This window comes from Syzygium oleosum, unplaced genomic scaffold (assembly GCF_021117445.2).
Source record: "Syzygium oleosum isolate NSW1041296 unplaced genomic scaffold, Sole_v2.1 Sole_v2.07, whole genome shotgun sequence".
Lineage (NCBI taxonomy): Eukaryota > Viridiplantae > Streptophyta > Magnoliopsida > Myrtales > Myrtaceae > Syzygium > Syzygium oleosum.
Window position 1 is genome coordinate 5,343,212 of NW_026607491.1, and position 59,733 is coordinate 5,402,944.

Genomic DNA, 59,733 nt, shown 5'->3' on the forward strand with positions numbered 1-59,733 from the left:
ATTAAATTATTATTTTTTTTCTTTTTCTTTTCTTTTGTATTATTATTATTATTATTAATTTTTTTTTATTTTTTTTATTTTTTCGAAAAAAAAAATTTAAAAAAAAAAATTAAAAAAATTTGTTTGATATATTCTAAGTGTCTTAATCTAATGTGATATTATTATGCATGTTTTTTGTCTTGTTTAAGTTAGACAAGCCTGAGGTTGCGCGGTAGTATTTTGCATGTTAGTTTTTATTACCGTTGTATTGTTATGCATGTTTTTAATACAATTGCATGAGCTGTTGTGTTTTGAATGTCATCTGACTTAGTTAAGGTTAGAACCTTAGGCTGCATGCATTGTTGTGTTCCTGACTGCTAATCGTTTCTGATTATGCACTCGCTTGATCACCTCACATGTTAGGAGAAAGGTCCTAAAATCAATTCAAATTGCCTGACAAATGTTTTCAGAAATGAACAGGGTAAAAAGGTACCGAAAGGGCATTAGTTATCCAACTAGTGTAACCAAGTCCCCGAATTCAGTTAATCTCTGGTTCGTAGGAATAGGGTGATTCTCCCATCACCCTATTTGGGTTTCTAATCGACCCACCCCAAATCGATTAGTGGCGACTCCTTGATATAAACCACTTGCATGTTAAACACTTAAACCCTAAGTCGCGATATGGTATGGGCTTGGGAGAGCCCGAGTTAAGTCCCGAACCTAGACTTAGCACGTACCAGGCGAGCCCCCCTTCTTTTTTTGCATGTCGTTTAAAAAAGGGCTCGGGAGTTCGGTCGCGACATTATTCAATTTGTCACTATAATAACTCTCCAATTTGCCATCAACCTAGTTAGTCAATGATAAGTTCCAATCAAAACTTAAGTCTTACAAAATTTATCATGTTTTCTTGGTAATTTTTTTTTTTGTATTTGTCCGATTCTAAACTTGTGCATTGTTTCCTGAAATGTCATGTACATTTTAGTCTTTCATCATTTATTTTCTCGAACATGTAAATATTAATTCAATTTAAGGCATAATTTTTTTTTGGAAAAAATTACTTTCATATTTTCCAAAGTAGGTGCAACTTTATTTTGATTCTATCTTACATCTTTAGGAGCTTTATGCTTTTATTAGTCTTTTTATATTTTTGTCTTTTCTAGAAATTTAGAGGGCATTTCAACCTTTTAAATTTTTTTATGCCTTCCTTATCTCTTAAAAGTATTATGCCCTTTTTTCTAAAAAAAAAAAATTCTTTCCAATTTTTTTTTCTTATTCATGTAATTTCTTGAATTTCTATACCCGCTTTGTCTTATCATCAATTTGTGCCATTTTAATTTGATTGTTCATCTTTTATTGGTTGGGCTAGACAAATGCACCCTTTAAGGCAACATTCAACAAAAAATTATTACGCCATCAATTTACTACATTTCTATAGATAGATAAATAGTTATGTGGCCATTTTGTGTATGCTTTAGTGGGCCTCTATTTTGGTAGCTCAAAAAAGGACAAAAGTCCATAGAAATTCTTCTTTTGAGAGATAATGGGCCGAATACTCCAATTTCATCCATAGAACACTTTATGGCAGCAAAATAATCTTAAGGAAAATGGCACATTGAGAAAAAAAGAAAATATGGATTAAGAAATGAGTTTATGACTTATTTTGATAGGCCTACTCGTGACGAACATTAAAGAGTACCAATTGATCAATAGACCGGTTTGAAAATTTTATCATAATAAGGGCCGATCGCAGCAAGAACCATGAGTTGCGCCTTTTCCTCTTAATTTCTTTCTTCTGTTCTTTTTATGTATCCATTTCATAGGCTCCCAACTTACATAAATTGATCGATTATTCTTCACCGTGTAATACAAATCGGGATGCAACGCATGGGTTTTGATAGTGTCAAATGACACTAATAAGGCAGAGACGGATGCGGAGCTCAGTCTGGAATTGTCGGGCGACGGATATGATTTGTTCTTTAGACTTTAGAGCCAAGAAACCTGTGGAGTCGCAGTGCCTGGGTGTGTCTCTTGTGCCAATCTCACGACTATCGCAACCCACGACTCCGATTACATGGTAAGTTTACTCGATATTTCAATCATTCTATTGTGTTCACTTCAGCGAATCAACAAAAAGTAATGTTGCACTTTCAGTTTCCACTGAAAACATCAGAATAAGCATGATCTTTTAAGGGTAAATCAGAAGCAAAAGGAAGGAGAGATGGACCCACCTCCAGGGCATCAAGAGTGGTGGGAAACATCCCACAAGTGAACCAAACTTTCCCCTCAAATAATCTCTCTCTTCCAATCTAACGGCCTCTCTGTTGGATATATGGTGGCCTTGCTGGGTGCACGCTCCATAGATGCATCTCACGTCAAGCATTTCATGTCCAGAATCTACCACTACAACCGGAAGCAGGCCATCAATCCAACCATGGACAGAGAGAACACACGGCGTCCCAGAGTCACGTGTCCCGATAAAGATTTCAATCCTACGGTGATGGCACTCAACGACGTGATGATGCAGTGCATGCTGGACAATGCGTGGTACCAGAACCTTCAGAAGGGTCTCGGGTTGTTAGCGACTAATCAGATGTTGAATTCGGGAAAGGAGACCCGAATATGGCGAGTTTGATGACTAGAGAACAGCTAGTGTTCTACAAACACTTCATCGCGGCCACGATCAAGCTGAGCAGACGGGTATCAAGACAGGGTATGATGGTGAGATTAGAAAATACTGTGGATTTTTCAATTATAATTGAGCTTTATCGTACTTGAAATGAGATTGTATCTCATGGATTTGCTTGCTTACAGCAAAATTCGTGTCTACTTATTGAGAACATCTGATTTTGTGCTTCTGCTTTCAGTTAGATTCAGCTAGTGAAAAATCATAAATGAAAAATATGTACGAGGATTTTCTCATTAGTGAAACATCATAAATCAGAAATAGATCATTCAATCATCAGATGCAAGCTACAAATTTATGTATAATGAATATCTTTGATAAGTACAATGTGCAAACAATGTGCTACAAATAATCAAATAATACCAGTATCAGCCGATCATAAATACGCAGCCAAAAGAAATTGCAGCAACACTAATTTCTACTGAGTGCTAAAAGTTAGTAGCATTTTTCAGCACCAGCTATTACAAACATTGATCAAATCATTTGATCTGTCCAATACTATTCGGATGACTCAAGCATGCAACACCCGAAGAGTGGGGGGGAGGTGTGGGGGTGTGGGACAATTGACTAATTCTGCATCTCACTCAAATGAACTAGCACCAAAACTTTGCATGGTCGCAGAAGATACTTTGAATACAACATGAACAAACAGGACAATAAGCATTAACTGGCTTTCCTAGTAGATCCACTGTTAGTCAAGCCAGAATAAAGACAACAGAGTACAAGTCCAGCCTTACCTCTTAACAGAGAGCATCTCCATCAAACTAGTCTAAGGTCAACTTTCAATGCACTTGTATCCAGCTATATCCAGGGGACTTTGAAATTCCTTTGTGAATCATATTTTGTCTCAGATGCTCAGCATTTTCCCAACTACCTGCTTCTGAATAAACCTTAAACAGCAGTACGTGAGCTGCATCATTTTCCGGGACCAATTGACATAACATTTGAGAAGCCCATTCTCCTAATTCTCTATTTCCATGTATCCTGCAACCACTAAGGAAAGATCTCCAAATACCAGGCCAAGGTGAAAAAGGCATTGTTTTAATCAAACCCTTAGCACCTTCAAGGTATCCGTTTCGCGACAGCATATCTACTAAGCAGCCGAAAACTCCTGGAGAGGGTTCCAACCCATAATCCGATTTCATTGACTCAAACAATGCACAACCTTGATCAACACACCCCATATGACCACAAGCAGAAATGACAGAGATAAAAGTAGCCTGACTAGGACATAGATTTGCCAACTTCATTTTGTGAAAGAGTTCCAAAGCTTCCGTTATGAGACCATGATGAGCATAAGCCATGATCATGGAATTGAATATAACCACGTCATCTGACCCAGATGACTGATTGAAAGCTAATCTCGCACTAGCAATGTCCCCGCACTTTGCATAAGCATCAATAATTGAACTAGCAACATATACATGTCTATCATAGCCCGTCTTGGTAGCAAGTGAATGGACAGATTTAGCTCGATCAAAAGAACTACTATCGGCACAACTGTTAAATATACTGCCGAAGATGAACTCATCGGGTTTCCCATCAGCTTCTAAAACAAAGTTCAGAGATCTAATGGCTTCACTATGGAAGCCGCTGCCATTGAAGGTTGATATCATAATACTCCAGCAGGTCAAATCTAATTTCTCAAGTGCATCAAAACATAGAAAAGCAATATCTGGACACCCGAACCTAACATAGAATTTAGCTAACGAGCAGCAAATATGATTATTTCCCGAAAGAGCCCTCTTAATTATCACTCCATGAATTTGTCTCCCCATCTTCTCGTATCCAGATTTGACACAGGTTTCTAAAATGCTGGCAAACGTAGATACATTAGTCTCCACTCCTGAACTTAATAAATTGCAGAAAACCTGGAGAGCTTCTGGATAACAACAACACAAATTGTACCCAGAAATCAATTCATTGAAATCACCAGTCCCCTTTGACAGTATGCTATCGAAAACTGAACATGCCATAAGTAACGCGTTGCATTTGGCAAACATGTTGATAAGTGAACTTGTGACATTACTGTGGTGAAAGTGTCCGAAATGCACGGCAAGACAGCAAAGCTGCAGGCCCATGTTTAAATCACATGCATTTCCACATTGCCTGAACAAGACGGAAAAAGTAACTTCAGTAGGCTTCAATCCTGCAAGCATGAATTTATGAAATAAGCCTGCAACTTTTGTCACATCCCGTTCTTCATGGAAGGCCCCAATTACTGTATTCCAGGATATAACATCTTTCTTTTGCATCCTATCAAATACGTCAAAAGCATATTTCTCCTGACTATGTTTAAGATACATATCAATGAGTGAATTCATCACTGGAATGCTAAATTGCACGTCGCTACACATGATCAGCCCATGAAGCTGTTTTCCGTAATACAAATTACCCAACAGTATGCAGCCTTTAAGGGCATTGATAAACGTAAACTCATCCATAATCACTCCCTTGGTCCTCATTGAAGACGCAAGCCTCATGGCCTCAATTCCACATCCGCACAGTACATACCCTCCTATCATAGCATTCCAACAGCCAACATCGCAATTCTCCATGTAATTAAAAATCTGCTCGGCTTCTTCAACACAACCCAACTTGGAATATAAGCTCAACATTGAACTCCCGAAAAAAGAATCCTTTTCCATCCCCAGCTTCACAGCAATACCATGAACGCACAGACCCAACTCGCAAGCCTCCGTGATGGCGCAGGCTTTCAAAACACTGCCAATAGAAAACTCGTTTGGCCGTAACCCACTCCTCATCAACGACAGAAAAACCCGGAAACCTACATCTAGCTCCCCATTACGTACCGCACCCGAGATAAGCGAAGTCCAAGAGACGACATTTCTTTGAGGCATTTCACCGAACACCTTGAGCCCGTCGCCCAAAGCCCCACACCTCGAGTACACATTGATGAGATGGTTCTGAACAAAGACGTCATCTCTGAACCCAAGCTTGACTGCCCCACAATGGGCTTGAGCTCCAACGGCCAATGCCTGTGACTCGGCGGAGATGGAGAGGAGCTTCGCAAGTGCAGCAACACGTCGCTGTCTCTGTAGCGATGCATGACCGAAATCGGAAGAACCCAACCGAAAGGCGAGGTTTTGGTGGTCGCGTGCGAATGTCGGGCGGAGTTTACGGGCGGCTTCGATGGACAGAGAAGGTTTGAGCGTCGATGGCAGAGGAGGGATTCTCATGTGACATCGTAAAGATGAGCAACAGCGTCGTGTCCTCCAAACAGAGCAAACTTTTTGGGGTTACATCAAAGCAGAAATTAATAATTCGAAATGAGGATACCCAAACAACTCACAAAGTTCGCTACTTTACTCTTTTTTTCTTTTCGAATTGCGATATTCTCAGTTTTCTTGAAACATATTTTGGAACGTACATGAAAACGACCCACAAGTAGTGGTTGGCTCAGCCCACTGCGTGATGCTGTGAATACGTGATTCGCTTGTACAATGTACGATGATGATGTTGGGAAAGTATGAAAGAAACACTTGCGCGAGACCCGTTGTTTCTCCTGGTCTTCCGCTTCTATTCACTGTCTGAATTTTCTTTCTCTCTTTTCCAAAATAAGGAAAGCTCCACTCTTTTCCGCAACCTCCACGATCTGAGTAAGTCCATCGTTCTCGATCTTTTCCTGCTTCCGATTCACCATTGGGTTTGATCGCGCGAAGCATCGCTGTTCATGATCCCGGGTTGTGTTTTTACCTTTCGAGTTCGCGGTCTGTTTGCTGGGCTTTATTCAATCTCTCCCTGTTTTCGAAAGAAGAGTAAAGTATGTCTGCGTTTCTCGAGTTACTGCAATGCGTCCTCTGCTGTGAAGAGGAAAGCGTTTATGAGTATCGCCAAGCTCAGAGAAATCTTGGGCATGACGGTCCTCCTCTTCTCGATCGAATTCGAAGCGCCTTTGGTTTATTGCCCACACATCATCATCAAGAACATGAATCTCAGCAATCAGAGACTTCACGGTCACTGCTCTGGAATACCCACGAGCCATCACCTCTCAAATTCACGCCTGTTTCCTCATCATCCTCCCCTTGCCATGTTGTTGTGCACAATCCAATGACCAGAGACCCAATCAGGCCTAGAAATGAGCCAAATCTGACCAGGACTGTTGGTGGCTCAACCCAGTCTTCTCATGTCACATCTCCTTTCAAAGCAGTCCCTTCAGCTTCTCCGAAACCATCCCCTTCTGTATCAAAGCCGTCGACCGCCTCTTCTAGGGATCCGTTTGTTTCCCCGGCCAAACCGGCGGCCGTTTCAGCTCACTCGAATCAGTATGTGTTTAAGTCATCTCCATCTTCGGATGAGCCGTCTTTATCTCGCTTGCTACATCCTTCTCTTTCGAAAACATCCTCACCAACTCCATCTCCATTCAAAGCGGTACCTTCGGCTTCTCCTAAACCATCCCCTTCTGTATCAAAGCCCTCAACCGCCACTTCTAGTGATCCATTTGTTTCGGGGACCAAACTGCCACCAATTTCCACTCACTCGAATCAAAATGTAGCAAAACTCCCTCGGCCTTCCGATGAGCCGTCTCCATCTCGTGTGCAGTCTCCTTCTTCATCGAAAACAACCTTGCATACCCCAAAGGCGCAAGAAGGTTCTGCTCAACAATATAAGCCACTCTTACATGCAGTTGCCCCACTTTCTCAAAATACGCAAAAGGAGACTGTTTATGTTCAGGAAGATACTTCCCCTATTTACAACATCCCCAAGGATATCGAAGATTTGATAAAGCGAGACACTGTGCCAGGGGTTCTCCGGAAACCACTATCTCCATCCACCTATAGGGATTATTTTGCAGCTCTTCTATATGCGGAGGACTTCTATATTGAGGTAACGATGATGCATGACCATTTAATGTTCCTATTTTGCTGTGCAAATTAATGTGTGGCGATAATGTCAGTGCCACATGTGACATTGACAGTGTGGTTACAGAGATTGAAATCCTTATCTCCATCCTCCCAATCTTTTATGATCACTTGCGATGTGAGAATGCAATCAAGTGTGGTGGATGAAGTCGGTAGCAGTAATTGTTAATTATCGTGTGTTCTCGTATAGGTTCATTGTGATAGCTGCTAGGCCACTGCAATGTCATGACCTCATTTTACAGAGAAATTTTCAGTTGCAAGACTTGACCAAATCCATGTTGACATGAAGTTGGGTGTGAAACCGGTGGAGTTTATTTCATCATAGTCATTGTGACACCCACAATATTACCGAAAACAAGCATAAGCTCCATTCTCCCAGTAAATGTAAAAGCATTTAGTTACCGCCTCAGATTGAATGGTGTTTCCAGATTTTGTGTGCGCGCTCAGATTGTGTTCGCTCCTCTTGTACAATCAATCATCCAGATGGAACGACTGCAAATGGATGGATCTAGAGGGGCGAGACAAGAGGAGACTTGTCAGAGAAAATGCAATTAGGGGAAGACTAGTTATGGAAAGAGGCTTTGACAAGTTCAAATGTGCAAATTTTGTGAGCTTGACTCATGTAGTTCTTTGTCTATGCCATGAGATGTTATGTGTAATATGGATTCTGGATCACTTTGCAAGATTGTAGATCAATGTAGCTTGGTTAACTGCTCTTGCTACGTGACAGAAACCTTTGTAAGTTACTGGCCATGCTTACTTCGGATTCCCAAAGTTGGAAATTGGCTTACGATTTTATCATTTAAACATAGCACGCAGAGTTTATCTGTCGACTTCGGAGTTTTCAGTCATCTTCAGCTGATTCATGGCAATGAAATTGAGATTTTAGTTGAAGCTTGCTGATCTGCAATATTGAGCTATTTAGCGGTGGAATGTGGACAACTTGTCTGCTTTGTTGTGCATTCCTGATTAAGAGAGAAGCCCGTTTCAGCTTGTCTAGAAACGTGCAAAATTGACCTTCAACGCTCAAGTGAGAATATGTGACTCTGATGAGGACGAAGGCCAAAAGGTGTATGAAAAGACTAAAAGATTAAATTGGAAGGTGACTACAAACAAGCCTTGAGGATCTAGGTCTTACTGAGGATTTGCTATGAAACGTAGCGCAATTGCATGAAAAGTTTAATTGCTGTTGTTTTCGTTGTCACGTCACTTACATATTCAAACTTAGAGGTTTATAGAACCAACTTGTTGATGGATAGTGACAGAGTTGTCATGCACTCATGCCCCATTTCACCATGCTTGCCATTTTCTGCAACAATGAAATGACGTGCTTTTAAGATGGAACTTTGTTTATAAATGCAACGGTCTCCAATGAAGTAGGAACTCGAGGTACTATTACTACTGTGAAGCATCATGTATTGTAGATTGAGTCATTTTTAGGTGACTATAACACTTTGAGTAGATGTAGGTGTCCCCGTGTCAATAATTCAAGATTTGTTTTATGATGGTCTAACTATCATTCTTGTATTTGAATCAGAAATGGACTGATTTCATTATTAAGGATGTCATGTTGGAGCTGGAACAATCGACTGTTTACAAGAATGCACGGGAGAATGATTGCTTCAGTGAGAAAGATTGTGTAAGTTTTGTCAAATTCAAGATGGAATCAATACCAGAGCGTCGACCATTCCTTCTATCGAGAGATTTTGTTTTTGCAAAGCCCCTCTATAAGAAAGATACACAGTATCAGGTTAGTCCCTTTCAAGTACATTTAAGATTAAATGTTAGTATTGTGCTCTGCTTGAAAATGTCATATTTCATCTCGCATCTGCTTGCTGATTGTGCTTTTGCATCTGCTTTTCCTTCATTGATTTTCTGATGATAATTGAACGGCCATATGGTGGCTCCAATTGTTCGATTATCAGTGAAATTTTTCTGATCACCGAAGCACTGGTCAAGTTGAGCGCTGAAAAATACAATGGTCTTCACGCTGGCATCACTTGATTATGATATGATTGCTGGCAATCTTGTCTCAGTGTGAAGTGTCATGGCATCCATGAAGGCATACAAATGTCTATGCTACTATCTGCGCAGTTGCATGCCCACACTGACAAGCATAAGCATGTCACTTGCAAAAACACGTCCTTGTGCGTGGAAATACACATCCATGCCTCTCTTAGAAATTGTTCTTTCCTGAGTTTGATAAAAATCCAGTTACTTTATATGTCGAATGGCTATTCGTCCATACAACATCTCAAATTCAAGGGGCTGGATTAAGGAGTGGTTTGTATTACTAGAGAAGAGGCATTTGGTTTGTATTTTTTCCATCCATATAGGCTCTTCCATTGCTATTCTTTTGCAGTGTCTAGCAGCAGTCTCAGTTAATTACTTACCTTTGATGCCTAAAACATTTAGTTGAGCTTGCTTGTACTCCTTCCCACTTCCCAGTATTAATCATCATTATCGTAAAGCAGGGTTTTGTGTATCGAGTGAAGAAGGGGTCTGTCGTCTTAGCAGAGTTTGGCGATGATTTTCACTCCCAGCATCATTCTAGCAGCAGATACAACATCAGCTTTTCTTTCAATAGAGTTTGCTTGAAGAGAGCTCATCAAGCAGTTGAAACCGCCGCCGCTGTTCCTTCGTTCCGCAACTTCCTTTTCCCCAAATGTACATTCAGACATAATTTGTTTGCCTTGCCATCTCTCTATTTTTCAAATGACGTGCTTTACTCGGAGCAGAGATCCGCAATCCGTCAGATTCTAACTCTCAAAGGTTCAGCACCATTTCTCATTGAGGGTCCTCTTTGTACACGGGGCCTAGGCCTATCAAGGACTGGAGCAGTGGTTAGGGAAGCTGTGTCGCAAGTATACCAACGCTCTAAAGATACTAGGATTCTTGTGTCTGCACCTATAAACAAAACGTGCGATATTCTGATGAGAAGCTTGAAGCAGGATATCCCAGATTCCGAAATATTTCGAGCAAATGCTGCATTCCGTGAGAAAGATGGCGTGCCTGTTGACATTCTCCCTTCATGTCTTTATAGAAAGAAAAGCGAGTGTTTCGCTTGTCCTCCCCTCCCGGAACTCCAAAGATTCAAGGTAATATTTTCGACTTTTGTGAGTAGCTTCAGGCTACACAATGAAGGCATCAACGCGGGACACTTCAGTCATATTTTCCTCGTCGATGCATCATCCACATCCGAACCAGAGGCAATGATTGTGCTAGCTAATTTGGCCAACGAGGATACAACTGTTGTAGTCACCGGCGCGCAGGGAAATCGCTCAAGGTGGGTGCGATCCCCAATTGCTCAGAAGAATGGTCTCTGGAGATCATACTTTGAGAGGCTCAAAGAATTTACACCGTACAAGAACCTCGACCCTGCATTCATCGCCCAATTGGACCCTGAGCCGGAATCAGATGAAACTAGCAGCTATTGAGTATCAGTTGCTGTTGTATATAAGCTCTGGCTACTTAACAATGCACTTGATGTGCTTTGTTTTCTCATTTCCATGTTTGAGCTGAGTTGCAAGAGAAAGGGATGAAAATTATGTTGGTATCAGTATGTATGCAATTTGCCCTTAATAAATCGAGCAGTTGGTTTTCTGTTTGTAATTCAGTTGTAAAGGTTCCTTCTACATAAATTTCACTGCTTCTCTTCTCCTACTCTCGAGTCTCATTTAAAGTAAATAGCTGTTTCCTTCGAAATTTTCTCCTCTAGTTATCCAGAAGCTGCCAGCACCTAAAGTTCGCATCTTCAAGCTGTTCGACGAAAGATCGTGATACATCTCGAGCCTTTTAGCTAGGAATTGATACTGCAACGTGGAGGAACAGGGAGATTGGATTGATTAATGGAAGATCAGAGGATGACTCTGATGGTGCAAATGCATGGCACTTAGCTCGAACCAAATCAAAGGAGCTTCTTGAACTTAGGGTTAATACCACGAAAAACCCCAAACTGATATACCTAAGATAATTTTACCCCAAACTAATTTTTTGATCACAAAAAATCCCAAATTGGTACACTTGTGATAAATTTACTTTCAGTTTGCTTTTGTTAAATTTTATTATCAAATTACTTTGTTAAATGACACGTGGCAGTTGACTTATGTACCGGTTTTTTGTTTTACCTTCCGTTTGTCACAGGTGTACCAGTTTGTGATTTTTTGTGGTATTAATCCAATTTAACGAAAACTGATGAATGGTAAATTTACCAGTTTTGGGTTTTTAGTGGTAAAAAAATTAGTTTGGGGTAAATTTGTTATAGATGTATCAGTTTCAGGTTTTTGGTAGTATTAACTCTTTAACTTATAATGCGACATACAATCAACTCGTGTTAATTTCGACTGACAAGGACAAAAGGTTTAAATCAAAGGCCACTGTCTGTTCCTCTCTTGAGAAAAGTTACCAGTATCAGCTCCAACACTCCCGTATTGAATTGGAGATGTAAATAACAGGGAGGATAACCGGAAAAATGCTAAAATACACCAGAAAAATTAACAAAAGAAAAACATCCCAACGGAAATCACGAATTATTTTCGGACACCTAACCAGTTCTAAAAAGAATGACGCAGCATGAGCCGTAAATATATTTTTTTGGTCGAAATGAGCCATAGAAATATTAAGAGCTGATATCCATACTGCTTCAGCCTTTTTTTTTTTTAAAACCTTGAATGAGTTCAATCACGGTCATATGCACTAAAACTTCTGGGTTCACAAAGGGAATAACCTTTGATCAAAGACATATATGACTAGCATCACCAGATGCATGCTACATTGTCCAAGAAGCAGTTTCCCTGAGGCAAAATTGCGATACGATGATCTGCATAATGACATGTTGTCAATAGGGTCTAACTCGTTGGAGATGATTGCTTCAGCTTTGCTGGCAAGATTGCCCCGGCTTCATCTGCTGTGCTTTTCTTCTTTCACACTACCTGCGATATCATTTTATGCAAATGCTCAACAGAGAAAGCACATAAATGAATAGAACAATCGATAAGTATTTCCATCGAGCAAATGCAATCAGAAGCATCATTCGCGCAGTTTGAGCAAATCATTGTTCCCTTCCAATCTTGCCACATGAGGCTCCTGCAAAGCATTTCCAGGGATAAAAAGATTAGGACATACATGTACATGTAGACAGGATACGCATGAAAGTACAAAGAGGATGGCCTTAGCTGTAGAGCTGGTATCTGCCCCCCCTCCCCTTAAGACATGCACACTGCTGTTCTGAGCATTCACAGCCAAGTGAAATGGGCAAGATCTAATGGAAAAGATAGGCCTTTAAAGGATGCAATCGTTAGTTGCCAGGATCAAGATCCAATACACAGAAAAAGAGTGAGAAACGAAAAAAACCTTAAAGAAAGAACTAATTCCATCTTGTCTACTCTACTATATCAACCATCTAAAACTTGAGTGTCGATGCCACAGAAGGTTCGAGTGTCGATGGCAGAGAAGAGATTCTCAAGTGACATCGTACAATGAGCAACAGTGTCGCGTTTTCTAAACAGAGCAAAATTTTTGGAGTAGAAGAGAAAATTTCAAACAAGAATATGAAGTTTGGTCATTTTCTTCTACTTTCTTCTTTTTCTTCTCTTTCTTTATCAGGGAAAAATTTTAAAAAGAGCCTGAACTGAGAGTTTTTTTTTTAAAATAAAAAAATAGTTCGAAGTTGACATTATCTCAACTAAGGTCCTAAAAGTCTTTTTCAAATAAGATCACAACCTTACTTACTAGTCAAATCTTAATATGGCCAGGGGCATTATCGTCCAAAAGTCTTTTTCTTTCCTTTTCTTTCTCCTTCGCTCCCTCTCCCGTCTCAACCGCGGCTTCCCCCCAAGAGCGCCTTCGACGTGCTCATCACTTGTGTTTGTTGTCTCAACCGCCTTGGCGAAGCCGTGCGCATTGGCTTTGACCTCAAGGCCGTGACGCCGGAATTCCATCCGTAGCGGCCACATTCAAGCCTCGGTCGACAGAGTCCGCCTCAACGCATTCCGAGCGGTAGCCTAAAAGAGGAAAAAGTAAGCGCCTCGATCTTGGGCTAGTGGATAATTCCTGATTGTGGTGGGATGGAGATCATAACGGGACAAGTTGGTTTCTTTTCCTCATGGATCAAAAGACTTGCCTGTTCTCTCTCTTTTCTCGGTTGTCAATTTCCTCATCCTCTCCATTCATTTAATTTTACCATCCACAATGCACGATCTCATCTCATCTGTTATAATAATTAAATATCAAATCACGTATTCATCTAACAGTTTAATTTTTTAGAATAGTTGGCAGCGGTCCTATAAAACTATATCATCGAATGCCTCGAGCGATCTTTGTTCTTCGGACGCGTGTGCTGTGTCTTCCGCAAATTGGCGTAGTCAGAGCTAGTCACCGCGGAGGCAACATTTCTTCTAATTCTTGAACCAACCGAGGGAACGCCACCTTTCGATTCGCTCACTCGTACAAGCAATATGTATTAGCTGTCTTTCTATTGAAACCTTTGTTTCTTTTTCAGTCGTGATCAGTAATGATTGTGGATTGAAGAAATTTGTGGTTTCGCAGGGACGAAAGGTGATGATTCGGGGTAGTTAAAAAATGGGGAAAAATGTCATAAAAATCATAAACCTTTTACGTTGATGTCAATTTAATCATAAACCATTTTTTAGTGCTAATTTAGTCTTAAACCTTTTATCTTTATATCAATTCAGTACTAATTTTAGTCGGATTTTACTGACGTGGACACTAGCCGATCTACATGGCACCGCCGACGATGACCTGGACAACTTTCAATAATATTTTGATATTTTTCAAAAAAAATTTCTTTTCTTTTTCTTTCTTTTCTTTTTCTTTTTTTACTTTACCTCCTTTCTTCCTCCAGCTGGTCGCCGGATCGGCAACCGGCTGGAGGCCTCACCGGCCACTGGTGAGGCTCACCGCCCTCGCCAGCGATGGCGAAGGTGAGCCTTGCGCTGGGCTGGGCGAGGCACGACCTCGCCGGATTTGGCGAGGTCGGGTCTCACCCACGGCCAGCGAGGCTCGACCTCGCCAGATCCAGCGAGGTCGTGCCTCGCCCAGCCTAGCGCGAGGCTCGAGGCCTCGCCGTATGGCCGCGAGGGCGGCCAAGGGGTCTCGGAGGACCGCGATTGGCATGGCATGGCTGAGAGGAAGACTGGTTCCAAGAGACTTTGCCGTCGCTCCCCACACTCACCTTGAGTCCCGAGACCACCAGCTCGAGGTACTAGAGATCGGGCTTCTTCTGCCATAGCACGAACACGCCGACCTCACGTTGGGCTGGGCAAGGCTCGCCCTCACCAGATCTGGCGAGGTCGAGCCTCGTCGGCCATGGGTGAGGCTCGACTTTGCCAGATCCGGCGAGGTCATGCCTCGCCCAACCACTGGCAAGAGCGAGCCTCGCCAGTGGCAGGTGGGGCTCGCAGGAGGCCGACGAGGTCCCTCGCCGGCCCTGGCCACTAGCAACTGGTTGGCGGAAGAAGAGAGGTAAAGAAAAAAAATAAAAAATAAAAAATAAAAAATTTGAAAAATATTAAAATATTATTAAAAGTCGTCAACATCATCGCCGGCGGTGCCACGTAGGCCGGCTGGCATTCACATCAGGAAAATCCAGCTAAAATTAATCGGAAGGATTGAATTGCATAAAGACAAAACGTTTAGAACTGAATTGGCACCAATAAAAGGTTTATGACTAAATTGGCACCAATGCAAAAGGTTTATGACTTTTCTAACACTTTTCCCTTCAAAAATGGCGATGCTTAATTTTTATGGGGTGAATTTCAAATATTCATTTTTTTTTAAATCGACACAAATGGTCCTTGAACTTTGGACCGGTGTGCAATGTGGTCAATGAAATTTTGATATATATTTAATCTAGTCCCTAGACTACATGAAAATGTTCAATATTATTCCTGAACTTGAACTAATGAAAGGATAACATTAAACATTTCATATAGTTCAAGGACTAATTTGAACATGTACCAAAAGTCTGGGGATTACATTGAACAAATTAAAAGTTCAACGACCACATTACATATTAGGCTAAAATTCAAGGACTATTTGTGCCATTATTTTTCTTTCTTTCTTTCTTTCTTCTTCTTCTCTTTTTTTTTTTTTCCGTTAGCTTGTTCTTAGCGAGCTTTTAGTAAATGGGTTCCACATGTGTTTGCTGTTCAAGTGTTTATCTGAGCTTGGGTTTCACCGCCATGGGTAAGCTGTCTCGTTTTTTATTGGGTTGCCGAAAGTTCATTTTAGCGAAAAGAAGAAAGGAAAAGGATGTGCGGTGAGGCTGCAGGAGGAAGAAGGGAAAAAAAAAGAGAGAAAAGAAAACATATAGGAAAAGAGAGAAAGAAGAAAGTAAGAGAAAGAGAAAAAGAAAGAGAAAGAAAAATAAAACAAAAAAAATTTGATCGACAGATAAATTTAAGGACTTATTTGAGATTAAGTTTGCCTATTCAGACCCTTAATCGAGATTAAATTTGTCGCTTCATGGCTTTATTTAAGATAATATCCATTTTAGATCATCTTTTAAGAAAATTGTTGAATTTGAGGCTTTTACTTGATAATTTTCTCGATTTTGTGGTAATTTTAGTTTTCTTGGTAATTATAAAAAAACATATTTTGGAAGGGCCGATTCCAAAACAAAAGTACCAACTTTGCCTATAACAATTATGACCCGAACTTTTTTTTACTCAATAAAAAGCACCAACTTTTACTTGAATCCCAAATTTAGCTCCAGTGATGTAAAATTTTTAAATTGTTCAGGTCAGATTTAAGATTTAAGTGAAAGTTAGTGATCTTTCGTGAGACAAAAAAAAGTTTGGCTCAAAATTATGACTCGGTTCATGTTTTTTTTTTTGTTTTTTTGTAATTAGGCCTATTTTGGAATGTCCGGGAAAACGACCCATGCGTAGTAGGCTGAAGGCTCAGCCCACTGCATGATGATGTACGATGATGATGTTGGGAAAGTTTAAAAGAAAGACTTGCGCGAGACCCGTTGTTTCTCCTGGCCTGCCGCTTTTCTTCACTGTCTGAATTGCTTTCTTTCCCTTATGAACTAAGAAAAGCTCCACTCTTTTCCACAACCTCCACGATCCGTGTAAATCCATCGCTCTTGATGTTTTCCTGCTTCCGATTCACCCATTGGGTTTGATCGCACGAAGCATCACAGTTCACGATTCATGATCATGGGTCGTGTTTTTACCTTTCGAGTTCGCGCCTGTCTGCTGAGCTTTATTCAATCTCTCCCTGTTTTTGAAAGAAGAGTGTAGTATGTCTGCGTTTCTCGGGTTACTGCAATGCGTCCTCTGCTGTGAAGAGGAAGACGTTTATGAGTATCGCCAAGCTCAGAGAAATCTTGGGCATGGTGGTACTCCTCTTCTCGATCGAATTCGAAGCGCCTTTGGTTTGTTGCCCACACATCATCGTCATCAAGAACATGAATCGCAGTCAGAGACTTCACGGTCGCTGCGCTGGAATACCCACAAGCCATCACCTCTCAAATTCACGCCTCCTTCCTCATCATCCTCCCCTTGCCATGTTGTTGTGCACAATCCAATGACCAGAGAACCAATCAGGCCTAAAAATGAACCAAATTTGACCAGGAATGTTAGTGGCTCAACCCAGTCTTCTCATGTCACATGTCCTTTTAAAGCAGTCCCTTCGGCTTCTCCGAAACCATCCCCTTCTGTATCAAAGCCATCAACCGCCACTTCCAGTGATCCGTTTGTTTCCCCGGCTAAAGCGGTCATTTCGGCTCACAAGAATCAGTATGTGTCCAAGTCATCTCAATCTTCGAATGAGCCATCTTTATCTCGCTTGGTACATCCTTCTCTTTTGAAAACATCCTCGCCAACTCCATCTCCTTTCAAAGCAGACCCTTCGGCTTCTCCTAAACCATCCCCTTCTGTATCAAAGCCGTCAACCGCCACTTTTAGTGATCTGTTTGTTTCTTTTGCCAAACCGGCGGCCATTTCGGCTCACTCGAATCAGTATGTGTCCAAGTCATCTCAATCTTCGGATGAGCCGTCTTTATCTCGCTTGCTACATCCTTCTCTTTCGAAAACATCCTCACCAACTCCATCTCCATTCAAAGCAGTCCCTTCGGCTTCTCCCCAACCATCACCTTCAGTATCAAAGCCGTCAACCGCCACTTCTAGAGATCCATTTGTTTCGGGGACCAAACCGCCACAAATTTCCACTCAATCGAATCAGAATGTTGCAAAACTGCCTCGGCCTTCCGATGAGCCGTCTTCATCTCGTGTGCAGTCTCCTTCTTTGTCGAAAACAACCTCTCCTACCCCAAAAGCGCAGGAACGTTCTGCTCAACAATATAAGCCACTCTTACATGCAGTTTGCACACTTTCGCAAAATACGCCAAAGAAAACTGTTTATGTCCAGGAAGATACTTCCGCTATTTACAACATCCCCAAGGATATCGAAGATTTGATAAAGCGGGACATTGTGCCAGGGGTTCTCCGGAAACCACTATCTCCATCGACCTATAGGGATTATTTTGCAGCTCTTCTTTATGCGGAGGACTTCTATATTGAGGTAACGACGATGCATGACCATTTAATGTTCCTATTTTTCTGTGCAATTTAATGTGTGGCGATAATGTCAGTGCCACGTGTGACATTGACAGTGTGGTTAGAGAGATTGAAATCCTCATCTCCATCCTCCCAATCTTTTATGATCACTTGCGATGTGAGAATGCAATCAAGTGTGGTGGATGAAGTCGGTAGCAGTAATTGTTAATTATCGGGTGTTCTCGTATAGGTTCATTGTGATAGCTGATAGCCAACTGCATTGTCATGACCTCATTTTACAGAGAAATTTTCAGTTGCAAGACTAGGCCAAATCCATGTTGACACGGAGTTGGGTGGTAAATTGATGGAATTTATTTCATCATAGTCGTAGTGACACCCACAATATTACCCAAAACAAGCATAGGCTCCATTCTCCCAAGAACTTATAACCATTTACTTATCACCTCAGGCTGAATGGTGTTTTAAGATTTTATGTGTGCGCTCAGAATGTGTTCAATCCTCTTGTACAATCAATCATCCAAATGGAACGACTGCAAATGGATGGATCTAGAGAGGTGAGAGAAGAGGAGAAGTGTCAGAGAAAATGTGCAAATTTTGATGTTATGAGTATCACGGATTCTGGATCACTTTGCAAGATTTTAGATCAATGTAGCTTGGTTAGCTGCTCTTACTATGTGGCAGAAACCTTCATAAGTTACTGGCCATGCTTGCTTCGGATTCCTAAAGTTGGAACTTATGATTTTGTCATTTCAACGTAGGATGCTGAGTTTCTCTGTTGCCTTCTGAGTTTTCAGCAATCTTTAGCTGATGCGTGGCCATGGAATTGAGATTTTAGTTGAAGCTTGTTGATCTGCAATATTGGGCTATTTAGCGGTGGATTGTGGACAACTTGTCTTCTTCGTCGTGCATTCCTGATTAAGAGAGAAGCTCGTTTCAGCTTGTCTAAAAATGTGCAAAAGTGACCTTCAATACTCAAGTGACGAGATGTGAGTATGTGACTCTGATGAGGACGAAGGTTAAAACGGGTATAAAAAGACTAAAAGATTAAATAGGTGACTACCAACAAGCCTTGAGGATCTAGGTCTTACTGAGTATTTGCTATGAAATGTAACACAATGGCATGAAAATTTTGATTGCTGTTGTTTTTGTCGTTATGTCAGTTACAAGTTCAAACTTCGAGGTTGATAGAACCAACCTGTTGATGGATAATGACAGAGTTGTCACGCACTCATGCCCCATTTCACCATGCTTGCTATTTTCTGAAACAATGAAATGACCTGCTTTTAAGATGGAACTTTGGTTATACATGCAACAGTCTCCGATGAAGTAGGAATTCAAGGTACTTTGACTACTCCGAAGCATCTTGTATTGTAGATTGAGTCATTTTAAGGTGACTATAACAACACTTTTGAGTAGATGTAGGTGTCCTCCCTGTGAATAATTCAAGATTTGTTTTTATGATGGTCTAACAATCATTCTTGTATTTGAATCAGAAATGGACTGATTTCATTCTGAAGGATGTCACTTTGGAGCTGCATCAATCGATTATTAACAAGAATATAGGGGACAATGATTTCTCCAGGGAGAAAGTTTGTGTAACTTTTGTCAAATTCAAGATGGAATCTATACCAGAACGTCGACCCTTCCTTCTATCGAGAGATTTTGTTTTTGCAAAGCCCCTCAATAAGAAAGATACACAGTATCAGGTTAGTCCCTTTCAAGTGCATTTAAGCTTAAATTAATAAGATGTTAGTATTGTGCTCTGTTTGAAAATGTCATATTTCATCTCGCATCTGCTTGCAGATTGTGCTTTTGCATCTGCTTTTCCTTCATTGATTTACTTTCGATGATAAAAGAACCGCCATATGGAGGCTCCAAATGTTCGATTATCAGTGAAATTTTTCTGATCACCGAAGCACTGGTCAAGTTGAGCGCTGAAAAATACAGCGGTCTTCACGCTGGCATCACTTGATTATGATAAGATTGCTAGCAATCTTGTTTCGGTGTGAAGTGTCATGGCATCCATGAAGGCATACAAATGTTGACGCTACAATCTGCACAGATGCATGCCCACATTGACAAGCATAAGCATGTCACTTGCAAAAACATGCCCTCACGCATGGGAATGCACATCCATGCCTCTCTTAGAAATTGGTCTTTCCTGAGTTTGATCAAAATCCCGTTACTTTATATGTCGAATGACTATTCATCCGCGCATCATCTCAAATTCAAGGGGCTGGAATAAGGAGTGGCTTGTATTACTAGAGAAGAGGCATTTGGTTCGTATTGTTTCCATGCATTGCTATTCTTTTGCATTGTCTAGCAGCAATCTCAGTTAATTACTTTCCTTTGATGCCTAAAACGTTTAGTTGAGTTTGCTTGTACTCCTTTCCTGTATTAATCATCTTTTTCGTAAAGCAGGGTTTAGTATATCGAGTGGAGAAAAGGTCTGTTGTCTTAGCAGAGTTTGGAGATGATTTTCACTCCCGGCATCATTCAAGCAGCAGATACAACATCGGCTTTTCTTTCAATAGAGTTTGCTTGAAGAGAGCTCATCAAGCAGTTGAAGCCGCCGCTGATTCTTCGTTCGGCAACTTCCTTTTCCCCAAATGTACATTCAGACGTAATTTGTTTGCCTTGCCATCTCTCTATTTTTCAAATGACGTGCTTTACTCGGACCAGAGATCCGCAATCCGTCAGATTCTAACTCTCAAAGGTTCAGCACCATTTCTCATTGAGGGTCCTCTTTGTACGCGGGGCCTAAGCCTATCAAGGGCTGGAGTAGTGGTTAGGGAAGCTGTGTCGCGAGTATACCGATGCTCTAAAGATCCTAAGATTCTTGTGGCTGCACCTATAAACAAAACGTGCGATGTTCTGATGAGAAGCTTGAAGAAGGAAATCCCAGATTCTGAAATATTTCGAGCAAATGCTGCTTTCCGTGAGTACGATGGCGTGCCTGATGACATTCTCCCTTCGTGTCTTTATAAAAGGAAAAGTGAGTGTTTCGCTTGTCCTCCCCTCCAGGAACTTAAAAGATTCAAGGTAATTTTTTCGACTTTTGTGAGTAGCTTCAGGCTACACAATGAAGGCATCAACGCGGGACACTTCAGTCATATTTTCCTCGTCGATGCATCATCCACTTCCGAGCCAGAGGCAATGATTGTGCTAGCTAATTTGGCCAACGAGGATACAACTGTTGTAGTCACTGGTGCGCAGGGAAATCGCTCAGGGTGGGTGCGATCCCCAATTGCTCAGAAGAATGGTCTCCGGATATCATACTTTGAGAGGCTCAAAGAATTTAGACCGTACAAGAACCTCGACCCTGCATTCATTGCCCGATTGGACCCTGAGCCGGAATCAGACGAAACTAACAGCTATTGAGTATCAGTTGATGTTGGATACAAGCTCAATAATGCTCTTGATGTGCTTTGTTTTCTCATTTCCATGTTTGAGCTGAGTTGCATGAGAAAGGGACAAAAATTATGTAGGTATGAGTATGTACACAATTTGCCCTTAATAAATCGAAGCAGGTTGGTTTTCTGTTTGTAATTCAGTTGTAAAGGTTCCTTTTACGTAAATTTCACAGCTTCTCTTCTCCTATTCTCGATTATCATTTAAAGAAAATAGCCGTTTCCTTCGAAATTTTCTCCTTTAGTTCTCCAGAAGCTGCCAGCACCTAAAGTTCGCATCTTCAAGTTGTTTGACGAAAGACAGCAATGCATGTCTCGGGCCCTATAGCTAGGAATTGATACTGCAATGTGGAGGAACAGGGTGATTGGATTGATTAATGGAAGATAACGGGATGATTCTGATGGCGCAAATGCACGGCACTTGGCTCGAACCAAATCAAAGGAGCTCCTTTAACTTATAGTGCGACATACAATCAAGTCTCGTGTTAATTTCGAGTGACCAGGACAAAAGATCTAAATCAAAGGCCACTGTCTGTTCCTCTCTTGAGAAAGTTACTAGTATCAGCTCCAACACTCCCGTACTGAATTGGAGATCTAAATAACAGGGAGGATAACCGGAAAAATGCTAAAAGACACCAGAAAAATTAACAAAAGAAAAACATCCTAAGGAAAATCACGAATGATTTTCGGACATCAACCGCTTCTAAATAAGAATGACACAGGATGAGCCATAAGAATGATGCAGCACGAGCCGTAGATACATATTTTTTGGTTGAAATGAGCCATGGAAATTTGAACAGCTGATATCCCACATTAAGGCCTCTGCTTCAGCCCTTTTCTTTTAGGGAAAAAACCACCAAAAACCCCAAACTTTCCCGCTTGTGACACATTTACCCCGAACTTTTTTTTGTGACACCAAAAACCCCAAACTTTGTTATTTGTGACACATTTACCCCGATATACATTGTCCATGGGCATTTTCGTCTTTTAGCTTTTTCTTTTTCTTTTACTTTTTTTTTTTCCGCGAGGGCCCTCGCCGCGTCGCGAGGCTCGCCCTCGCTCGCCCGGGCGAGGCGAGCCCGCCCGACGCCGGCGAGGCTCGCCCTCGCTGGGCGAGCGAGGCGAGCCTCGCCGGCGCCGGGCGAGCCTCGCCCTCGCTCGCCCGGCGAGGGCGAGGCTCGCCGGCGTCGGGCGAGCCTCGCCCTCGCCCGGGCGAGGAGGGTGAGGAGGGCGAGGCTCGCCGGCGTCGGGCGAGGCTCGCCGGCGTCGGGCGAGCCTCGCCCCGGCTCCGGGCGAGCGAGGGCGAGGCTCGCCGGCGTCGGGCGAGCCTCGCCCGGCCCGGACGAGCGAGGGCGAGGCTCGCCGGCGTCGGGCGAGCCTCGCCCCGGCTCCGGGCGAGCGAGGGCGAGGCTCGCGCGCCGGCGAGGCTCGCCTCGCTCGCCCGGCGAGGGCGAGCCTCGCCGGCGTCGGGCGGGGCTCGCCCTTGCTCGGGCGAGCGAGGGCGAGCCTCGCTCGACGCGCGGCGAGGGCGGCCCTCGCCGATCCGGCGAGGGGGGCCCTCGCCGGAAAGAAAAAAAAAAGTAAAAAGAAAAAGAAAAAGCTAAAAAGACGAAAATGCCCATGGACAATGTATATCGGGGTAAATGTGTCACAAATAACAAAGTTTGGGGTTTTTGGTGTCACAAAAAAAAGTTCGGGGTAAATGTATCACAGGTGGGAAAGTTTGGGGTTTTTGGCGATTTTTTCCCTTTCTTTTACCTCGAATGACTTCAATCACTGTCCTAATGCACTAAAACTTCTGGGATAACCTTTGACCAAAGACATGAGCAGTTTTCTCCCGGCATAATCGGGATTCGCTGATATGCATGAATGACATGTTGTCAATCGGGCCTAACTTGTCAGAGATGATTGCTTCAACTTTGCCGGCAAGATTGCCCCGGCTTCACCTGCTATGCTTTTCTTCTTTGATGCAACCTGCCATGTCATTTTACGCCACAAAAACAGTCAAAGGAATACTCAGCAGAGAAAGAGCATAAACGAACGAAACGAATCGATAAGTAATTGCATCAAGCAAATGCAATCAGAAGCATCGTTCCCGCAGCTTAACCTAATCATTGATCCCTTGCAATTTTACCACATGAGGCTCCTGCAAGGCATTTCCATGTATAAAAGCATAGGACATACATGTACATGTAGACAAAATACACCGGAAAGTACAAAGAGCATGGCGTTAGCTATAGTGCTGATTTTCCCATGATTTTTTTCCGTGCAATATTTTACAACATGCAAAGGACAATAAATTAAAAGAATAAAAAGCAGGGATAACAATAAAATGAAATATATATATATATATATAATATATATATGAGAGTAAATTAAAAGAATGAAAAAATCATGGGAAAATCATCAAAACGGGACCCATCACTTTTTCACTATTCCTATATCATTCATTTCAATATATAAATTTTCACTTCTACATTACACATATTGTAATGACAACAAACCATCATAACTAAATATAAAACATCGTAAAATGTTGGCAAAATTATTTTCAGAGATTACGACGTGTTATTATATCAAGTAAAAAAAATATCGCAAAAATACATAGTTGCACGTACATAGATATAATTTAGAAGTATTTTACACAAAAATATATATCTTCTTTGATTTCAATTACATATTCAATGAATCCTGATTTATTTTTGAATTGATGTCATTACTGGTCCTTTGGAAGACATTATAGTGGCACTCTCTAAGACGATGCCCGTAACCATCGCCGGTGGCCATGGCAAATCGCTCTCTTCGTCGATGGCCTCACCGTCGATGGAGCGGTGGTGGGGAGGGCCAACAACATAAACTACACCTAAATTATATGCAATCCTCTTTAATTTCTTTCTAATTAAATTAGCGTGTCTTCTTTAAACTCGATGAGTTCCAAAATAAACTAACAAGCTGTGTTTGAAGTAGCCTCATAGCATTTATATTATTCACATAATTAAATCTTTTCCTTCTTAATTTTGTTTCAAATTAATTATAAGAGTTTCTATCGTTAATTAAGACGGCGAATAACTTATCTTTATCCATTTCTTAAATTAAGAGCAGACTAAAATTGAGGAATGACCAATCACTAAAACAATACTTATCGATCAAATGTATACCGTGCGACAAATAATGTAATGTAATAAAATATAATGATAGATAGATAGATAGATAGATAATGCTATTATTCTAACAGTAATGCAAATACTTTTATACTAGCAAAAGCTAAAGCTTTGTTAGCGTTGGAATCCAACACCCAGTGGGGGCCACTAAAAGTCAGTCCGAGGAAGCTTTGCAGCGAAGACAACTGCTTCTGTTGGTCTTCCCCTGCTCTCCACTTAACTGTCTGAAAGAGCAAGTTCCAAGAAAGGTTTCAACTCTATTCTGCAACCTCCGAAAGTAAAGTCCATCGTTCTTGATCTTTCCCTTCTTCCGATTCGCCGTCTGAATCTGATCACGCATCGATATCATGGAAATGGGGTCGTGAGTTTCCTTTCCAATTCGCCTCTGTTCGACCTTTTCACCGTGTTTGTTCGAAGAAGAGGAAAGAATGAGCGCTCTTTTCGAACTGCTTCGTCGCATCCTCGGTTTTAAGGAAGAAGATGGTGATCACCATCGTCATGGGAATGAACCAGAAGGAACGAACCATTCGCAATCCTTAGACCCGATCAGGCCAACAAGTGAGCAAAATTTGGGCAGGACTGCTGGTGGCTTAACTCAGTCTTCTCATGTCACATATCCTTTCAAAGCAGTCCCTTCGGGTTCTCCGAAACCATCCCCTTCTGTATCAAAGCCGTCAACCGCCACTTCTGGTGATCCATTTGTTTCGGGGACCAAACCGCCATCAATTTCTGCTCACACGAATCAGATTATAGCAAAACTGCCTCGGCCTTCCCATGAGCCGTCTTCATCTCGTGTGCAGTCTCCTTATTCATCGAAAGCAACCTCGCATACCCCAGAAGCGCAAGAGCGTTCTGCTAGACAATATAAGCTAGTCTTACGTGCAGTTTCCCCAGTTTCGCCGAATCAGCAAAAGGAGACTGTTTATGTTCAGAAAGATACTTCCCCTGTTTACAACATCCCCAAAGATATTGAAGATTTGATGAAGCGAGGCATTGTGCCAGGGGTTCTCCAGAAACCACTATCTCCATCTACATATAGGGATTATTTTGCAGCTCTTCTATATGCGGAGGACTTCTACATTGAGGTAACGACGATGAATGACCATTTAATGTTCCTATTTTTCTGCGCAAATTAACGTGGGGCAATAATGTCAGTGTCACTTGTGACAGTAACAGCGTGGTTAGAGAGATTGAAATCCTTATCTCCATCCTCCTAATCTTTTATGATCTCTTGGGAAGGAGAATGCAATCAAGTTTGGTGGATGAAGTTGGTAGCAGTAATTGTTAACTATCGTGTGTTCTCGTATAGGTTCATTATGATAGCTGCTAGCCCAATGCAATGTCGTGACCTCATTTTACAGAGAAATTTTGAGTTGCAAGACTTGGCCAAATCCATGTTGACATGGAGTTGGTTGTGAAACCGGTGGAGTTTATTTCAACATAGTCATAGTGACACCCACAATATTACCCAAAACAAGCATGGGCTTCATTCTCCCAAGGATGTGTAAGCATTTACTTACCGCCTTGGGCTGAATGGTGTTTCCAGATTTTGTGTGCTCGCTCAGAATGTGTTCGCTCCTCTTGTACAATCAATCATCCAAATGGTAACGACTGCAAATAAATGGATCTAGAGAGGCGAGAGAAGAGATGTGTCAGAGAAAATGCAATAAGGGGAAAACTTGTTACGGAAAGAGGCATTGACAAGCTCAAATGTGCAAATTATGAGAGCTTGACTCGTGCAGTTCTGTGTCTATTCCGTGACATGTTATGAGAATCACGGATTCTGGATCATTTTGCAATATTTTTTTTATCAATGTAACTTGGTTAAGTGCTCTTACTATGCAACAGAAACCTTCATAAATTACTGGTCATGCTTAGTTCGGATTCCCGAGTTGAAAATCGGCTTATGTTTTTATCATTTAAACATAGCATGCTGAGTTTCTCTGTTGAATTCTGAGTTTAAGTAATCTTCAGCTGATTCGTGGCCATGGAATTGAGATTTTAGTTGAAGCTTGTTGATCTGCAATATTGGGCTATTTAGCGGTGGAGTGTGGACAACTTGTCTGCTTCATCGTGCATTCCTGATTAAGAGAGAAGCTCGTTTCAGCTTATCTAGAAACGTGCGAAAGTGACCTTAACACTCAAGTGAGGAGATGTGACTCTGATGAGGGCGAAGGTTAAAAGGGGTATAAAAAGACTAAAAGATTAAATCGGAAGGTGACTACAAACAAGGCTTGAGGATCTAGGTCTTACTGAGGATTTGCTATGAAATCTAGCGCAAAGGCATGAAAAGTTTAATTGCTGTTGTTTTTGTGATCATGTCACTTACATATTCAAACTTCGAGGTTGATAGAACCAACTTGCTGAAGGATAATGACAGAGTTGTCAAGCACTCATGCCCCATTTCACCATGCTTGCTATTTTCTGCAACAATGAAATGACCTGCTTTTAAGATGGAACTTTGGTTATAAATGCAACAGTCTCCAATGAAGTAGGAATTCGAGGTACTTTTACCGCTGTGAAGCATCATGTATTGAAGATTGATTTATTTTAATGTGACTATAACACTTTGAGTAGACGTAGGTGTCCCCCAGTGAATAATTCAAGATTTGTTTTTATGATGGTCTAACAATAATTCATGTATTTGAATCAGAAATGGACTGATTTCATTCTGAAGGATGTCACTTTGGAGCTGCATCAATTGACTATTGACAAGAACATAGGGGACCATGATTTCTCCAGGGAGAAAGTTTGTGTAACTTTTGTCAAATTCAAGATGGATTCTATACCTGAGCGTCGACCCTTCCTTCTATCCAGGGATTTTGTTTTTGCAAAGCCCCTGGACAAGCGAGAGACACAATTTCAGGTTTGTCCTTTTCAAGTACATTTAAGATTAAATTAAGATGTTCGTATTGTGCTTCGTTTAAAAATGTCATATTTCATCTCCCATCTGCTTGCTGATTGTGCTTTTGCATCTGCTTTTTCTTCAATGATCTACTTTTGATGATAATTGAACGGCCATATGGTGGCTCCAATTGTTCGATCGTCGGTGAAATCTTTCTGATAGTTGAGCACTGAAAAATACAGCGGTCTTCACGTTGGGACCAGTTGATTATATTATGTTTGCCAGGAATCTTGTTTCAGTGTGAAGTGTGGCAGCTTCCATGAAGGCCTACAAATGTCTACCCTACTATCTTCGCAGATGCATGCCTCTCTTAAAAATTGTTCTTTCTTCAATTTGACAAAATTCCGATTACTTTATATTTTGAATTGCTATTCCGTATTTTGCAGAGTCTTGCAGCGATCTCAGTTAATTACCTTCTTTTGATGCATCAAAGGTTTAGTTGAGTGTCATTTGCACTCCTTCCCATTATTAATCATCTTTATCGTAAAGCAGGGTTTTGTATATCGAGTGGAGAAGAGTTCCATCGTCTTAGCAGAGTTTGGAGATGATTTTCACTCCCAGCATCATTCAAGCAGCAGATACAACATCAGCTTTTCTTTCAATAGAGTTTGCTTGAAGAGAGCTCATCAAGCAGTCGAAGCTGCCACCGATCCTTCATTCCGCAACTTCCTTTTCCCAGCGTGTCCATCAGGACGTGATTTGTTTGCCTTGCCATCTCTCTTTTTTTCAAATGATGGGCTTAACTCGGAGCAAAGATCTGCAATCCATCAGATTCTAACTCTCAAAGGTTCAGCACCGTTTCTCATGGAGGGTCCTCTCTGTACAAACGGTCTACACCTGTCAAGGACCGGCGTAGTGGTTAGCGAAGCTGTGTCGCAATTATACCAACGCTCTAAAGATCCTCGGATTCTTGTGGCTGCACCTATAAACAAAACGTGCGATGTTCTGTTGAGAAACTTGAAGAAGGAAATCCCAGATTCTGAAATATTTCGAGCCAATGCTGCATTCCGTGAGATACATGTCGTGCCTGGTGACATTCTCACTTCGTGTCTTTATAAAGAGGAAAGCGAGTGTTTCACATGCCCTCAACTCGAGGAACTCCAACGATTCAAGGTAATATTCTCGACTTTTGTGAGTAGCTTCAGGCTACAAAATGAAGGCATCAAGGCAGGACACTTTAGTCATATTTTCCTCGTCGATGCATCGTCCACTTCCGAGCCAGAGGCAATGATTGTGCTAGCTAATTTGGCCAACAAGGATACTACTGTCATAGTCACCGGTGCGCAAGGAAATCGCTCAGGGTGGGTGCGATCCCCAATTGCTCGGGGGAATGGTCTCCGGATATCATACTTTGAGAGGCTCAAAGAATTTACACCGTACAAGAACCTCGACCCTGCATTCATCGCCCGACTGACCGCATAGCCACAATCAGATGAACTTAGCGTGGCCTCCTATTGAGTGTCAGTTGCTTTACAGGCAAGTGCTACCGACTTCAGAATGCCACTGATGTGCTCTGTGCACTCCCTCTCCGTGTTTGAGTTGCATGAACAAACCATCAAAATCGTGTATTTATCTATATGTGGATAACTCGTCCTCACTAGATTGGGCAAGTCTGTTGCTTGTAGTTAACTTGTCAAGTCCCTCTCACTTATATTTCGCAGCTTCTCCGATCGTAAGTTTGAGTTTCATGTAAAGTAACCAGTCAAGATAATGGGAGCATATCTATACGATATCCTGTTCTGTTTAGGTGTTTTGGCAGGCCCTCGAGTGCAGAAGTTGGTGAGATTTCAAGTCATTAAAAGCTGATGTTCGAGAAGCAATCCAAGGTATCCTAGCGTTTCCAAATCGAAGCTTTCGTCAGTTTGAATACTTTATAAATAAAATGGGCGTCGCTAGAAAAAATCAGCTCACCCTTATATCTCGTTAAGAGTTTAATCTTAATACCCCGAGATACGAATACGTGTTTTGTCTGTTGATGTCAATATTGATCCTTTTGAATCCTGAAACATTACCAACTCATTTATCAACACTCTCGTCGACACTCCACAACTGAACCAACACAAGCGACCATAGCACGAGGGTAGCACAACCAGAAGATCCTCGATGCGGGAGAGTTCAGAACTTCAAAAAGATTTGTCCCGGGTAAGTCGAAGTACTTCAGACTACATGGCGAAGAACGCTTTCAAAACCATCTTTGATGAGACTTTAGGATCATGATCAACGTTTTTAGTACTGAGAGTTGATACGGCAACGTTAAGAAAATTTAAATCAACGGCCCCTTTCTGTTCCTCTATCACTCATCTTGAGATAGGTTACCAGTATCAGCTCCGACACTCCCGTACTGAATTGGAGATCTAAACAACAGGGATAATAACCAGAAAATGCTAAAAGACCCCAAAAAAATTAAACAAATTCAGACGCAGCGTGAGCCATATAAACATTAACAGCTATATCCACATTAAGTCCTCTGCTTCAACCTTTTCTTTTACCTTGAATGAGTTCAATCGCAGTCCCTATGCACTAAAACTTTTGGATTAGGAAAGGGAATCACCTTTGACCACATACACCATGACTAGCATTACCAGATGCATGCTACATTGTCTGAGAAGCAGTTTTCCCGCAGCAAAATTCGGATTCGCTGATCTGCATAAATGAAATGTTGCCAATCGTGTCTAACTTGTCGGAGATAATTGCTTTAGTTTTGCCTGCAAGATTGCCCCAGCTTCATCTGCTATGCTTTTCTTTTTTGATGCCACCTGTGATGTCATTTTATGCAACGAAACAGTCAAAAAATGCTCAACAGAGAAAGTACATAAATGAATGAAACCAATTGACAAGTATTCCATCAAGCAGATACAATAAAAAGCATCATTCGCACTGATTAAATAAACCATTGTTCCCTTGCAATTTTGGCACAGGAGGCTCCTGCAAGGCATTTATGTGTATAAAAGCATAGGACATACGTGTACATGTAGACAGAACACACATGAAAGTACAAACAGGATGACCTTTGCTATAGAGCTGATATTTTCCCCCCTTCCCATAGGACACGCGACACAGCTGTTCTGAGCTCGTTATTGTTCTCTCTCACCAAAAGCATTCAGCCAAGCAAAATGGGCAAGAGCTGACAGAATAGATAGGTCCTCAAAGTATGCAAAAGTAGTTGCCAGGATCAAGATCCCAAACAGAAAAAGAAAAGGTAAAAGAAAAAACCATCACTGTAGTTGCTGATAAATTGCAATACATGCTAAACAGTGGTCCTCATGCATTGACACACTCATATTACATATCTACAATTTTATGTTTTTCATAGTAGACAATTGTCATAGGTAATAAAACTAGTCTTCACACTTATCACATATATTCTATTTTTGTTCTTAACCTCAACTTGCTTCCTCATTCTTTTTATTTCAGCGATGTGATGATTTTAGTGTGAAACAACTAGTATTTTCTGCTCCTCACGGAGGAAAACATACCGCACTATCGAGGTAAAAATAAGTTAGAAGTAAACTTCAAGTGTTCACTTATTCTAACTGTGTGAATTTCAAGCGAAGTGATTAACGTCAGCAAAAATTTGCCCCATCTGTGTCATGTTTATAATGTTTTCTTGTTGTCAGACTAGTCTTTAATTGTCTAATCTAAGTATTTACTTTTATATTGTATGAAAACTTTGTTTCTGGATCCTTCCAACTTACACATTGTATCTTCTGTGGTATTCAATTTAGAAACCAAAAAGAGAAGTTCTTAATAAGCAGATAACCGGCATAAATGTCCCCTGACAAATCGTTAAGCACCAGATCTTTGCTGAAGTTTCAGCTCAAACAAGTGAAAGGACTAGTGGGAAAAGGGGAAGGATTATCTACTCTACTGTATCAAGCACCTAAAACTTGCTCTTTTTCCCATCATAATTGATGTCAATTGCGAAATACCATCCGACCCTTTTCTATTTAGAGAATTAAGTGCCCAGTGCTCCACTGCTCTACATTGATCCCCTTTATTTTACGAGGAAAAGTCCACCACATCGATCATTTGATGTTGTTAGTAAATCAAGCGACTCCATTTTCAAAGTACTTAGCAAAAGAGCAAACATTTGCATTTGCGGCGGTGAAGAACAAATCCCGGGTGCTTTCCGCTCACTACTCTATAACTTGCAAAGGACAATACAAAGCCTAGTTCCACAGCAAAAATACACATTTTCCAAGCCCAACAACCATACGCATAGCACTTTAGGGTTCCCTTCGAGAAGGCTTCCAGCATAACATACCAACATGACAATGACAACGCCACAGAAGAAGGAAGCAATCACAGGGCAGCTCATATCACCCAACTTGCACGATATCTACGCATAATTCATTGACTCATCCATCGCACAGAATGCTTCAAATAAATGGCAAGAGCAGGAGATGCGCACCTCGATGAGCTGATCGAAATTAGACTTGAGCAGATTGATCTTGCGCTCGCAGTAATCCTTGCCTTCGGCCATCGTTTTCTAATCCACACACGCGCAGAACACAAGAACAAAGTCAAAACCAAAACACAAACCAATCGAAACCCAACCAACATCACCATAAAAAAGAAAAAAGCGAGGACGAAAAAAATAAAAAGAAAAAAAGAAAATTTGGGCCGGGGGGGAGGGGGACCTCGATGAAGTAGCCGGTGCCGACGTCGACGAGGACCTTGTCGGAGTCGTCGAGGGTGCCGGGGACGTAGAGGGAGGCGGTGAGGGGGACGAGCATGGGGTGTCCCTGGGGGCGGAGGGAGAGGTCGTGGAGGGCGGAGGAGGCGGACTCGAGGCGGGAGGTGGCGGAGCGGATGTTGTTGAGGCTGTCCTGGAGGAGGTTCACCTCCAGATCCGTCTGCTCCTTGATCGCCTTCACCTGCTCCACGCTCATCTTCTCCAACTCCATCGCCACTCCTCCCTTCGCCGCCGCCGCCATCATCTTCTCTTCTCTCTGTGCCTCCTTCTCCTTCTGCTTCTTCTCTCTGTGTCCTAGTCTCGACCCTCTGCTAGTAGATGAATCTCTATGTTTCCTACTTTGTTGAAATAATAATTATAAAATTATCATAGTAGATGGAACGAAACGAGCCCCTATAGCTCAGTGGTAGAGCGTCAGTCTTGTAAACTGAAGGTCTGTAGTTCGATCCTGCATGGGGGCAATCTCTTTCCCTTTTCTCACCTAATTTCACTCTTTTCTTTTCTCTTCTACTTTGATATCATTACTCTTTACCGTTTTCTCTGTGTATGTATGCGTGTATTTTTTTTTCTTTTTGCAAAACAGTTTTCCTTTTCATTTTACTATCTCTTGCAAGGATTTTTTTTTTTGCACATCCGAATTAAGCATTTGATCACAGAGTTGTCGTCGTCGGCACGGATGAAATTTGATAGATTAGATTGCAATTGAAATACAAAGGCTGGCTCCCCCAGCTTACAGAAGTACAGCTCCAAAAGCATCTGCCCCTAGAATAGAACTTTTTCTATAGAAACACTTTGACATTACAGCAAGCTCAAAGACCTTGAACTTTCAAAAGAGTACACCAAGGCAGCATTAGAAGATGGGATGGAACTCAAGCTAGTCAGGACTCGCTGGGAAGCACGTTGTAGAAGTGATAAATCTCCTCTTCATCCATTACACCGACCTCCGTAGAGCAGATGGAACAGCAGACGTGCTTGAGGGTTTCTCCGCCGGCAGGGTGAGCATCGGGTGTAGCAGATGCTCTCCCTCTTTTTTGGCTTTTTGGGTGCGCATTGCTTGGCGGGTGAGCCTTCTCTTTCGTAACCTCGCAATTCATGACGAAGATTGCTCTGTATTGGGTGACATACTTTTCATGCCTACAAAAAACCAGAATGAGTTCAGTTTCAATTCCAAACCCGCATTAACCATCAGTGCGAGAAAACGGAAGACTCTCAAACATTAGATCATGTTCCACGTGCATCAAGCATTAACTAGATTTCAGATAATTGAGTTTACATCATTAAACAATCACTTAAATCACGGCAAGTATCAGAAAGGGAAATAAAATGTTATAAATGGTGAATTTATAAGATACTCTTGATGAAAGAGTATTACGGAAGACAATTTTCTATCAGAAAAACGCAACATGGCAAACAGCATCAACTCTACAGTGGCTCAAAAAAAACAGTGAGTTAAGTATAAAAACATCTCCCATGAGAGGTTACTCCCGCATTGTGCTACACTGTCTATGAGTCTTCAGGAGAATTTGCTAGTTTTTTTGTCCCAAAGTCGCAGAAATGAAGAATAGGCAAGTTGCAGGCATAAAGTAAAGCAGTGCTACCGGTCTGCGAGTTTTACCGTTCTGAGGAAACCTAAACACAACCAAAGCTTCACCAAACATGAGTAGGCATTCCACATGAACCCTCAGGCTAAAGACTCGTTTATATGAGCTACCTCTTTCTCAGGGAAAAGTAGATAGTTTGGAGCAGATGTTCCCAGTGAGACTATTGATTATTGAACTTTTCTTTTTCATAATGGAGAAGAGAGACAGCAAAGGTCGATACCTTTATTTCCTCTCGAAACCATGTAATAAAGGAGTTGAACCTGATAAGAGTTTAGACGCTCCTAAAAGTCGCCCGAGATTGTTGCCGAAAATGCAACATGTGACCTATGAATATTTGCCATGACTGCCTAAAACCATCACAACTTAACATGCCTGTTTGCGAAAGAATACCATTATAAACCCGCCAGGATTGATTCCTTAACTTACGAGTACAAATGAAATCCCCAACTTTCTCTTGCCCCTTTGGGAGGAAAAATTCCCAAAGAGCTAGAGAGACAGGAAGGGAAGGATCAAGTGGGAAAGCAACCTCCAAAACCATAAGCCAATATCTGTGTAAGTGTAAATACTTTTGTGTGGATTTACCCGAGTGAGTGCACGCGTGCGCATGCACATACTTCATGCCACATATTCATTCACGTAACATTCATACATTCCTCGAGTTGTATAGACATTGCAATCCTAACGAACCTTTGACACTCCAGGCAGAGTGTAGTGAAACAAGCAGGGCAGCTCAGCACAGCGTCGGTCGCACGCCCTTTACGCTTCTTCTCGATCCATAGCTCATCTTTATCGTCTAGATCCGGATCATAAAACTCGGGTTTGACTGAGTAGTCTATTTCATCGTCATCAGAAACTGTAAAAATCGAGAGACAGAAGAGAAAAATCCTGGTTAGAGTACACCATCAACTTTAATTGTAAAGGAAGTACAAACAAACGCCACACCACGCGAAATGAAAATCCTGTCACCCTCCCTGAAAATGTTTTTTGAACATCAACAGTAGCCCAAACACAACCATCAAACACATGATCATCAAGTCCAGTGCACTCTGAGCCGTGTAAAGCATCGAATACAGAAAACTAGCGGACAAATGCACAAAGATAAGCCTAAGCCGATGACGAAGAAGACCCATGTAAAGCAAGACAACATAGCCACGACCATTATTGAAGGAAGAAGGGGCGGAGTATAGCGCTGATCAAGTGAACCCACGATGCATCAGCACCCGCGAATCTCGATCAATCAAGACCTCACCCACCAAAACAACCTGCAAGAACGGAGCTACTTTCTTGCAAATCCCCCAAAAACATTCAAGGTGAACCCGCAAATAAAATCGAGCATGCCATGCGATGTGCTTTGTCTATGCAGTGCCGTGCAGGGAAGAGAGGGTTCGAGGGTTTCGGGGGGAGAAGGAATTACTGGTCTGCTGCGAATTGGTGGGGGACTCGCCCGCGTCTCTCTTGCCACCTCCTTCCATCTCTCTTTCCGCCTTCTTCGAAGCGCTCTCCGTTTCGCGTTGCGCGGGGACCAGTGAGAGCTGTGTCTCCGCGCACGAACGGAGAAGGTATTTTGCCCGACCGCAAAGTGTCGTGACACATACGATGTAATCGGAGGTGATTGTCGGGCGGGCCAGGGCCGGACCAGAAAATTGGGCGGGCCGAGCTTTCTCGTATGAAGCCTTTGCCCACCAAGCCCTTCCATTTAGATCTCGAGCATTGATCATCTTTATGTGCAATCGATCAATGGAAGGTGCATATACCACATGGGCGGCAAGTAAATTGAAAATTCATAAAATGCGAGCGATTGTGATTGATCGGTTACACTATCTTAACACTCTCGCGCCATGTATCCACTCTTGAAAGCCGTGTGTCCGCACGTGAAATATCTGTCTCGTGTGATTGGAAAATGTGGGAAGGTGCTCGGCATAAATGCTTTTGAAAAAGTGCAAACATACAAGATCCTCCTTTTTCCTTCTTTCCCCCTTCTGCCTGCATTTTCGAAAATTACAGTGAAAAGGCGAGCGGCTATGAAGGTTTGATCGATGCGCAAATATCAAATCTCGTTTACTTTTTACATGTCATTCTAAGCGTAAAAATGTCTGTAGATACCATTCGAATCGAATGCTTGATTTTATTTATTAGTATCTGATGCACCCGGCACGGCTCCCTCCCGCCTATTCGCGACAATAGCATAGTTCAACAAATTTAAGAATGTCGAGTCGAGTCCCCAATAAAAGTCATTTTGAAATTATCAGAAAAAAGGGATGCCAGAAGGAGGCTCTCATCCTAGGATTTTCATGACACTTGATCCTCCCAAGTCTTGGAGCATGCATCCCATCATATTTTTCGCAAACAAATCAGGTCAGATCATCCGGATCGACATCAAAATAGTGGCTCCTCAAATCCATACGCGGCATGCGACATGCCCTTCAGACCGAGAAATTTCGGATTTAATCTCACACTGCAAAACAATTGCTTCTGCTAAACACGATCCGGGTATGTTGCCTCGCGACAAATCGGTATGCAAAACCCAGAAAAAGGATTCAACCCCCACAATTGTTTTCGATACATGGCATCAGATAAATTCACTCACAACTAAAGGAGAATCCCACAACATAACTACAGCCAAACCTCACCAGAGCAGTAAACTTATCGAGCATCTCTGATATATGACCAATCCTGAGACCAGATCAATTTCCTCAACTTCCAGAATCAAACAAAATAACTCTCACAATCATGTATTACTCGTCTGGCTCTATATACATTCTCTTTGGGTAATAACTATCAGTTTCATACTTGAAACAAAAGCGAATGGTAGCTCACAGTTTAGTGAGAGCAGAAATGCCAAGGTAGAGAGACTAACATTAGAGAACACAGCTTGTAAACACGCTGAACTGAAATGGCACCTTTTTGCTCGACACCTAACAGGATGCCAACTACCAAACAGCTGAACCATTTACAACATAGCAGACGAATAACATAAAGTCTACTCCTATCCCACGACGTAGAGAATGACACAATATTTTTCCCATAGTAATGTAAATTCAAGTCTAGACCTATCACAAAATCGAAATGCATAGAGACGCAAGAAACAGTAACTTAGAGATATAGCCACCTTAAAAGAAAGATATCTCTCACCAGCCTGTTATTGGATACGAAAGAGATCAAAAAATTACTACACCCACCTTTTGCACAACAGACATCCTACGGACCCAATATTTTGAAGTGTCAGAACAAGCAACAAACTAACAGTTTGCGTGTGAAGGAATTGTTCCATGCCAAAGAACAAATATGCACATCATTTTTCAACAAAGAGACTCCCGCAATGGACTACTTTTTACATTTTCACATGATGGTAGTATGGTGATGATAAGGATGCTCAAAGTACCATCATAAGCTGGCCCAACAGAAAGAAACTAAACTAATATCCAGAAGAATATTCAGCCACTGTCCTTCCAATTCGAGGCACATCTCTTCAATTCCTAAGAAAGTACTGAGTCCCCCGCAAAAAATGAGAAAATAAAAGAAAAAGAAAGACTAGAAATGATCGAGGGATTGAGAAAGCCACCAGTCCTGTAGTCACCCGAAATAAAGAAATATTTCAACAATGTCAAGACATATCTATCCACGTCATGATCCCAACTCTCAACCGCCTGACGGGATCAGCAAATAAATTGCCTCAATAACTGCTTCATTGGTAAGATGGGATATCTTTACTGCTAACCTTTAAAAGAGCCCAGGAATAAGATTTAACTAGCCAATCAGTTCGTAATAGTTGGACAAACCACTTGACAGTCCCAAACAAAATGGCACATGAGCAGGAACCCGGAAAATCATGGACAAAAGGAAAGACAGACATATCTATGAATTTATGAAGGATCTACAACCTTTAATGTGATAAATGATCCATTCTATGCAGTTTTCACTTAAAGGATAATCCAATTACTGGCAATAGGAATTTGCAACCTAGCCTTTTTTTATTCAACCATGAAATCTTTTCCGATCAAGCTGAGAAGCCCCTCATTTAACAGCTATTACCTTATCAAGATTTTTTCTTTTTGGCTCCTCTTGCAAGAAGCTGCTTGTATGATCTAATGGATGTGCTTTAACCTATATCATGCAGTATATGAACCATCTCCAATCAGATAGCAAGGAGCCACTGCTCTACCAATATCTTCAATAACTCATCTAGCGTCTTGAGAGAGCATCTGATGTGGCGGAGGAATTTTGTCAGACGGCAAGATAAACTAAGAAAAACAAATGGTAAACAGAGTAACCAGATAAATGCATTGATGATTCATTTCAGCAAATAACAGCATCTTTGAGCTAACAAAGAGGTCACTCATAGAACCAACAAAAGGAGATACTCAGTATCAATGATCAAAAACTCATCAAGAAGTGATCGCTACAGGTTAGAAGAACACCAGAGACCAATCAAAGCAAAAATTACAGAGATATGTACCTTATAAAAGAAGTACATAAGCAAGTGTACGAACAAACCACCAAAGTAAGTAAGAGAAAAAAATCCAACAGTATATGTATAGCAAGAAGAAAGACAGAGCATTAACAATCTTTCAATTACAATCTTCCTCAAACAATTCACCTGAAGCCTCCCACATTTCACATCACTCACCACCTGAACCCGAGTTCGATCCGTCGTTACCCCTGAAAGGCAACGTTATGCTAAAACTCCTCTGAAATGACCTGTTCTCCCCTCTTCCACTGCTGGTGCCGCTGCTGCCTCCTTGCGCGTTCCCCTGGGCCGCGTCTCTCCGGTTCTCGTAATTAGGATCGTCGGTCGGCAATTCGTGCCGGCAAACAGGGCAAGAGTTATGCAACTCGAGCCACGGCAGGAGGCAATCCGCATGATAGATATGCTTGCAAGGCATTTGCTTGACCTCCATATCCTTCTCAAAATCGTCCTGGCAGACTGCGCACTGGTTCATCTCGGAATTCTGCAGCTCCTCCGTGACTTTGATGGTCGGGAGGTTCTCAACCGCCGACTTTGATGCGGGCGGAGTCCCATGGCGGTTCGGGTCGTTCTCCGCCAGCTGCTGGATGAGCTGCTCCAAACCCGGGCCCATGAAGTAGTCGTCAATATTGGCCGGAAGTCGAAACCCGCCGCCTCCGCGGCCCTCCGAGGGACTATTCTCGACCACGAACTGAATTTGCGCTCCGCTGGACTGCAGATCCTGGAGGTGGTTCATCAAGAAGGCGAACGGGTCGAACAGATTTTCGGATCCACCGGAAGGGGAGGACGAGGGGATCGAGAAGAGGCCGGGGTTCTGGAGGTCGAAGGTGGCGGCGGGGGCCGCCGTGGCGGTGGTGTGAGTGGCGGCGGAGGTTGGGAACAGCAGAGGGAGGAAGGAGGAGAAAGGATCGGGGAAGAAAGGAGGGCTCCGGCTCCGGGGTGGGCTAGGGTTTTCGCACTCCTCGAGGAAGCCTTCGTGGCAGCGAGGGCAGAGGGGCTCGGCGGAGGGGGAGACGGCGATGGCGACGGTCTCGCTGCACCGGTGGCAGAAGAACCATTTCCGTCCGGGATCCCCGCCGGGGGCGGCGAAATCGCCACGGGAAGTGAACGACATGGCTGCGCCGGGAAATGGGTTCCTCAATTCCGAGCGAGCGAGGAGAAATCCGCGCTCGGATCTCGTACGCGCATATCGAATCCCGCGGAGAGCCGTGCTTTGACCGGAGTTCGTGCAGCGGCGATGGAGTCTTCTGGACGCTCCGGCGAGGCGAGTTCGCCGATTCGAGGGTCGCTTGGGGCAGTGAAGAAGAAGAAAGGAAGAAAAATAATACGAAAGTCAATCGATTGACTTCGTCAACGAGATTAAAAACTGTTTATACACGTTTGGTATGGACTTTTTTTTCCCTTTAGCTGCCCCGTTGCATAGAGTTTCGAAGCTCGGGTTAATACCACGAAAAATTCAAATTTATATATTTATAATTAAAATTTTTGAATTGATATATTTGTGATAAATATATCCCCGTTAAATTAGATTAATACTACGAAAAATTATAAACCGATACACCTATGACAAATGAAGAGTAAAATCCCAAACTGGTACACCCGTCAACTATCACATATCATCCTACTAAGAAATTTGATGGCAAAATTTAACGTAAGCCAACGGAGGGTAAAATTGTCACAGGTGTACCACTTTGGAATTTTTTGTAATCAAAAAATTAATTTTAAATAAATTTATCATGAGTATATCGATTTGGGATTTTTCGTGATATTAACCCTCAAAGCTTTTATGCATTTTGTTCCTTCAACTTTTATTTTATGCAATCAAGTTGTATGTGGATTTGTTCGACTTTGGTCCTCTAAGTTTTATTTGGAGAAATCAAATCTTCTAACTTTCTTAAATAATGCAATCTAAGTGCTTTGTTTATCCACCTTACAATCAAATTAGGATTTCTTTCTTCTCATTTTTCCAATTTTGTTTTCCGCTCGTTTGATGCCGAACTAACATCGCTTGTCATTTTTTACCACGTAAGTAATGTCGTGTCAAATTTACTCGACGGTTTAAGTAGAGTGGTTAATCGAAATATTTGTTCGCAACAAATTGAAAAAAGTCTGACTACTTGATTCACAAAATAAAATAAGGCTCCGTTTGTTTCGTAGAAAAATGAACGATTTGGAAAATATATTACATTCCTAATAATGATCGCTTGTATCGTTTGAAATAAATAATTAATAGAAAATTTTTCATATCAACAATAATTTATGTTTAAATATTTTCGTGAACAATGAAAATATTTTTCATTTATTCATTTCGTAAGCGATACGAAAAATCATTATTCCATATAATTCATTTTTCGCAAAATAAATAGAGTCTTAGAGGATGAAATTACACAAATTCAGAAAAAAATTTAGAAGACCAGATCGCGTAAACTAGAGGTTCCCACCTTAGAAACGAGAACCCCATACGAAGGACCGATTCCACTACTTGGGGATCGGGAATCGTCCATTAGGTTCTATGGAACCACTCGAGAACTGAACTCCAGTCCCTAGTTGGGAAGAAGCTACGGCGACGGTCTAGGCGTAAGGGCGGTGGCCTGAGCAGTGACCGGATGTGCAAGTGGAAATGTCATCAAAAGCCTAAAGAACAACAATCACGATGAAGGAAAATTCAATGAGCCGTTGGGCCCAACCGAACTCGCCAGAAAAGTTGGGCTGCGACTTGAAATACGGGGCGGGGACGGCTCCGGAAACTTGCGGGCGCGGCAGTGATGCGAGCAAGGCGCGGCTTTGGCTAAGAACGTGTGAGAATGGCTCTAGAGATTTGCTGAGTGCGTAGGGATCGCCGGAGAAGGTGAATTAGCGACAGGGGAGTGAGGGGCCAGAGTGACCTAGTAGATGGCATTGGCGGACGGAGAGTTGAAGCAACGGAACTCCAAGAGGGATGCTGAAACAGTGCTGGTAAACACATAAGGGTGCGTTTGGTAACGCTTCTGTTTCTCTATTTTTCTATTCTTCTTTCCCTGGAACAAAAAAAGAACAGAAATCCGTTTGGTAACGCATTTTATTTTTCTATTTCCTAGAATAAAAAAGTGGCCAAGAAATAGATTTGGAGCAGAAATAAGAAGTAGAAAAATCTACTTCTTTGTTCCTAGAAATAGAAAGGTCCGGTCCTCAAGCCGCGACCTCCGCTCCTCCTCCATCCTCTGTCGTCTGCAAACCGTCTCAAAGCACCGGTCTGGTCCATTCTCGGCGGAAATAATAAAAAAATTAATTAAACTATAAAAAATTAAAAAATTCCAAAAATTCATAAAAATCAGAAAAATTCTCAGAAAATCCATAAAAATCAGAAAAACTCAGAAAACCCATAAAAATTTGCAAAATTCCGAAATTGAAAAAAATTAAAAAAATTCATAAAAAGCTTTCTGGAAAATAAAAAGAGACAAATTTCGGGAAAGTAAAAAGTTTTAATAAAATTTTCCCCAAAAAAAACAAAAATAAAAAATTCACATAATGGCTTAGAATAAATTAAAAAAATTCCGAAAATTCATAAAAATTAGAAAAATTTCAGAAAAATCCCATAAAAAATTAGAAAATTAAAAAATTCCCAAAATTCATATAAATCAGAAAAATTCTCAGAAAATCCATAAAAATCAGAAAAACTCAGAAAACCCTTAAATATTTGCAAAATTCCGAAATTGAAAAAATTAAAAAAATTTGATAAAAAATTTTCGGAAAAATAAAAAGAAACAGATTTAGGGAAAGTAAAAAATTTTAATAAATTTTACCCTAAAAAAATATTAAAAAATTCACATAATGGCTTAGAATACCCGTGGCCATCCACTTTGAGTGAAATTTAAATTTTTTAGGTGCCCAAGTGGTATTTTTGAAAATTCCTTAGTTTAGGGATTAAAAGGGGTTTTAAACCCCTAAAAAGGATTAGACAAACCAATAAAATCATGCTTATTGGTTTTTTTCACTTATAACTTGTACTTATAGTTAAATAAAAGATATAGATTTGAATGCAAAAAATTGGGAATAGAAATTTTGTGCAGTTACCAAACGCATTTCTGTTCTTTTTCTATTTCAGGAATAGAAATTTTGTTCAGTTATCAAACACATTTCTGTTCTAGAAATAGAAATTTTGTGCAGTTACCAAACGCATTATTTTGCTCAGAAACTCTTCTAGGAAATAGAAATAGAAAAAACTATTTCTGAAAAGAAATTGTTCCCAGAAATAGAAACGTTACCATACGCACTCTAAGTAACCAAAAGAGAAAGGCTTTGTCTGCTCACTGAGGAAAAGAGAGTCACAGCGCTCTTTGTATTGTGTAGTGTGTATGTCTCTGTCGTGTGTCTATGTGTTTATGGTTTTTTCTCTATATTTTAAAAATATACAAGTATGTTTACCGGTCCAGGTGGTTCGAATGGGCGATTTCATGCTTGGAACCAGAATTCGAACCGATCCCCATGAGAATTATCTAGAACCGATCGGTCTGGTCCGGGCCATTCCCGGTACTTTAGCCACCTTTAGTGTAAACCCCCGAAGAGAAAATTGTTAAGAGGACCAAATCGCATAAACGTTGAAAGTTAAAGAAGACTAAAATCTATACTTCGAATTCTATTGATTGGAGGGAGCAGGCTCCTATCACGTGCCCATCGCGTGACGCACGTTCGAAGAAAGAAGTGGCTGGAAATGGATGGACGGAGAGACGATGATGGATCATCCCCAGTCATGGATATCTCTGCACCAGTTTTTGAGCCACGAGCCGGTGATTCTCTCTCTCTCTCTCTCTACCGCTCTCCCTCCCTCCGCTGAAGCGAATCCGCCATGGACGGAGCCACGCTCGTGTCGAGCTCCGGCTCGCTCTTCCCCCCGTCGCTCCCTCCGGCCCGTCGCGCGGCCGCCGCGAGCGCCCGCCGCTTCGCTCCCCCGCCGAGGTCCTCGTTCCGGACGTGGCGGGGCAGGACCGGGCTCGTGCCGGAGCGTGAGCTCGGGCGGAGTTGCTGCGGCGCCGCCGTCGGCGCCGGCGGCGGCGGCATTACGGAGATAGACGAGAGCCAGTTCTCCGAGACGGTGTTGAAGAGCGATCGTCCGGTGCTCGTGGAGTTCGTCGCCAACTGGTGCGGCCCCTGCCGCTTGATCTCTCCGGCCATGGAGTGGCTCGCTCAGGTCTTCAAATCCTCTCCGATCACCTCTCTCTCTCTCTCCCCCGCGATTCGATTTCGCAGTTCTTGGATTTCTCTCGGCTTCATTTTGATTGGATTGCAATACTTATGTGCGTCTGTGTATGTTCAGTATCGAGCATTTGACGTTAGCAGTCGGTTTTAAGCTTTTAGATTGATTGGCATTTGTTTCGCATGATGTTTTTCATGGAATGAGAGCCAGAGGTCCTCTGTCCTAAGTCCCCTCTCAACTTGTGTTTCCGTCCCGAATGAATTTCCGTCAGGCTATGTTAAGATTGCAAGGGGAATGTTGGAGCATGTTCAACTCAACTGGTGTAAGCTTTTCAGATTAATGAGAGGGTTCCTAGTGATAGTGCAGACGCCATTAAGCATATAACATAGAGGCCGCCCGGAAGATCGAATGACTTCCATTCTCATCTTGTCCCTTTGTTGATTTGGGGTCGCAATCTCCTCAGCTTGAGTTTAAGCTAGTCTTTTGATGATGAATTGATGATGCAAGAGAAGTGACCTGAGAATTTAGGTCCCCTTTTGACTATTAAGGTAGCTCCAAATTTTCCGTTGCTCTCTTTTCCTAATTGTTCTCCCGTTGTCCTTCTTTTCACTTTGTACCGTCTTCTCTTAGCTATGGCTAAGCAGTTTTTACTTTCTTCTTGTTTTCATATGGATGTTGAAGACCATAATTGGACATTATAATTTGAGATGTAAAAGTTAGTTCTTGTTATTAGTAAACTGTCATGGTTGTGTTCCTTCTAATTTATTGGGAGGTGGTGGCTTGAAGCTGTATTCCTTTAACCTTCTAGTGTGATCTTTGGCCAATTCATTAGGAGCTAATTCCTGCACACTGTGTCAAGTTTTCACTTCTATCATTCATGTAAAATCAGATACTCCCATATAAGCCAGCTTTTGGAAAAATGTTTCCCGCTTCTTTTCATAAAATTTAGCCTCCTCTTACCCTCCAGATTTCACCTACTTGAATTCTTCATGAACAAGTCACCTCTGTTGTTTTGCTTAATTGCACCAAATTGGCAGTCTCCATCGAGTGGAAACCTTGTCAAATTGTTGCTGGCAAGGTGAGAGAAGAATAGTGAGAGAAATGCAGGGTGAGTTGATATTACCTAGGTTTTAAGACGTTCAAGCTGTTAGGTGTTGTTTTATGTGAATACTTTCCCTCGGAAAAGTCGGTTAACATCACCGAGAGATTTCTGTTTTCTGTTGATGTACTGTTTTGTGGCAATTACTTATAAAATGGTAAAACAAAGATACTAATACATGACATGTATCCTAATGTGATTGTTCAGGTTAGGATTGTTCTGATGGGTAACTTGATATTCAGGAGTCCCTTTGATTTTCTTTGTTATATTGTAAGCTGGACTTTGTTGGTTCAGATTAATTACTAGGCATACACATGATGAAACACCAATTCCTGCAATTTCTCTATGTCATCCACTTGTTTGCATGAAGCCTTTTCAGCCTAGTCTTTGAGCATGTTTGGGATCTATAGATAATCATGAACTTGAGTTTGTTTGGAAGTCATTGTCAGTGGGTCGATTACTGTCAACTTCTAAGGAAAGATGAGCCTTTACCTGCACAATAGTGCTACAACAAGTAGTTTTAGAAGGAATAATGATATATCTTAAAACATGATGTGTTGGCAGATTTAAAGCATGCTAAAAACTTATGCCGGCTGGCTGTCATTGTGTTAGATTGTTTCTATGTTTGACAACTGTAGCATGCCACTTTCTTTCTTTTTTTATTGATTTTAGCGTGCCACTTTTTTCTATCAACTGAGCATGCCACTATGTTTATATGATTTATATTCTTGGGAATCTTTAAGGCTCTTACCTATGATATTTCGACAAGAACGTGCTTTTCCAATTTCTGAGGCACTTCACATTCTGAAGGAATACAAAGATAGATTGATCGTCGTAAAGATTGATCATGATGCAAACCCGAAGCTAATAGAAGAGTACAAAGTTTATGGATTGCCAGCACTGATTCTCTTCAAGAATGGGAAAGAAGTTCCAGAAAGCAGAAGGGAAGGTGCAATTACGAAGGTGAAGCTGAAGGAGTATCTAGATTCTTTTCTAGATTCAATATCGGTTGCATAACGACATTTGGATTTTCTCATACGACAAGCCGACTGCCTTATCCTTGTGCGTCTTTACCCAAGCAAGTTTCTTCCTTCTACCGGTCAATTCTGGAAATGGAGTTTCGTAAAAATCTGCAGTCTCTTGCATTCATTTTGTTCTGTTTGCAAGCCAAGATGATCACATCGTGTTTTTTTGAAGTCAATGTGGCTGCTGATCCAGGGCTGAGGGCTTTTTTTTGCTTCTTCTTTTGTGCTGTGCAGTAAACAAAACTCTTTGCTAGCTTCTTGTAACCTGATAATAATTTAAGTTATCGCAAATAAAAAATGTTGTTCAAATGTAACATAGTTACTATTCCAGCATTCTTGTACTGCTGGCACAATAGAGGTGTCGGGCTGTATACTGCATTTGATTTTTGGTCATCAATATGTCTGCAGATATTAAGACTTAAGAGTGAGTTTATGGCTCTCTCATGCAACGGTGTCCTGCCTAGACGATGCAGAAGTTAATTAATCGCCAGAGGCAGTTCTGCTAACATTTGTGACATTCTTTGTGCTAACGTCTCTAATCTACCATTTCGCCACTTCTTGAAGCCTAAGTGGAATTTAGCATAAATTTTTACTTTTTCCAGCCAAGATCATGCCGTCGTGGTAATCAATTTGAGAGATGAAAGATTACTGTTGGTATACGTATCACAGGAAGCTCTTCTCAGGGGCTTCTTTTCTGATACATGGGCTGGCATATCTTCTTGTCAATTTGCTGTTCTTAGAGGAATGGCATCTGTAACTGTAAGTGTGTATAAATTCTAATGAAGGAGCTGCTTTAATTTTATGTTTATATATACAATTGCATACACTTCTCCATTCTTAACATGAATTGTGCTTTTTTAGCCTAATCCTAAAGATTATTCCTTTGTATAATTCTTCAGAAAAAGCGGAAGTTATAGAACTCTGGCTGTATCACATGATTGCAAAAACCTGTTAACTGTCTCCTGCATCTCATCTTTAGTGCCTTATTAGTTGCTGTAATTATTACTATTTCTTGTCTGGTCGATGCAATTGATTAGTTGTTCGTGGTCCATTTTTCCCAGAAGCAAACCAGGGGCTTCGACTACTGTGATTTGTAAAACCGTAAACGATACACCGTCGCCTTCTCCGTTAGAGATGCTTCAAACTGTAGCTCAGTTCCTCGTTTGACATTGAACTTGTTGACTGCGAGTTGTTGTTCAGTCTCATTGCCTTGCGCCGATACCTAAACCACCATACTGGTGGCCCTGAGTTTGTGAACCTAATCTTGGTTTATATATCAGGAGAACACTTGCTTAGGAGACCCTTATTTTTTTAAGTACATGGTACTTATATCCGCTCTAAATCAACTCACCACATCATTTTACTGGAAAATAAGAAAGAGAAAGGACTTAAATCGAGACAAGTAGAGGCAATTCTTTTGCTTTCAGCATAACATGTGCAGATGATTTACCAAAGAATAAGATGTACACATGTTTTTGCAGAGAAAACATAATCAAATAAATCGCCCTTCCAATTTGTGTTGCCTTCTTTGAATGATAGAAACCAGTAAGTTCTTTGTGCTACTATCTGCAAAAATGTCTATTTCTCAGGGGTCCTCACCTATGAGGGCCTCGTCGGGGATGTACTTTCCCCAGAACCAATGCGCCTTCCACACTCTGTTCATCTCTTCGATCGGCACGTTCTTCGTCTCCGGCAAGAAGAAGAATATGAAGATGGTCATGGCGATCACGAAGCCCGCAAAGAAGAAGAAGAGGCCGAACTTCATTTGGCAGAGCATAGAGAGGAACCCCTGAGCGATGATGAAGGTGAATAACATGTTGACCGAGACGTTGATCGCTTGGCCAGCCGACCGGATCTCCAACGGGCAGATCTCGCTTGGCACCAACCACCCCAGCGGACCCCACGACCACGCGAATGCCGCTACGTATAAGCAGATCAATGCCAAGAGCAGATTGGCTTCGACTTTGGAAAAGGATCCTTCACCGGCGACTCCGAAGTTTGCGCCAATCAGTGCTCCTACCGCAATCTGTAATGTGGACATCCATTAGCAGGTGCAATCACTAACGGTAACCAACTTCGTTGCGATTGTGATTCACTACGCGATGGGATTACTTTCCGTCTTCACTATGCGTTACTATGGCCATTGCAAAACTATCCGAATTTGTCGATAATGTGATTCTCTTCTTTAAATTTCAGATGAAGAATATGGATCTTTTCGAGTTATCCAAAACCATTAGCAGAAAAGGAAACTAAGGAATGACTTCGAAGGTGGGTCTTCTGCTGTAAGTACTATGTTGGCATCTGATTATTCCGGATTTTCTTAATCAAATCCAATTTGAAGGACCAAAATTTCTCGTTGATTTTTGCTTATACTCAGGTTAAAACTTAAAGCCCCCGATATTAGCTTGCACATGTTTTAGTTTTACCTGGCAAATTATCATCTGGATTCCTCCTTCGAGGAACAAGCCTCTCCTTCCAAGCTTGTCAACCGAGAATATCGAAACCAACGTTGCGACGACGTTCACAACGCCGCTGATGGCTGAAGATATGAGGGCAGCGTCGTCACCGAAACCCAAAGTCTTGAACAGAACGGGTGCGTAAAACATGATGACATTGATGCCAGTGAACTGCTGGAAGAACGGGACGAGGAAGCAGATCACGAGCTGAGGCCTGTACCTCGGCTCGAATATGTTCCTCCAGGGATGCTGGACCTTACTCGCGGCCTCACTGGCTCGGACTAGGTCCTGGAACTCGTGGTCCACATGCTCGGTCCCGCGGACCTTCTGAAGCATTCTCTTGGCCTCCTCGCGGTGGCCTCTTTCGATGATGGAGTTAGGAGTGTCCGGCAGGAAGATGGATCCGAGGGTCATCAGTATCGCGGGGACGGCGGCTAGAGCCAGAGAGACTCTCCAGCCCCATCCTCCCTTGATCTGTGCAGTCCCGTAGTTGACGAAATTGGCCACCAGGATGCCGATTGTGATGGCCATTTGGAAGCCGATGTTGAGCGCTCCTCTGATCTTCGGTGGCGCCATTTCAGACAGATAGACCGGAACCGACTGCGATGGTAACCAAAAAGCAAGACTTTAATTTGCAGCTTAAAACAATGCACGAGAATGAGCAGCATAGCAGCCGAGTTTTACCTGATTAGCAAATCCAACCCCGACACCGAGCAATAAACGGCCAATTATCAGCACTGTGATGTTCATAGCGATGCCGTTGAGGATTGCACCGATGAGAAAGGCCAGGCCTCCCAAGAACATGGAGATCTTTCGGCCATAGACCCTGGTGACCTTCGATGCGGCGAAGGAAGCCACAAGGGCCGCAAGGTAGAGAGATGAGGTGAACAGGGTCAGCAAATGGTTGTCGTACTTGCAGTACTGGCTCTCGTGGACCGACCCGTCTTTCGTTCTGTGGTACACTGATGGGAAGAATTTGAGCAAGAAATCGTCCATTGAAGTAACCCCACCTGCAAAAACAAGTAAAACGGTTCATCTACATTCATTGCAAAAGCAAGACGAATCACGTAATAGCATGATCATCTGCTTCTGACGATTCATAACTGAAAAAAATTTGTTCGTTCGAGATGCGCGCGCATAATTTAGAAAGTCGACTGTCTCAAAGCTTGAACTGTGAGCTAATGAGTGACCGACCTGAGATACCGAGGTCATAACCAAACAGGAGACCGCCCATGGCCGCAACAACGCAGGTGACGACCACGAAAGCCGTGATGCCACCTTCATAGTTCGCACCCAGTCCTTGAGCTGCAAAATTTCCCCCTACTGCCATCTCTCCCAACCTTAATGTGGATTAATATTCGGTATCGAACCGCCCTCCAGTTTTTCAATGGTATGGTACTCGAGTTCTCGATTCACACCACCAAAAACCCGGCAAAGGAAAGACCCTGAAAAGTTCGATAGCTTATATCGAACTAGAGTCTGATTGAGCTTTATATAGAGATTTCGAAAGGCCCTTTTTTGGATCTATGATGAAGACAGGTTTATGTCCTAACAACCATGTTGCAAATATAGAAAAGACCCGAGGGTCTGTTGCCTTGAAGTGACGTGTCTTCTTGAAAGATTAACGTTTGAGAGCAAAGAGAGATATAGCTTGTACATGCTGGCAGGGCATTGGTCTCCTTCTTTATTTGGCGAAACACTTTTTTATCTCTTTGCATTGCCAAAGGATATGTACTGGAAATTCTGATAAGTTCTCCAATCTAAATTGCTGGATAATTGGCATTATCTATTCGTGCTAATCCTGATTTTTGTTTTTTGTTGTTTCAATTTTGCGTCCTTATCCACTTACTTTTAGAGCGTTTCTGATCTGTTTATTGTTAATTACAGGTGATTCTCGTACTTTGGGCAGAACTGGACAATGTGTTACACATTCAAATAGAGATTACATACAAATTTTTATAATCATATTTGATTTTATAAAAAATGCTTAAATGTGTATATATTTTCAGCATAATTGCACCCCCTAACTTCCCAAAGAAATATTTCCATAAATCCAATACGACTTTGATCAGAGAAACCCCAACACTAACATTTTTCTATATTACGCTTCCGGTAAATATTCTAGGATCTTAGGGAGCGAGATAGAAAATTTCACAAAATTTATATCTTCATGTATTAAAATTGAGGGACATTCATCGCTTGCGAAGTAATCTAATCTAACCATCCATCGTAACGAAGTATCAAATAATATTCTTAATATCTAATAATATCTCTAATCTAATAATTTTTTTCTCTAATAACTATAGATATACTGAACAAATATTCTTAAGCCCTAAACCCTTTCCCTCCCTGTAGAGTTACGCCACTCTCCATTGTTTCATTCTCTCTAAACTTTCCATAAGAATTTTCTTGGTGCGTCGCTTAATCAATGCATCATCGATGTCAGAGGGACATGCTAGGTTTTATCTACTAAAATTCTACAAAATAGGGATGATCGGTTACAGGGTGGGTCGATCCTACCCTAGAATCAGGAAGTGGACCGAAAGGATCAATTCCCAATTCCAGGAGCCGAGAACCGCTCACCTGGTTGTGGAATCGAACCGGACTGACCAATTCGGTCTAGTTTCGGGTGGGTTTAAGAACCGACGATGATATCTTTCTTTTTTCTTTTCCTACGCAAAATCGTTTGTTAACTCATTTGTTAGTCAGCACACTCTAATTATGTAACACTGCCATAAATAGAAACAAACCTCCTCCCTGTAAGATTTTGTGGGATTAGTGTTAATTGTTCTAAAAACTTAAACTATTAGATGAAGTTTCTCCATTTTGCTTAGTCTGGTCTTTTTTTACCTAGTACTGAGCGTGGACCTAATACTAAGTGTGGACATATTAATTGGGGAGGCAAATAGGGTTTGGATAGATTTGAACTTAGAAACTCCTACTATGATATCATGTAAGATTTTGTGGGATCACTATCAACTGTTTAAAAAAAACTTAAGCTATTAGACAAATGCGTAGTTTAATATTTAATTATTCGAACACTCTTAACTTTCTCCCCCTTCCTTCTTTGCTGACCAGCAACAATGCACTCTAGGATTCCTAATCTCCATTGGAATTTCTGCACTTAGAAAATTATGGGAAAATGTGCATGACAGAACAAACACTGAATGAGAGAGGCACGTCACCGCGTGAGACTAAAAATGAGAAGTGAGAGGCGTGAGACCGAGTGAGCAGAGGGACCGAGGGAGGCATTGCGTGACCGCGTGAGACTGAGAGCGAGAAGCGAGAGGCGTGAGACTGAGCGAGAGCCGAGGGGGATGAGTGGCGAGAGAGAATGGGAAAATTAGGGTTTTAAGAAATATTTTGTAATAATAAAAATTATATAAAAAAACTATCGGTCCAATTTGAGCGGTCCGGGTGGGTAGAACCGAGAATCGGAGCAATAATCACCGATTCCAAATTTTACGGATAAATGTACTGGAAGCCCTAAAATTTCTCACGAAAGTGCACTTTGAGTCCTAAAACTTTCAGAAAGTGCAATCAAGTTCTAAAACTTGTCGCGAAAGTGCAAATAAATCCTAAAACTTTCAAAAAGTTCAATGGATCCCTAAAATTTATCAAGTTAGTGCAATCAAGTCCTTCTATTAACTTCGTCCAATTTAACAAACGGAAAATGGTAACAAGTTTTATGATTTGATTGCATTTTTTGAAATTTTTATGACTCAATTGTACTTTCATGAGTTTTAGGACTTTTGGTGCACTTATCCCAAAATTTTAATAATTGGGAACCGCTCAAAACCAGCTGGTTCGGTCAGGTTCGGACTAGTTCCCACGAGAATTGCCTAGAACTGGTCGATTCGGTCCACTCACCCCTTCTCTGAAGGCCAAGTCTTCAAGGTCGGGATGGCTATCGCCTTGTGATGTGGCCATGACCTTGCAATCATGATTCATGAGCCAACTCGTAGAGAAGGCCATCGGGGTCATCTCGTTGCGGAGGACCAACAGGGTAAGCCTAAAGAAGCTGCTCGAATGGATCAAGAAGCACATGCCCGCGTACAAAGCCGCCGTCCGCCCGGACATGCTTCGGACGTGGGAAGATGAGAATGTCGACCCAGACCGCGTCCCCACCCACCTTCTCATGGGCACGAGCTACTTGGGGATCGATGAATTGAGCAATTGGCCGTGCTACCGGACGGCAGATGCGGCAATAGCCTCTGTAGGGAAGTCGGCGGAGGAAATGAGGAGACAGCTTCTCGCACGAATAAGGTAAGGAAATCCGTAAAGAGAGGAGGCATTGTTGTCCTTATGTCTTCTATATTTATGTGGGTCTTTGTTGTTACCTTCTCTCCAATAGTTTGATAAATTGATATAGTCGGGTATTCCTCGTGATACAGCACTCTATGTCTATGACGTGCTTATTGAAGGGTTATGCACGAACGCTAAAAAGAGCAGGTGAAGGAGAGAGTTTCCATGTCTGCAATAGGGGAACTATCCAATCTTGAAAAATGCGATAATCCAAATGGGGCAAAGATGCCGGTTCCTCTTCAAGCATTATAAGATCTCGTAGAGTCGGGAAGCATTCTGTCAAGTATTCTTTTGGACAGTGGAATATAGAGTGAATTGATGCTAACTCTGCATCCGGTGTTATGAAATTTTTTGAGAATATTGTCTCCATACCCAATTGGAAATATGCTCCGAATGCAGGAGCCAAGTCCAATCCTACTCCTTCAGCAGCAGCAGCAGCAGATGGCCTTGATTCTTGCTCAGATTACATCGATAACATTTCCGTTTGTTGGGATTTCTTACCCCGCCGCAATGCATCATTATTCACTCTCCTTTATTTGGCGTGTAGCGTGACTGTCACGTCCCAAATCCTACAAGAAAAAAGGAGATGCCATGCCAAAGGCCGCAAGCCTCAAACATAACCAACATTATCCTATTGCCTGAATATATATCTCTATTTAAATATCCAATAGAACAATGATCTGGTTACAGAATCAGAGTTTTAAAATCCATCAACAATATATATTTTCCCAAACTAAGAAACTAAATCTCAACAGGTATTATTTTAGACATATCCAACTAACTCGATTCATAAGTTTTCTGTTGATATCGTTTTCTCGTACTATTCGTCAGAACTTGAAAAAGATTAGAATGAATGGGGTAAGCAACCACAACTCAGTGAATAGTACATCTCTTTTAAGCAGATCGAACATTCACTATGCATTTTTATAAAACGATATCATAACTCATCAATTCCATATCTAGTTTACAAATATTTAAAATATCAAACATGAGCTATGTGGTTTAACAACAAAACTTTTTACATATCAAATCAACAATAACAAATGCATAAATGGTCTATTCTATTGATTAATCTCTCTTAAATCAAATGTCAATGGTCAATTCCCTTGACTAATCTAATTTTCAATATTTAACTATGGTCACACTTAATGCATGATATTTTTACAAGAACGTGCCTTTCCAAATCTCCGAGGCACTCTTTTTAATCATTTTGAAAGAATACAAAGAAAGATTGTATGTTGTAATAATTGATCATGATGCAAACCCGAGTTCATAGAAGAGTACAAAGTTTACGGATTGCCAACACCGATTCTCTTCAAGAATGGGAAAGAAGGTGAAGCTAAAGGAGTACCTAGATTCTTTGCTAGATTCAATATTAGTTGCATAACGTGGATTTTCTCATGCAACAAGCCGACTGCCTCATCTTTGTACGTCTTTACTCGAGCAAGTTTCTTCCTTCTACAAGTCAATTCTTGAAATGGAGTTTGGTATAAATCTGCAGTCTCATGCATTCACTTTGTGCTGTTTGCAAGCCAAGATGATCACATCCTGATTTTTTTTAAGTCAATGGGGCTGCTGATCAAGAGCTGCGGGCTTTGGTTTGCCGCTTCTTTTGCGCTCAGCAGTAGATAGAACTCTTTGCTAGCTTCTTCTAACATAATAACATTTTCAAATAAATATGGTGTTGACATGTAAATAGTTACTATTCCAGCATTCTTGTACTGCTGGCACAGTAGAGGAGCCAGGCTGTATACTGCATTCGAGTTTTGGTCATCAATATATCTGCAGATATTAAGACTTAAGAGTAGTTTTATGGCTGTCTCTCTCTCTCTCTCTCATGCGACGGTGTCCGACCTAATTGATTAAGAAGTCAATTGATTGCCAAAGGCAGTTCTGCTTACATTTGTGGCATTCTTTGTGCTAACGTCTCTAGTTCTACAGTTTCGACATGTCCTTGAAGCCTAAGTGGAATTTAGCATCAATTTTTACTTTTTCCAGCTAAGACCAAGCCGTGGTAACCAATTTGAGAGAGGAAAAATTACAGTTTAAGTATCACAGGAAGCTCTTATCAGGGGCTTCTTATTTTCTGATACATCGGCTAGCGTATCTTCTTGTTATTTTGCGGTTCTTAGAGGAATGGCATCTGTAAGCGTGTATAAATTCTAATGAACTGCTTTAATTTTTTGTGTGCGTGTGTGTACACACACACAACGGTAAACACTTCTCCATTCTTAGCATGAATTGTGCTTTGTGTAGTTCTTCGCAAAAAGCCGAAGTTATAGAACTCTGGCTGTATCACATGAATGCAAAATCCCGTCAACTTTCTCCTGCATCTCATCTTAAGTGCCATATTAGTAGCTGTCATTACTATTTCTTGTCGGGTCGATGCAATTGTTTTTTTTTTTTTTGGTAAAGTAAGATAGTATATATACTTTTCACAGCGAAACATACAAGGAAACTAGTCGTACACAAAAACCTCGCACTTGAGGCAGCACAACAAGTGTCCCGATAGGTGCAAAGGTGTAACGACTCAAACAAGGGCTACAAGCAACAGAAAAGCCACAGAAAAGGCCAACCGAAGCGGGGACCAACAGACTACATACAAAGTAACACTACAAAAAAACAAGAGTTTTCCAACGAATTTTCCAACGAAAAATTTGGCAAAATTCGTTGGAAAACGAATTTCCGACGAAAAAAATTTCGTTGGAAATTCGTTGTCGCAAATTTTTCCAACGAAAAATTTAAATTTTCGTTGGTAATTAGCAACGAAATTTTTTCGTCGGAAAATTCGTTGGAAAATTCGATGGAAAATTCGTTGGAAAGTTCGTTGGAATATCGTTGGATAATTCGTTGGTAATTATTCGTTGCAAAAATCGTGGCAAAATTCGTTGGTAATTATTCGTGGTAAAACGAATTTCCGACGAAAAAAAATTCGTCGGTAATTCGGCGTTGGAAATTTTTACGAAAAAAAAATTTAATTTTTCGTTGGTAAATTCCGACGCAAAAAATTTGTTGGAAAATTCGTTGCTAATTCTTTGTTGGAAACGTCGTGGCAAAATTCGTTGGTAATTTCCAACGAAATTAGCGACGAACAAAAAATTTCCAACAAAATTAGCGACGAAAAAAAATTTGAATTTTCGTTGGTAATTTGCGACGAAAATTTATTTGTAGCAAAATTTTGTGGCAAAATTCGCGCTAACAATTCGTTGGAAAATTTCGTTGGTAATTATTCGTTGCAAAAAATCGTGGGAAATCCGCGATTTTTTCCGACAAAAAATTGCAATTTTCGTTGGTAATTTCCGACGAAAACAAAATTTGTGGGAAAATCGCGAATTTTTCCGACAAAAAATTACAATTTTCGTTGGTAATTTCCGATGAAAACTAAACTCGTGGGTAAATTCGTTGGAAAAATCGTATATAAATTCGTCCTTGATTATTCGTTGCAAAAATCGTTGGAAATCGCGAATTTTTCCAACAAAAATTGCAATTTTCGTTGGTAATTTCCGACGAAAACAAAATTCGTGGGAAAATCGTGAATTTTTCCGACAAAAAATTACAATTTTCGTTGGTAATTTCCAATGAAAACTAAACTCGTGGGTAAATTCGTTGGAAAAATCATATATAAATTCGTCCTTGATTATTCGTTGCAAAAATCGTTGGAAATCGCGAATTTTTCCAACCAAAATTACAATTTTCGTTGGTAATTTTCGACGAAAACAAAATTCGTGGGAAAATCGTGAATTTTTCCGACAAAAAATTACAATTTTCGTTGGTAATTTCCGACGAAAACTAAACTCGTGGGTAAATTCGTTGGAAAAATCATATATAAATTCGTCCTTGATTATTCGTTGCAAAAATCGTTGGAAATCGCGAATTTTTCCAACAAAAATTACAATTTTCGTTGGTAATTTCCGACGAAAAAAAAATTCGTGGGAAATGGCAAATTTTTCCGACAAAAAATTACAATTTTCGTTGGAAATTTCCAACGAAAAATAAATTCGTCGGAAAATTCGTTGCAAAATTTGGCACTAATTATTCGTTGCAAAAATCATTGGAAATTCAATATTTTTTCCGACAAAAAATTCAATTTTCGTTGGTAATTTCCTACGAAAACAAAATTCGTGGGAAAATTCGTTGCAAAATTTGGCGCTAATTATTCGTTGCAAAAATCGTTGGAAATTCGATTTTTTTCCGATAAAAAATTTCAATTTTTGTTGGTAATTTCCGACGAAAACAAAATTCGTGGGAAAGTTCGTTGCAAAATTTGTCGCTAATTATTCGTTGCAAAAATCGTGAGAAATCGCGAATTTTTTTGACAAAAAATTTCAATTTTCGTTGGTAATTTGCAACGAAATCTATTCGTGACAAAATTCGTCGCTAAGTTTGCGACGAATTTTGTTTAGCGACAATTTCGATTTTAAATCTAATTATTAGCAATATTAATTTTTTTTTTTGGGTAAGAAAGCAATATTAATTTCTACAATGCATAAGTTGCAAAGTCTCACATGATGATATTCGATATTCAATCTCATAATACAAAGAGGCAGCTAAGCACTAATGAGCATCAGGTGATACATTCAAAACATTGAAAGAACGCGGGATAACCATAAAACGTTGGCAGCTTTGGTACTCGAGAATGAACTAGGAAGGACTGACAATAAAATCATCAGCATCATCATCATCATCATCATCACCAATCGCCGTATTATTGTATGGCTCAGCATTATACCCATCATCAATTGGATTAATATGAGGTAGAGGAGGAACCTCATTGCGATCGATGTCGAGATGTCGCATGACAATTTGCATTTGTTGTTGCATCACCCTTATTTGTTCGTCCTTCTATCCAAGTAAATGCTTCATTTCTTCATCCTTCTGTACAAGCAACTGTTTCAGTTGGCTCAATTCTTGGGTTATATGCTCCTCATGTCGTGTCCTCCTTGAAACAGCCGCATTGGAGGATGAAGTTGCAGCAACCTTCGTTTTGTACATCCTTGACAATGATTCCATCTCAAATATTTTTCCTCCCTTCATCCCACCCGCTGCCTCCACCCATAATGCCATACTATCAACCGATGTCTCAGACACGGCAACATCACCACCACCACCACCACCATCACCACCACCACCATGACCATCACCACTATCACCACCATCACCACTAGCAGTGCTCATTAAAAGTTCATCATATTTTTCCTATATTAACATTATAGATGGAAATAAAATAAATGCATATATATTACCATAAATATTAAAAACATTCATGATTTTCATTCTAGTTTCCATAAAGTCCGAACTATAACCTTACATACCTTAATAGCTTTTGCTCGAGCGCCAGTCCATGTCTTATCCTTTTTTTGGAATGTGCGTTCAAATGTAGCTGTAAAAGTGGGTTCCGTCCCCAATTCATCTGCCTACAAAATATAAACATAAATGAGTAATCATTGAATTAAATGCACTGACATGTATAAATAGACTTACCATTCTTCTTTTATGCTCCCCGATGCTGATAGAGCCCCCAGCATATGTGGCAGACGCAGACCCGTCATTAGAACTAGAAGCTTGATTCTTCTTGTTCTGTTCACACATTTGCTTATGCTTCTCAGTTTCCCAAGTTCTCGTAATTTCCGTCCAATTGTCAGTTGTAAAAAAGGTCGGCTTTTCTTTTCTTCTCTTCGCTCTATTTATCACATATCGCATGTGATCACCGTTTTTCTTCTTGAAAATTCTTCTAACCTCATCCTCTTCCATTTCATCCCACGTGAACTTACGCTACAACCAATAGAAAAGCAACTGAAAGTTATCCACTAGGGTCACATGTCACATATCCATTACAATGTACCAAACAATTCGTGACAAAATTCATTATTGACCATTAGTATGCTACACCGAACTTAGTTTGTGAAGAAAAACAACACTAACCTTGAACTCATTCCACCACAAAGTCTTTACTTCTACGGGAGCGCTGCTGAAAGTAATAAACTGGCCCATCCAACAGTTATTGACTATTTTATTAAGTTCCCTCACAACATGCGTAGAATCCGTGAATCTGAAAACATGTTATAATAATATGGACAATGAGACAATGAAGCATACGGATAATTCGCAACACAGACAATTTTATTTACATCGATAATTTATATATACATAAAAAAATGAAGTACTTACGAATCTCCACATGGGCATATAAAGAATCGGGTATCTTCTTCATCATTCGAGTGTTGCACTGAAGAAGAAAGTGGAACCGGAGGAAATGGAATCGGAGATGGAACTGAAGTAAATTCAGTTCGCATGTCCCGAGGGTCTACCCTAATATGTTGTTGAGGGTCGGAGGATGGGCCAATGTGTTCGTGTTGTCCATGAACATGTTGTGGTTGAGGGTTACATGAAAGGGCAGGGGCAGGGGAAGAGGACAGGGTCGGGGACGAGGACGAGGCAGCGGAAGGGGCTGATCTTCTTTGTGAACCCGAATCACGCATGAGACCTCCACGTTTAAACTGACAAGTAGAAAGGTTAGACAAATATATTTAAAAATATGAACATGTATTAGGGACTGAAAATGACGTTATTCATTTTGCTTACCATTTTTGTTTCAGAGAACAATAAATAAACTCGACAAATTGAAACAAACCGACTATCGCCTCAGATAAATAGCAATCTTTGGCCCTCGTCGAAGCAACTTATTGAAATTTGGACCACATCAGATTCCACGAAAAATAAAATGAAGCATATTAAACGTGCAGAACGAATTACAACAAGTATCAACTCTGATGCCATATTTGTACAAATTTATGCCCGAAATATGCTATTTCGCAAAGTTCTAGTACAGACCTAGAAAAAAGATCACAAATTACGTTCAACAATTAAATTTGCCACGAATGCAACACATTAATTTGTTCCATTTTTAAGCTTTATTTTACCTAAGTTTATATGTTAGCACAAAAATCATTAAAAAAAAATCGACAACCGTGCCGGAATCACGGCCGCGAGCCCCCCCTCCGGCGAGCTCGCTGGCGACCCCCCCCTCCGGTGAGCTCGCCGGCGACCCCCCCTCCCCCCACGGCCAGCACGCCCGCCACCCCTCCTCCGGCCCCCCTCGGCTGCGACCCACGGCCTCCGGCCAACTCGGCGGCCACCCCCCCACCGGCCAACTCCGTCGCGACCCCCCCTCCGGCCAACTCCGCGGTGACCCCCGCGACCCCCTCACGGCCAATCCGCGACACCATTTTATTCAAGGAATAGTTTAGGGTTACCTACCGGGCTGGGCGAAGTGGACGGCGAGGACGCCGGCGTCGACGGCGAGATGGACAGCGAAGGCGGCGACGAGGAGGAGGATGGCCACGAGGAC

General features: G+C 41.4%; 9 protein-coding genes and 1 non-coding gene across 15 annotated transcripts; 5 read left to right on the forward strand and 5 right to left on the reverse strand.

Moving 5' to 3' along the window:
- Nucleotides 1-2,046: 2,046 nt before the first annotated feature.
- LOC115663502 (pentatricopeptide repeat-containing protein At3g09040, mitochondrial-like) lies at nucleotides 2,047-6,012 on the reverse strand. 3 transcript variants are annotated; one of them, XM_056313163.1, is made up of 2 exons: nucleotides 3,400-6,012; nucleotides 2,047-2,379 (listed from the first exon to the last, which is right to left on the reverse strand). In XM_056313163.1, the coding sequence occupies exon 1, from the start codon at nucleotides 5,860-5,862 to the stop codon at nucleotides 3,445-3,447; it is 2,418 nt and encodes an 805-aa protein (XP_056169138.1). In that variant the 5' UTR covers nucleotides 5,863-6,012; the 3' UTR covers nucleotides 2,047-2,379; nucleotides 3,400-3,444. The 3 variants fall into 3 exon arrangements, with proteins under 3 accessions (XP_056169138.1, XP_056169137.1, XP_056169136.1); XM_056313162.1 differs by having other exon boundaries at nucleotides 2,047-2,533; XM_056313161.1 differs by having other exon boundaries at nucleotides 2,047-2,664.
- A 204-nt stretch (nucleotides 6,013-6,216) lies between these two features.
- LOC115663503 (probable RNA helicase SDE3) lies at nucleotides 6,217-11,157 on the forward strand. Its single transcript, XM_030585505.2, has 3 exons — nucleotides 6,217-7,510; nucleotides 9,083-9,295; nucleotides 10,020-11,157. The coding sequence occupies exons 1-3, from the start codon at nucleotides 6,449-6,451 to the stop codon at nucleotides 10,980-10,982; spliced, it is 2,238 nt and encodes a 745-aa protein (XP_030441365.1). The 5' UTR covers nucleotides 6,217-6,448; the 3' UTR covers nucleotides 10,983-11,157.
- Nucleotides 11,158-16,558: 5,401 nt separating this feature from the next.
- LOC115663505 (uncharacterized) lies at nucleotides 16,559-21,638 on the forward strand. Its single transcript, XM_030585506.2, has 3 exons — nucleotides 16,559-18,093; nucleotides 19,583-19,795; nucleotides 20,511-21,638. Exons 1-3 carry the CDS (start codon nucleotides 16,813-16,815, stop codon nucleotides 21,468-21,470), a joined length of 2,454 nt encoding a protein of 817 aa, XP_030441366.2. The 5' UTR covers nucleotides 16,559-16,812; the 3' UTR covers nucleotides 21,471-21,638.
- Nucleotides 21,639-24,854: 3,216 nt separating this feature from the next.
- LOC115675606 (probable RNA helicase SDE3) lies at nucleotides 24,855-29,317 on the forward strand. Its single transcript, XM_030598331.2, has 3 exons — nucleotides 24,855-25,745; nucleotides 27,314-27,526; nucleotides 28,058-29,317. The coding sequence occupies exons 1-3, from the start codon at nucleotides 25,089-25,091 to the stop codon at nucleotides 28,985-28,987; spliced, it is 1,800 nt and encodes a 599-aa protein (XP_030454191.1). The 5' UTR covers nucleotides 24,855-25,088; the 3' UTR covers nucleotides 28,988-29,317.
- Nucleotides 29,318-29,968: 651 nt separating this feature from the next.
- Nucleotides 29,969-32,540, reverse strand: LOC115675622 (prefoldin subunit 5). The gene is made up of 3 exons (XM_030598354.2): nucleotides 32,206-32,540; nucleotides 31,977-32,054; nucleotides 29,969-30,321 (listed from the first exon to the last, which is right to left on the reverse strand). Exons 1-3 carry the CDS (start codon nucleotides 32,503-32,505, stop codon nucleotides 30,238-30,240), a joined length of 462 nt encoding a protein of 153 aa, XP_030454214.1. The 5' UTR covers nucleotides 32,506-32,540; the 3' UTR covers nucleotides 29,969-30,237.
- A 110-nt stretch (nucleotides 32,541-32,650) lies between these two features.
- Nucleotides 32,651-32,722, forward strand: TRNAT-UGU (transfer RNA threonine (anticodon UGU)). Its single transcript has one exon. It is a non-coding gene; the product is annotated as a tRNA-Thr (tRNA).
- Nucleotides 32,723-32,936: 214 nt separating this feature from the next.
- LOC115675613 (uncharacterized) lies at nucleotides 32,937-35,595 on the reverse strand. Its single transcript, XM_030598344.2, has 3 exons — nucleotides 35,277-35,595; nucleotides 34,550-34,715; nucleotides 32,937-33,395 (listed from the first exon to the last, which is right to left on the reverse strand). The coding sequence occupies exons 1-3, from the start codon at nucleotides 35,578-35,580 to the stop codon at nucleotides 33,140-33,142; spliced, it is 726 nt and encodes a 241-aa protein (XP_030454204.2). The 5' UTR covers nucleotides 35,581-35,595; the 3' UTR covers nucleotides 32,937-33,139.
- A 2,673-nt stretch (nucleotides 35,596-38,268) lies between these two features.
- LOC115677318 (E3 ubiquitin-protein ligase RING1-like) lies at nucleotides 38,269-39,679 on the reverse strand. The gene has a single exon (XM_030600459.2). The coding sequence runs from the start codon at nucleotides 39,439-39,441 to the stop codon at nucleotides 38,482-38,484; it is 960 nt and encodes a 319-aa protein (XP_030456319.1). The 5' UTR covers nucleotides 39,442-39,679; the 3' UTR covers nucleotides 38,269-38,481.
- Nucleotides 39,680-42,973: 3,294 nt separating this feature from the next.
- Nucleotides 42,974-45,938, forward strand: LOC115668123 (thioredoxin X, chloroplastic). Of its 3 annotated transcripts, XM_056313401.1 has the most exons (3): nucleotides 43,047-43,494; nucleotides 45,410-45,661; nucleotides 45,796-45,938. In XM_056313401.1, exons 1-2 carry the CDS (start codon nucleotides 43,153-43,155, stop codon nucleotides 45,614-45,616), a joined length of 549 nt encoding a protein of 182 aa, XP_056169376.1. In that variant the 5' UTR covers nucleotides 43,047-43,152; the 3' UTR covers nucleotides 45,617-45,661; nucleotides 45,796-45,938. The 3 variants fall into 3 exon arrangements, with proteins under 3 accessions (XP_056169377.1, XP_056169376.1, XP_030445489.2); XM_056313402.1 differs by lacking the exon at nucleotides 45,796-45,938 and having other exon boundaries at nucleotides 42,974-43,494; nucleotides 43,621-45,462; XM_030589629.2 differs by having other exon boundaries at nucleotides 43,054-43,494; nucleotides 45,410-45,938.
- A 352-nt stretch (nucleotides 45,939-46,290) lies between these two features.
- Nucleotides 46,291-49,505, reverse strand: LOC130138659 (sugar transport protein 10-like). Of its 2 annotated transcripts, none has more exons than XM_056313400.1 (4): nucleotides 49,275-49,505; nucleotides 48,765-49,090; nucleotides 48,051-48,641; nucleotides 46,291-47,650 (listed from the first exon to the last, which is right to left on the reverse strand). In XM_056313400.1, exons 1-4 carry the CDS (start codon nucleotides 49,408-49,410, stop codon nucleotides 47,210-47,212), a joined length of 1,494 nt encoding a protein of 497 aa, XP_056169375.1. In that variant the 5' UTR covers nucleotides 49,411-49,505; the 3' UTR covers nucleotides 46,291-47,209. The 2 variants fall into 2 exon arrangements, with proteins under 2 accessions (XP_056169375.1, XP_056169374.1); XM_056313399.1 differs by having other exon boundaries at nucleotides 48,051-48,680.
- Nucleotides 49,506-59,733: the final 10,228 nt, after the last annotated feature.

Excerpts from the sequence above, each read along its gene's own strand:
- LOC115675613 (XM_030598344.2), bottom strand. The coding sequence starts at position 35,580 with ATGATCAATGCTCGAGATCTAAATGGAAGGGCTTGGTGGGCAAAGGCT. Across the intron at positions 34,716-35,276 it reads CACCAATTCGCAGCAGACCA|TTTCTGATGACGATGAAATA; the intron begins GTAATTCCTTCT and ends CGATTTTTACAG. Across the intron at positions 33,396-34,549 it reads CTCTGCCTGGAGTGTCAAAG|GCATGAAAAGTATGTCACCC; the intron begins GTTCGTTAGGAT and ends GGTTTTTTGTAG.
- LOC115675622 (XM_030598354.2), bottom strand. The coding sequence starts at position 32,505 with ATGATGGCGGCGGCGGCGAAGGGAGGAGTGGCGATGGAGTTGGAGAAG. Across the intron at positions 32,055-32,205 it reads GCACCGGCTACTTCATCGAG|AAAACGATGGCCGAAGGCAA; the intron begins GTCCCCCTCCCC and ends TGTGTGGATTAG. Across the intron at positions 30,322-31,976 it reads ATTTCGATCAGCTCATCGAG|GTGGCATCAAAAAAGAAAAG; the intron begins GTGCGCATCTCC and ends ATGACATCACAG.
- LOC115663505 (XM_030585506.2), top strand. The coding sequence starts at position 16,813 with ATGTCTGCGTTTCTCGGGTTACTGCAATGCGTCCTCTGCTGTGAAGAG. Across the intron at positions 18,094-19,582 it reads CGGAGGACTTCTATATTGAG|AAATGGACTGATTTCATTCT; the intron begins GTAACGACGATG and ends TATTTGAATCAG. Across the intron at positions 19,796-20,510 it reads AGAAAGATACACAGTATCAG|GGTTTAGTATATCGAGTGGA; the intron begins GTTAGTCCCTTT and ends TTCGTAAAGCAG.
- LOC115663503 (XM_030585505.2), top strand. The coding sequence starts at position 6,449 with ATGTCTGCGTTTCTCGAGTTACTGCAATGCGTCCTCTGCTGTGAAGAG. Across the intron at positions 7,511-9,082 it reads CGGAGGACTTCTATATTGAG|AAATGGACTGATTTCATTAT; the intron begins GTAACGATGATG and ends TATTTGAATCAG. Across the intron at positions 9,296-10,019 it reads AGAAAGATACACAGTATCAG|GGTTTTGTGTATCGAGTGAA; the intron begins GTTAGTCCCTTT and ends ATCGTAAAGCAG.
- LOC115668123 (XM_056313401.1), top strand. The coding sequence starts at position 43,153 with ATGGACGGAGCCACGCTCGTGTCGAGCTCCGGCTCGCTCTTCCCCCCG. Across the intron at positions 43,495-45,409 it reads CCATGGAGTGGCTCGCTCAG|GAATACAAAGATAGATTGAT; the intron begins GTCTTCAAATCC and ends CACATTCTGAAG.
- LOC115677318 (XM_030600459.2), bottom strand. The coding sequence starts at position 39,441 with ATGTCGTTCACTTCCCGTGGCGATTTCGCCGCCCCCGGCGGGGATCCC.
- LOC115675606 (XM_030598331.2), top strand. The coding sequence starts at position 25,089 with ATGAGCGCTCTTTTCGAACTGCTTCGTCGCATCCTCGGTTTTAAGGAA. Across the intron at positions 25,746-27,313 it reads CGGAGGACTTCTACATTGAG|AAATGGACTGATTTCATTCT; the intron begins GTAACGACGATG and ends TATTTGAATCAG. Across the intron at positions 27,527-28,057 it reads AGCGAGAGACACAATTTCAG|GGTTTTGTATATCGAGTGGA; the intron begins GTTTGTCCTTTT and ends ATCGTAAAGCAG.
- LOC130138659 (XM_056313399.1), bottom strand. The coding sequence starts at position 49,410 with ATGGCAGTAGGGGGAAATTTTGCAGCTCAAGGACTGGGTGCGAACTAT. Across the intron at positions 49,091-49,274 it reads TTATGACCTCGGTATCTCAG|GTGGGGTTACTTCAATGGAC; the intron begins GTCGGTCACTCA and ends TTGTTTTTGCAG. Across the intron at positions 48,681-48,764 it reads GGGTTGGATTTGCTAATCAG|TCGGTTCCGGTCTATCTGTC; the intron begins GTAAAACTCGGC and ends TTACCATCGCAG.
- LOC115663502 (XM_056313163.1), bottom strand. The coding sequence starts at position 5,862 with ATGAGAATCCCTCCTCTGCCATCGACGCTCAAACCTTCTCTGTCCATC.